This window comes from Bos javanicus, chromosome 17 (assembly GCF_032452875.1).
Source record: "Bos javanicus breed banteng chromosome 17, ARS-OSU_banteng_1.0, whole genome shotgun sequence".
NCBI classification, from domain to species: Eukaryota; Metazoa; Chordata; class Mammalia; order Artiodactyla; family Bovidae; genus Bos; species Bos javanicus.
In genome coordinates, this window is record NC_083884.1 from 71,185,222 (window position 1) to 71,256,623 (window position 71,402).

At 45.0% G+C, this 71,402-nt stretch overlaps 4 protein-coding genes and 1 gene segment (V, D, J or C); 1 reads left to right on the forward strand and 4 right to left on the reverse strand.

Moving 5' to 3' along the window:
* Window positions 1-1,561: 1,561 nt before the first annotated feature.
* On the reverse strand, window positions 1,562-2,263 carry LOC133229120 (large ribosomal subunit protein eL13-like). The gene has a single exon (XM_061385476.1). The coding sequence runs from the start codon at window positions 2,220-2,222 to the stop codon at window positions 1,587-1,589; it is 636 nt and encodes a 211-aa protein (XP_061241460.1). The 5' UTR covers window positions 2,223-2,263; the 3' UTR covers window positions 1,562-1,586.
* Window positions 2,264-5,914: 3,651 nt separating this feature from the next.
* LOC133229127 (immunoglobulin lambda variable 1-40-like) lies at window positions 5,915-6,681 on the forward strand. The segment is given in 2 exon segments: window positions 5,915-6,024; window positions 6,134-6,681. Coding segments are annotated over 2 exon segments (579 nt in total).
* A 27,762-nt stretch (window positions 6,682-34,443) lies between these two features.
* On the reverse strand, window positions 34,444-45,800 carry ZNF280B (zinc finger protein 280B). Its single transcript, XM_061385477.1, has 3 exons — window positions 45,657-45,800; window positions 44,858-44,916; window positions 34,444-39,090 (listed from the first exon to the last, which is right to left on the reverse strand). The coding sequence occupies exon 3, from the start codon at window positions 39,020-39,022 to the stop codon at window positions 37,385-37,387; it is 1,638 nt and encodes a 545-aa protein (XP_061241461.1). The 5' UTR covers window positions 39,023-39,090; window positions 44,858-44,916; window positions 45,657-45,800; the 3' UTR covers window positions 34,444-37,384.
* Window positions 45,801-55,005: 9,205 nt separating this feature from the next.
* LOC133228431 (zinc finger protein 280A-like) lies at window positions 55,006-56,784 on the reverse strand (the record flags this gene model as incomplete). The annotated part of the gene is given in 3 exon segments (XM_061383860.1): window positions 55,006-55,651; window positions 55,654-56,065; window positions 56,068-56,784. Coding segments are annotated over 3 exon segments (1,647 nt in total), but the record flags the coding sequence as incomplete, so codon positions are not given.
* An 11,404-nt stretch (window positions 56,785-68,188) lies between these two features.
* The window catches only part of LOC133229122 (melanoma antigen preferentially expressed in tumors-like), a 13,769-nt gene continuing 10,555 nt past the window's right edge, over window positions 68,189-71,402 (reverse strand). For 3 of the 4 annotated variants that reach the window (XM_061385481.1, XM_061385479.1, XM_061385478.1), the window contains 3 exons: window positions 71,132-71,402; window positions 70,243-70,875; window positions 68,189-69,051 (listed from right to left, as the gene is read on the reverse strand). The exon at window positions 71,132-71,402 is cut by the window's right edge and continues 49 nt beyond it. In XM_061385481.1, the coding sequence (XP_061241465.1) occupies window positions 68,475-69,051; window positions 70,243-70,875; window positions 71,132-71,402 (1,481 nt within the window). In that variant the 3' untranslated portion in view covers window positions 68,189-68,474. The remainder of the gene's footprint in view (window positions 69,052-70,242; window positions 70,876-71,131) is intronic. The other variant, XM_061385480.1, reaches the window with a different exon arrangement.

A 71,402-nucleotide genomic window follows, 5' to 3' on the forward strand; every position in this document is an offset into this window, starting at 1 on the left:
CTGAATGATTCAGCCAGAAGGTGAGAGAAAGAACGACACGGGGAGACCAAGTTTCGGTGAACAAGGCCCGCACTTTATTTTCCAAAGTAGATTTATACCTTAAGTTATGCATAGAGGATAATGGGGGAAGGGGTAGAGTCATGCAGTAAGCCAGACTTTCTTCCTGCAAACTTATCATATGCAAAAGCTTAGGCGATTTGCATCATCTTCTGGCCAAGAGGCCTGTTAACATTGTAAGAAACTTATTTTTCTCTAAAAGTGATTATTCTAAAGTCAGGCACCACCCTCCAAAAGCATTAGATAAAGTTGCATTCCTATAGGGCAAAGGTGTAGTGGGCTATAACAAGAAAAGAATTAACTCAAGGGTCCAAGGTTACAAACATTAAAGCTACTACTTACACCAATTATATTAATCAATACACTGCCAGGGACACAGCAGGTAAGGGAAATGGAAACTTAGCAGCAAACATTGGCCCAACAAGTGAAAAACCCTTCACCAATACAATTTCTAATCAATCTTTTAACTGCTCAAAGGAATCTGTATTTAGACAGTTTAGAACATCTCATGCCTCTCACAGTTGGGAGGCTCTGAACAATCACATGTGGCCGGAAAAACCTATTCAGGCAGGCTAGAGGATTTCCAAAGGAGTTTGTAGGTTGAAACACTATCACACCCAGGAACTTTATTAACTGGAGCTATAAGTTAACTCTTTTTCCAGAGAGAGGTAGTGGGGGACAGCCCCCTGTAAAGTCAGAGGTGTAGGTGAGAGCACAAAGCGGAAAGTAGGCAGACTCTGGTTTTGGGGGTAGATGCTCGAGAATTTCCAGGGGGACTCCTGAGGCTCGATCCCGCCTTTGTGTATGTCCAGCCTCCTTCCTCATGACCTTTGCCATGGGCGGAGCTTCTCACGCAGGCTCCCGGCACCTCCCTTGGTGTCCTCACTCCTGAACCAAGACTGTCCTTTAGGGAAAGTGACGGGATGTGGGTTTGGAGGCCTTTGCCCTGCCTTGCGCTCCTGGCATCTGGGCACAAGGCATGGGGCATCCATGCTTCCTGTCAGCTTCTCACCCTCCTTCAAGGGTGGTGCTGATGGTTCTGTCCTTTACCAGTTCCTCTCGTCACCTATTTTCCTGTGTTTCCCGACACAATCATCCATGCATTGGAATAACAGGAAAAGGATTTAGTATGAACATTTTGTTTGATATGAGATGAATCTCATAAACACATCTTGAGAAAAGAAAATAACTGTATGAATTTTATTAAACAGCTAATGTACCAGAACATCTAATCTGAATACAATACCATAATTTTACTTTACTTTTTTTTTTTTTTTTTTTTTAGATGTGAAAATAGTATTTTAATAGTAACAGGAACACACAGCACCTCCTGGGCTGGCGGATCCAGACAAGAACACTTACTAAGCACAAGCCTCCCACATACCAAAGCTGCTTCCCCCACAGCTCTGTTGCAACAAAGGTCAGACACACCTCAGGTCCCCCTCGAGGAGGCCCCCCCAGGCCCTGGCTCCCTACACAACGAAGGTCACATGGACGCTGCAGGTTTATCACAAGTTGCCAACAGCATTTTATTTTTTCTTTTCAACATCCTGTTCTGCGGCTTCCTTGGCCCTTTTCGCCCGGATGCCAAAGAGCCGGGCATTGGCGTGGGCCATACGGAGAGTGGCAAATGCCTTAAAGTTCTTCTCCTCCTCTGTGATGACTCTGGCTTTCTCCTTCTTATAGACGTTCCGTATGGGCATAACAGGTCCGGTCAGCTGAGTGGCCAGTTTAAGCTCTTCAGCAGAGCTGTCTCCCTTCTTGGGGGCCGAGGGCTTCCTGGGGAACAGGATAAGCTTGGAGCGGTACTCCTTGAGCCGCTGCACGTTGGCCTGCAGGGACTCCGTGCACTTGTTCCGCCGCCTCGGGTCCACCGAGATCCCAATGGTCCGGGCCACCTTCTTGTGGATGCCGGCCACCCTTAGCTCCTCCAGGCTGAAGCCCCTGCCGGCACGAACCTTCGTGTGGTACCTGACCGTCGGGCATCTCACCACCGGCCGGAGAGGACCGGACGCGGGGCGTGGGGCAATGCGGCGCGCCTTGGCCTGCCGGGCCTTGCGTCTACGGATCTTGCGAGCCGGCTGGTTGAACCACGTGGCCACGCCCCGCTGCCAGTCCTTGTGGAAGTGGGGCTTCAGGATCATGCCATTCCGGCTGGGCGCCATGGCTGCGGCCGAAAGGCCTCCTCCGAGGGCTCACGGCCGGGAAAGCTTTACTTTACATTGATTAGCATTATTTTCGTCCCTTAATTTTCCCAATTAATGGAGACATTAAGTCCTTCTGCACGAAATTACATGTATGTAAATGAGTATGTACTAGAAATACTACAATTGTGTCTAGGTGTTTCTATTTTTCCATTCATTTTATTATTGATTCTAAATTTATTTTTTAATACATCTTAATATAAAATGTAGATGGAAAAAAATAACATTTGGTATCAGTTTCAACTTTTTAAATTTGGTATTGGAATTTTTTGTTAACTTTCTGATTACAAGATTTTGATCAATATTTAATGTTAGTGGTTTGTAATTTTTCCTCTTATATATTTTATCAGGTATCTGTACAAGTTTTAACTAATTCTTAAAGAACTAGGAAATATATATCTTTTGTAAGGTTTTTAAAAAGACATTCATACAATGCAAATCAATTAGAACAATGTAGTGGCTCAAGTTTGTTACATATTTCATGTGAGTAAATACATATTATGTCTTTTTGTGGATTAATTCCATAGTAAAATTTCCATCTTTTTCTAAGGAAATTAATCTTCCTACTTGTTTTCTCTACTAGACCCACCATCATTGTAGAAAAGTGTGCATTTTACCTCAATTCTAGAGGTTATTTTTGTTTGCTAAGTCGCTTCAGTCGTGTCCGATTCTGTGCAACCCATACGGCAGCCCACCAGGCTCCCCCGTCCCTGGGATTCTCCAGGCAAGAACACTGGAGTGGGTTGCCATTTCCTTCTCCAACGCAGGAAAGTGAAAAGTGAAAGTGAAGTCGCTAAGTCGTGCCTGACTTTTAGTGACCCCATGGACTGCAGCCTACTAGGCTCCTCCATCCATGGGATTTTCCAGGCAAGAGTACTGGAGTGGGGTGCCATTGCCTTCTCCATATTTTTGTTGTTGTTGTTTAGTTTTGCCTTTTATTTCCCACATATTACCAGCAGGTGGCTATGTAGGACTGCCCTGGAGTCCAGGCACAGCTGCTCAGGGAGCACTCTCAGTTCAGGAGCTGGGCTGGGGGCGGGGCTGAGCTCCTGGGGGGACTCAGCAGTGTGTCCACTCTGGCTGAAGAGTCCCCTGAGCAGGAATGTGTGTGGTCTCGGCAGGGGCTTCCTCCAGGGCCTCCCAAGAGGGAACTCCCCTCCACCCCGTGAGTCTGGGCTGTGAGCTGAGCTCCAGCAGCAGGACTCAGGGAGGGGCTGGGCGGGCCCTGGGTGGACCCCTATTTGCATGGCAACCCTCCTCTGGCAGAGGCTGGGGGAGAACAGGAGGCCTGGGGCAGCCCAGCCCCACTGTGGGGACCAGGGTCCTGTGAGCACCGTGGCCTGGACTCCTCTCCTCTCCTGTTCCTCTCTCACTGCTCAGGTAGAGACGGGCCCGGGCACCAGGGCTCAGTCCCCAGCCTCATCAGCCCCTGGGGCACAGACTCTGGGAACTTCCCTGCAGCTCCTGCCCCATCTCCCCTGTGTCTGTGTCTGCAGGTTCCCTCTCCCAGCGTGTGCTGACTCAGCCAGCCTCTCCCTCTGCGTCTCCGGGAGCATCAGCCAGACTCCCAGACTGCACCCTGAACAGTGGGTCTATGTTGATGGCTAGCAAATGTCCTGTTTCCAGCAGAAGCCAGGGAGCCCTCCCCAGGACCTCCTGATGTTCAAGTCAGACTCGGATAAGCCCCAGGGCTCCGGGGTCCCCAGTCACTTCTCTGGATCCAAGGCTGCCTCAGCCAATGCAGGGCCCCCGTTCATCTCTGGGCTGCAGCCTGAGGCTGAGGCTGATTATAACTGCTACTGTCCCCAAAACACTGCATTCACCTGGTGCTGCAGGCCCACGGCAGCCCTGTGCCCTCCCTCACGCAGCTGCCACTGCTGCTCTGCCTGGACCGTGTCTAACTCTGGTTAACCTCCTGTGGTCACTTCTGAGCTTCCAGAGAACAGCAGATCTGACCTGTCATGTACTGCCCCTCATCTCAGATCTGAGACTCACCCACGGCTCTGACCACTCAGACTGCCGCGTTCTGACACACACCTTCCTCATCAGAATAAAACTCCTGCAGTGCAGAAGCTGTAAGTGGCAGAAAGAGGCTGGTTCCTGCTCTGCTTCACTCAGACCCCCCAAAATTAATAATGCAAATATCCGTGTAAAAATTAAGTTTTACTTCATTTAATAAAAATTTTCAGAAGATTCACCTTGTGTCATTTATTTAATATTTTCTTAATAAGAAAATAAACTTACAAAGATCATCATATTTCACATATGGAACTCTTGTCAATGAAAAACTGAAATAAGCATAGATTGTCCTTCAATTAAACTCATGCATGTATTTAAAGTAATGACCTTAGAATTTTCTCTAATCCATTAACATATTTTCCTACATTTACTGTCTCAGGGAATTCCCAGGTGGTCCAGTGGCTAAGACTCCGGGTTCCCAGTGCAGTCAGCCTGGTTTCATCCCTGGTCGGGGAACTAGATCCCACAAGCCACAATTAAGACACCACCCAGAAAAACAGATAAATAAATATTTATAAAAGTCTCAAAGGCACACCTACAGTGTAACACACTCGTGCAGCGCAGGACAGACTACAGTCAGGCCATTCTTATCCAGCCAAACTTTCCCTGAACTGTGTCTTCTCGGACCCACTGATTGGGATGGGTGGTCCTACCACCCACCACATATCAGGCTCCCTGGGAACAGACTCCGTTCAGGGCCTTTCAGAGTCTCAACAAAAAGTGCGATGAGTATTACAGCCCTGCTCCCTGCAGCCTGTGCCCTGTGCCTGCAGGAGAGACGCCCAGGAGGGGTCACTTCATAAGAGAGGACACAGCGATGGGGGTCCACTGTGTGGAAAGCTTCACACACAGTAAAGATCCAGGTGTTTAGGGATCCAGAGTCACATCCCTGGCCTCTCCCCCTACACCTTCCCACCTCAACAGAGAAGAGGCCCCTCCTCCTCACAGCTGAGGGGACACACAGAGGAAGCAGGGCTCCGGCCACCAGGGAGGGGACACACAGAGGAGGGACCCGCTATCCTGCCCAGAAGGGGACGGGCCTCCCCAGGGCCAGCACTGCCTGACCTGATCCTGATGCGAGAGGAACTTGTGCCCCAGAAGCCCTCTCAGTCCTGACCCTGAGCAGCCCAGGGAGCCATGGACAGACTCAGTCTTAGGGGCCTGAGGGGAGCACACAGGGGTCCCTGAGGTCACAGCGGATACAGAGGAGGCCTCTGAACGAGCTCTGAGGCGGGGACAGTGCACAGAGCAGGTCAGGAGCTGTCCCCTGAGGGCTCTGGTCACCAGGTCACAGGAAGCGTGTCTGGGCCTGGACACCAGGGGGCGCTCGAGGGCCATTCCTGAGGTGGTTAGTGGGGTGAGAGTGGGGCCCAGGCCCTGACCCTGTCAGGCAACCACTGCTCAGGGCTCCTGGATGGAACCTCCCACACCTGGGCCCCAAGAGCCCCGCCCCAGTCCACACTCTGCCCTCCTCAAGCACAGGGACCTGACCCGGGGCCCAGGGAGGGGTCAGAGAGCTGGGGGGTCAGAGAGCTAAGGGGTGGGGGCAGAGAGCTGGGCGGGGTCAGAGAGCTAGGGGCGTGATTTGCATGAAAGGCCCCGCCCCCTCTCAGGGTATGAAGAGGGGAAAGAGCGCTGTGGGGACACTCTGCTCAGCTGTGGGGCCACAGAAGGCAGGACGCCCTGACCGTGTGCACCATGGCCTGGTCCCCTCTGCTTCTCACCCTGGTCGCTCTCTGCACAGGTGACTGGATGCGGGGACAGGGGATGGGCCCTGGGAAGACACACGGTCCCTGCTCCCTGCTCTCGTGTCTGGACCCCAGAGTCACCATCTCTGTCTCTCCCCCTTCCAGGATCCTGGGCCCAGGCTGTGCTGACTCAGCCGCCCTCCGTGTCTGGGTCCCTGGGCCAGACGGTCACCATCTCCTGCACCGGAAGCAGCAACAACATCGGGATTTTGGGTGTGAGCTGGTACCAACAGCTCCAAGGATCGGCCCCCAGAACCCTGATCTATAATAGTAACAAACGACCCTCGGGGGTCCCCGACCGATTCTCTGGCACCAAGTCCGGCAACACAGGCACCCTGACCATCACTTCGCTCCAGGCTGAGGATGAGGCTGATTATTACTGTGCGTCTGCTGACCTCAGTCTTAATACTCCCACAGTGCTCCAGGCCAGGAGGGAAGTGCGACAAAAACCTGCTCTCCTCTCACAGTCGGGGCTCTGGGGGCAGAAACATCCTCTGCAAAGGCAGCCACTTCATTTGTCTGTTTGGCCTAAGACTGGGTCCAGAATCACACCAGGGAACTTGGTCCGGAAAAATCTGTTCACATCTGTCTTAATTCACCCGTTCTCCAGCTTTCCTTGGCAGCAACACATTGTCTGATTTTCTCAACTTGAGCAGAAATCCCCAGTACCAGGGCCAGGTGCCCTGGGGTCAGAGTCCATGATGGGTCAGGTCAGAACCAGAGGAACACAGTACAGTTCTGTCTGACTCTGGACTCATCAGAGCATCCAGTATGTGTCCTGGTCCCAGCAGCTCTCCTTCTCTCTGAGGCTAGTAGTGGACGCAGGGGGTCCCTGCTTGGTTCCCTGGCCTCAAGCCTGGCGTTCAGGCTCCTTGGCCATCACTGGGCTAAGCTGAGGCCCAGGATGCTGCTCCTGCCTTTCCTGTGACAGCCTCTCAGGCTCACCCAGGGCTCCAGGCTCCTGGCCAGGCAGCCTGGGAACCTCCTCCACTGGCCTTTGCCCACATGGGAAGCAGGGTGCTCCCTGGAGAGTGACTTTCCTGCACCTGGGCCCCAGGGTACATGAGCACTCTCAGCTGTGAGCAACAGTCTTGCTTCTTACTTCCGCCTCTCTATCCGGGGGGGCAGTGCCTAGACCTGAGGTCCAGGTAGAATGGATGGGAAATTACACAACAAAAATGTCAGTAAACTTGACCTACAGTGATACCTGGACAGAGGACAAGAGACCCAGGGGAGGGACTTTCTCCATGTCAACAACTTCGCCTCAAGAGCAGGGTCCTGGGGGCCCTCCTCCACGACCTGGACCCCTCCCTTCGTGTCCTCACTCCTGAACCAAGACTGTCCTTTAGGGAAAGTGACGGGATGTGGGTTTGGAGGCCTTTGCCCTGCCTTTTGCTCCTGGCATCTGGACACAGGGCGTGGGGCACCCATGCTTCCTGTCAGCTTCTCACCCTCCTTCAAGGGTGGTGCTGATGGTTCTGTCCTTTACCAGTTCCTCTCGTCACCTATTTTCCTGTTTTCCACTACATAATCATCCATGCATTAGAATAATAGGAAAAGGATTTAGTATGAACATTTCGTTTGATATGAGATGAATCTCGTAAACACCTGTTGAGAAAAGAAAATAACTGTATGAATTTTATTAAACAGCTAATGTACCAGAACATCTAATCTGATTACAAAACCATAATTTCACTTTACATTGATTAGCATTATTTTTGTCCCTTAATTTTCCCAATTAATGGAAACATTAAGTCCTCCTGCACGAAATTACATGTATGTAAATGAGTATGGACTAGCAATACTACAATTGTGTCTAGGTGTTTCTATTTTTACATTCATTTGTTATTGGTTCTAAATTTATTTTTTAATACATCTTAATATAAAAGGTAGCTTGTAGATGGGAAAAAACAACGTTTGGTATCAGTTTCAACTTTTTAAATTTGGTATTGGAATTTTTTGTTAACTTTCTGATTACAAGATTTTGATCAATATTTAATGTTAGTGGTTTGTAATTTTTCCTCTTATATATTTTATCAGGTATCTGTACAAGTTTTAACAAATTCTTAAAGAACTAGGAAATATACATCTTTTGTAAGGTTTTTAAAAAGACATTCATACAATGCAAATCAATTAGAACAATGTAGTGGCTCAAGTTTGTTACATATTTCAGGTGAGTAAATACATGTTATGTCTTTTTGTGGAGTAATTCCATAGTAAAATTTCCATCTTTTTCTAAGGAAATTAATCTTCCTACTTGTTTTCTCTACTAGACCCACCATTATCGTAGAAAAGTGTGCATTTTACCTCAATTCTAGAGGTTATTTTTGTTTAGTTTTGCTTTTTATTTCCCACATATTACCAGCAGGTGGCTATGTAGGACTGCCCTGGAGTCCAGGCACAGCTGCTCAGGGAGCACTCTCAGTTCAGGAGCTGGGCTGGGGGCGGGGCCTGAGCCCTTGGGGGGACTCAGCAGTGTGTCCACTCTGGCTGAAGAGTCCCCTGAGCAGGGATGTGTGTGGTCTCAGCAGGGGCTTCCTCCAGGGCCTCCCAAGAGGGAACTCCCCTCCACCCCGTGAGTCTGGGCTTTGAGCGGAGCTCCAGCAGCAGGACTCAGGGAGGGGCTGGGCGGGCCCTGGGTGGACCCCATTTGCATTGCAGCCCTCCTCTGGCAGAGGCTGGGGGAGAACAGGAGGCCTGGGGCAGCCCAGCCCCACTGTGGGAACCAGGAAGCTGTGAGCACCATGGCCTGGACTCCTCTCCTGCTCATGTTCCTCTCTCTCTGCACAGGTAGGCAGGCCCCGGGCACCAGGGCTCAGTCCCAGCCTCATCAGCCCCTGGCGTGCAGACTCTGGGAACCTTTCCTGCAGCTCCTGCCCCATCTCTTCTGTGTCTGTGTCTGCAGGTTCCCTCTCCTAGCCTGTGCTGACTCAGCCAGCCACCCTCTCTGCGTCTCTGGGAGCATCAGCCAAACTCACCGGCACCCTGAGCAGTGGCTACAATGTTGGCAGCTACTACATAAACTGGTACCAGCAGAAGCCAGGGAGTCCTCCCTGGTACCCCTGTATTGTTACTCAGACTCCAATAAGCACCAGGGTTCCAGGGTCCCCAGCCACTTCTTTGGATCCAAAGACACCTCGGTGAAGGCAGGGCTCCTGCTAATCTCGGCTACAGGCTGAGGACAAGGCTGACTATTACTCTGCTACATATTGCAGTAGTACTAACACGGCGCTCCAGACCCACAGGGAAGGGAGACCTAAATCGCCCCTGTGCCTTCCCTGAGAAATCCGTATGCAGGTCAAGAACCTATAGTTAGAACCAGACATGGAACAACAGTGAAAGTGAAAATGAAAGTCGCTCAGTCGTGCCCAACTCTTTGCGACCCCATGGGCTGTATAGTGCATGGAGTTCTCCAGGCCAGAATACTGGAGTGGGTAGCCTTTCCCTTCTCCAGGAGATCTTCCCAACCCAGGGATCAAACCCAGGTCTCCCACATTGCAGGCAGATTCTTTACCAGGTGAGCCACAGGGGAAACACAAGAATACAGGAGTGGGTAGCCCCATGGAACAACAGACTGGATCGGAACTGGGAAAGGACTATGACAAGGCTGTATATTGTCACCCTGCTTATTTATCTTATACGCAGAGTACATCATGAGAAACGCTGGGCTGGAGGAAGCACAAGCTGGAATCAAGATTTCCAGGAGAAATATCAATAACCTCAGATGTGCAGATGACACCACCCTTGTGTCAGAAAGCGAAGAAGAACTAAAGAGCCTCTTGATGAAAGTCAAAGAGGAGAGTGAAAAAGTTGGTTTAAAACTCAACATTCAGAAAACGAATATCATGGCATCTGGTCCCATCACTTCATGGGAAATAGATGGGGAAACAATGGAAATAGTGAGAGATTTTATTTTCTTGGGCTCCAAAATCACTGCAGATGGTGATTGCAGCCATGAAATTAAAAGGTGCTTGCTCCTAGGAAGAAACACTATGACCAACCTAGATAGCATATTAAAAAGCAGAGGCATTACTTTGCCAACGAATGTCCATATAGTCAAGGCTATGGTTTTTCCCATGGTCATGTATGGATGTGAGAGTTGGGCTATAAAGAAAGCTGAGCGCTCAAGAATTGATGCTTTTGAACTGTGGTGTTGGAGAAGACTCTTGAGAGTCCCTTGGACTACAAGGAGATCCAACCAGTCCATCCTAAAGAAAATCGGTCCTGAATATTCATCGGAAGGACTGATGCTGAAGCTGAAACTCCCAATACTTCGGCCACTGATGCTAAGAACTGATTCATTTGAAAAGACCCTGATGCTGGGGAAGATGGAAGGCGGGAGGAGAAGGGGATGACAGAGGATGAGATAGTTGGATGGCATCACCGAGTCAATGGACATGAGTTTGAGCAAGATCCGAGAGTTGGTGGTGGACAGAGAAGCCTGGCATGCTGCAGTCCATGGGGTCGAAAAACGTTAGACACAACTGAGCAACTGAACTGACTCACTGACAAAGGCTAAGACAAATGATTTTAGACCTCTGTTCTTATCTAATAAACCCTTACAGGTGTATATTATAAGCACTGCTTTAACTATAGTCCATAATATACATAACAATACAATTTGCTTACATTTTTAATTAATTCAAAATATTTTCTAAATTTGTGTTTTTTTCCTGATTCTTTTAAATTTTCATATACTTTGAGGTTAGTTTTCCAGAAAGCTTTCTATTATTTACTTTTCATTTAAGTCCTTTATGGTCACATAATAAAATCTTTGAATTTCAGTACTTTTAAATTTGTTCAGCAATGTTTAAAGCTTAAGTATATTGTCTATAAAGAAAGCTGAAGAATTGATGCTTTTGAACTGTGGTGTTGGAGAAGACCCTTGAGAGTCCCTTGGACTGCAAGGAGATCCAACCAGTCCATCCTAAAGGAGATCAGTCCTGGGTGTTCATTGGAAGGACTGATGTTAAAGCTGAAACTCCAATACTTTGGCCACCTGATGCAAAGAGTTGACTCATTGGAAAAGACCCTGATGCTGGGAAAGATGGAAGGCGGGAGGAGAAGGGGACGACAGAGGATGAGATGGTTGGATGACATCACTGACTCAATGGACATGGGTTTGGGTGGAGTCTGGGAGTTGGTGATGCTCAGGGAAGCATGGCGTGCTGAGGTTCATGGGGTCGCAAAGAGTCGGACACAACTGAGCAACTGAACTGAACTGAACTGAACTCTCAGTCCTTTTGGCTCCACTCCCAGTGCCCAGTCCCTAGCACCTCACTCCATCAGTGTCATTTGTTATTACAAATCCAGGTTGACACAATATGGTTTTTTATTCTTCCTTTTGTTGTCTAAAAAAAAAGATGCACAGCTTGAGAGTTGTGAGTTAAGTTTTATTTGGGGCAAAATGAGGACTGCAGCCCGGAGGCGGCATCTCTGACAGCTCTGAGAGACTGCTCCAAAGCGGCAGTGCTGAAAGTGAAGTCGCTCAGTCGTGTCCGACTCTTTGCGACCCCATGGACTGTAGCCTACCAGGCTCCTCCATCCATGGGATTTTCCAGGCAAGAGTGCTGGAGTGGATTGCCATTTCCTTCTCCAGGGGATCTTCCCGACCCAGGAATCGAACCCAGGTCTCCCGCATTGTGGGCAGACGCATTACCATCTGAGCCACCAGAGTGGCAGTGGGGCAAGGTCAATTATAAGGTTTTGGTGAAGGGCAAGTTCAATACCATGAAGCACTCGTTTTACAAAAGGCTTTTTGTTAGTCATGAGGATCTGATGTCACCATGAAGGGAGTTAGTGCCTCTCTAGATACGAGGAGATGCAAGGATTGAGATCATAAAATCTGTTCCTAAAAACATCCAACTATCTAAAGACCTGTCCCACCAGATTCCCTGGAGCACGGAGTGCCTCACTCCACCCTGAACTGCTTTGGGGGTTGTTGAGGGTCTCCATCTATACACAGGGTTCGGTCTCCGTGGAGGCTGATGGCAAATGCCTTTGTTGTTCAGTTGGTGGCAACGCTCTTGGTAAGTGCCAATTTGTAGTTGACACTTTCTTCCTTCCTTCTCTTCTTCCTTTCCTCTCTCTCCCCCTTTCTACCTTCCTTCCTTCCTTTTTACAGTTTGTCCTGCTTTTTTAGATTATAAATCTGTAGGTTAATTCCTTATCCTTAATCCCCATATCCCTTCTACTTCTTCATGTACTTCTTCATGCTGATCTAGCTCAACAAGTATTGATTCCATGCCCACTATGAGTTGGGCCACTTTCTGGGTGCTGAGGATACAGACAAGTGACTGTCGGGAGCCACGTTAGACATTACTAACAAAATGGAGGCACGGCCCCAACCCCCCTCTTCATCCTGCAGGCACGGTCCCAAGATGAAGGAGTTAGGTCTTGTGATTCTGACTTGTTCTTTCCTTTCTTCAGTTGAGTTGGCTGGAAAGAATGCTAAGGTGCTTATTGTTCTTGAGAAAAACATGAGAAAGCACAAAGCCTTCTGCAGTTGTGCCCAAAAAATAATCTATAAGTAACCATTGACATTTGTTCAAAGATCTTTACAAAAAATGTCCCAAGATGAACACGTAGGCCACAGCTTGAGGCCATGGAAAAAATTGTTATCTGAGACCTGTTTGTGAGGGAAATGTTTATGACAAAAGAAGTTTGCTGAGTTTAGGGTTTAGGAATAATTAAAAATAGCTAAAAGCCTTTTTAGGAAATAGTGAGCTTAATATACTAGGGATAAACAGGATTTAAAAAGATAAAAAATAAACTGAAGAATGTGGTATACAGCCCAGGCATAAACATGAGTTACAATGTAATCACGAGTAAACACGATTCTGAGAGAATCGCTGAAACAAGAACTCTGTTTGAAGGACAACAAGGAGATAATAAATCTGGGTGAGGGGGAGCTGAAAATGTAAAACCTCTGACCTAATGCTTTTGTCAAAATATAAAAAAAGACCTGATGCTTAAAATAAACATGTAGTCCCCTACCTTGAGTCAGAGGCTACATCATTCTCTGCCAACACCGCTCATCCCTTCAGGCTGATTCCCTGGCTGCCAGAGCTGGACTCCGACAAGTGGTGCCCAACGTGGGCCATCTGAAGAGTAAGTAACTTCGTGACTGCAACCCAGAGCGGTTAGGATTGTACCTGTGGGTGGCTGGCACCCCTCTGAAGTTTAGACAGGGTGAAGAGGGTACAAAAAAAATTAAAATATTCTCTAGAAAAATGGGTCTCTCTACATCCAAAAATAGACAAATGTTTATTGAAATATTACTTCGCATGTTAGCCCATAGAGGCATTAAGGTAAGCAAAGGAAGACTGTCTAAATTTCTAATTTTTGTCCAAGAACAATGCCCATGGTTTCCTGAGAGGGCACTGTAAATCTAAAACCTGGACTAAGGTTAGAGATCAGTTACATTTGTTTTATACTTTACATGAGCCAAAAAAGATTCCTGTAGATGCTTTTGCTCTGTAGAATATGATTAGGGACGTCCTGGACCCTCGACATGAGGCTGTTAGACAGCCTATGGGAGAGGTTACAGCCGTGGATGCTGGGTCTCCACCTTCTGCACAGATCATGTTTTCTGCCATTGACGAAGAGAAGGAGGGAGACTGTGCTCTACCTCCGGAGGAGGGGGAAGACTTGCAGGATGCTGCGGCTGGGCACCCTAGTGAGGCCCCTCCTCCTCTACACAAACCTTTAAAAACTTATCCATCACTTTCTGATTTAAGGCAATCGCTGCAGCCTCTGTTTGCGCCTCCCAGGGCCCAGAAGCTCCCCCACTTTGCCCCCAAAGCCTCCCAGAACATTGCCTGAGGCTGAAAAAGATAGAGTTTTCTGAAACAAAGGAGTTCTTGAAACAGACTGCCAGAGGCTGAGGAAGATAAAAAGTTTTTGGAAACAAAGGAGCTTTTGAAACAGATACATACACAATATACAGAGCTGCTCTTTGAAAAAAAAAAAAAAACCCTCAGGGAGGTCTCACCCAGGCTAAAAAAAACAAAGCGAAACAACAGGGGGACTTGAAACTCTCTATGGCCTTCCCAGTAGTCTTTACCAAAACAGAAGGGGGAAGCGAAAAAGAAAAAAACTGGAACCGGTCCCTTATAAGCTACTAAAAGAGCTTAAACAAGCTTGTCGTGATTATGGCTCCACCTCCCCCTATACACCCACCCTGCTACATGCCTGGGCTAAAAGACAGATGACACCATATGATTGGAAAACGGTTACAAAGGCTTGCCTTCCTGGAGGAGAGTTCCTCCTGTGGTTGACAAAATATGACTACAGTCAGCGGAAAACAAAACCTCTAATGATACACAGCTCAAGACAGTGGGATCTGTGACATTAAAAAGACATGGAAAATACAAATCTAATATAGCCCAAACAAGGTTGTCTAAAGAAACACTTAATCAGATTATGGCCATAGGTATCTTGACATGAAAATCTTTGCCCCCTTCAGATGAAAAGTTATCCACTTTGAGTAATATGAGAGACCTGATGAGAAATATAAAGACTTTGTGGCCAGATTAAAAACTGCTGTAAAAAAAAATTATTAAGAGTACCGAGCCAACAGAGATAGTTCTTAAACAATTGACTTATGAAATGCCAATTCTACCTGTAAGACATTGCTTAGACCTGTTAAAAGTAAAAAAAAAAATCTTTGGACTTACATACAGACCTGCCAAAAAATAAAAACTTCCTTTATGCAGGGGGTTGCCTTAGCCACAGCCTTGAGAGGAAAAACTGCTGCCCAAGTTATTCAGGCAATGAGAAAAAAGATTAACCCTGATGAAAACGATTCTACAAATAAAAAGTGTTTCTCTTGTAGCCAAATGGGGCATTTTTGCCGACAATGTCCTGCCAAGCAGAGACAACAAGCCGTGCCAGTACAGACTAAAACCAACCCTCCAAAGACACCTTGGCCCGATGCCAAAAGAGATATCACTGGGCAAAAGACTGCAGATCTAAATTCCATAAAGATGAGACTACACTCACTCCCCAAATACAAAAAGTAATTTTTCCCAGTTTCAGGGAAATGGGCAACAGGGACAGCCCCGACCCCAGACAACAACAGGGGCAGTCGCGTTAAATCCCTTTATTCCCTTTGTTCTGTCTCAGAACTCCTCAAAACAACCCCAGGTAGCGCAGGACTAGACCTCAGTTCCGCCACCACAACAATATTAACCCCTGACGTTACTCGATTCCAATGGGAGTGGCTGGCCCCCTCCCTGAGGACATTGTAAGACTTGTGCTGGGGCGTAGCTTGCTTTCCCTTCAAGAAATTTCAGTGGTGCCTGATGTAGTGGATTCTGATTATACTGGAGAAATTAAAGTTTTGATCTCACTGCCTGCCAAAACTACAAATTTAATAAAGGTCAAAAAATAACACAGCTTTTGCTTTTACCTTATTATCAGACAGGAAAAACCTTGACTTCTCAAGCTAGGAGCCTTAAAAGATTTAGATCTAGTGATCTAGCCTTTTGGGTACAAAAAATTACAGCTTCAAGGCCTTTAAAAGATCTTTTAATTCAAGAAAATATCACGTCAGGGCTGTTGGATACTGGAACAGATGTCTCTTACATTACTAAAAAAGATTGGCCCTCGTCCTGGCTGACACATTTGACCAATGCTGACTTGGTAGGAATAGGGTCAGTGCCCTCGGTTGCTAAAAGCCCACAAATTTTGACAAGGTCAGATGAGAAGGGGGCACAAGACACCTTTCGTCCATATGTGATTCCTTCACTACCTTTTTCTTTATGGGGGAGAGATATATTATCTCAGATGAAAATGCTTTTATACAGCCCAGATAAAAAGGTTACTAACGAAATGCTACAAATGAGGTATAGTCTTGACAAGGGGCTTGGTAAAGATCAACAAGAAATTGTTTCTCCATTAGAAACGGTTCCTAACAAAAATAGAGAAGGTTTGAGATATGCAAATTTATCCTAGAGGCTGTTGCTCTTACTGCCGACCCTATTACCTAAAAATCTGATGATCCGGTATGGGTGGAACAATGGCCTTTAACAGCTAAAAAGCTACAGACAGCTAAAGATTTAGTTATAAAACAACTAGCAGCCGGCCATATAGAGCCTTCTAATAGCCCCTGAAATACTCCTATTTTTGTCATTAAAAAAAAAATCCAAAAAAATGGAAATTGTTACAAGATTTGAGAGCTATAAACACAACGATGGAAGACATGGGGACCCTGCAGCCAGGTCTCCATTCCCCAGTAACTGTGTTCTTTAAATACAACGTGATAATTATAGATCTACAAGATTGTTTCCTTACCATCCCCCTGGCCGTTCAAGATTGTAAAACGTTAGCTTTCAGTCTCCCTTCAGCTCATTTTAAACAGCCCTTTATAGGGTTTCAATGAAAGTTTTTGCCTCAGAAAATAAAAAATAGCCCCACCTTGTGTCAAAAATTTGTGGATCAAGCTGTACAAAATGTTTAAAAAAAGTATAAAGATCTATATTTGATACATTATATGGATGATATTTTGGCTGCCCATAAGGATAGAGCCTTGTTACAACAAATCTTATCTAAATTAATTAAGGCCTTAAAAAACTGGAGTTTAAAGATAGCTCCAGATAAGATACAAGTAAATCCTTCTTTTTCTTATTTAGGGAGGGTGTTAAATACCCATACTGTGAGTCATGCCCTTTACAGCTACAGAGAGATCCTTTACTAACTTTAAATGATTTCCAAAAATTATTAGGGGATATTAATTGAATATGCCCACATTTAAGACTGACTACTACAGATTCAAAGCCCTTGTTTGATTGCTTAAAGGGCGATCCTGATCCCAGTTCTAAAAAAAAAATTGACTAGTGAGGCAGTTAGTTCTTGTTAAAGTGAATGAGGCTTTACATGATCAGTTAATTAAGATTAATATTATCAGAAGATGGGATTTAATTATTCTCGCCACAAAACATACACCTATAGGATGCTTGTGACAAAAAGGCCCATTAGAATGGCTCCATCAGTGACCCCTCAAAAAATAGTTTTGTCTTATCCCAGCTTGGTGACACAATTAATTATAAAAGGTAAAAAAAAAAAGTGTAAAACTTTTATAAAAAGAAGTAACAAATATAGTGATTCCATTTCATAATGATCAACTACAATTTCTTTTACAAAATAGTGATGATTGACAAATTGCCCTGATAGATTTCAGGGGTCAAATTTTGTTTCATTTGCCCTCAAGCCCCCTTTTACATTTTTTAAAAACACATTCTGTGATTTTTCCAAAAAAATTTTCTATTCAACCTTTGGAGGGGGCAACTTTAGTTTTCACAGATGGTTCCTCTAATGGTAAAACAGTCACAATTTTTAATGGAAAATCCCATTGTCATGCGAGTGTATGTTCCCTGGTTCTTTGTCTCGTCACAACAAAGATTTGGAGCAATGGACATTAAAGCCCTCGGCACTCTCGGGTCTTGGACAAACCGTGCTACAGCTCTTAGGCAAATCAGTGTTACAGCTCTATTTTATTTAGAAGATAGCAGGAGAGAGAGTGAGAGAGAGAGAGAGAGAGAAAAGAGCGCACGCAGGCGGGAGAGAAAGCGCTTTGGCTCCTCCTTTTATATGCTTTTTCCTCCACCTCGGCCTGCCCTATGCAAATTGGGCTTAGCCAGGAGTGCTGTTTGTTCTGCCTAAAGTCTTCACTCTGGTCCTCGGACCTTCCTTGTCTTTTAGCCACCACCATTTTGGACTCCTTTTCCCTATTCTACCTACCTAACACCATGTTCAGGTAACTGAAGAGACATCTGCCCAAAGAGCTGAGTTAAGAACAGTTATTTGGGCTTTTCAACCTTTAAGAGACCATAACTTCAATCTTTTGACTGACTCCTGATATATTGTAGGGTTGTTTCCTCATATTGAGACTGCTAATATTCCGGAAAATAAGACTACCATCTTCTCCTTGTTATTTGATTTACAAAAAGAAATTAAACATAGAAATAAAAAATATTTTGTGGGACATACTAGAGCCCATTTCAGCTTGCCCGGTGCTTTACATAAAAAAAATGCTTTGGCAGATACGTTAACTATAGTAATTGCTTTAAACTTACATAAAAAGATTGACAAGGCCAAAAATTCTCACAAAATTCACCATCAAAATACAACTGGTTTAAGATATGAGTTTCAAATCCCTAGGGAGACAGCTAGACAAATAGTTCAGTTCAGTTCAGTTGCTCAGTCGTGTCCGACTCTTTGCGACCCCATGAATCACAGTACGCCAGGCCTCCCTGTCCATCACCAACTCCAGGAGTTCATTCACACTCACACTCACATCCATCGAGTCAGCAATGCCATCCAGCCATCTCATCCTCTGTCGTCCCCTTTTCTTCCTTCCCCCAATCCCTCCCAGCATCGGAGTCTTTTCCAATGAGTCAACTCTTCACATGAGGTGGCCAAAGTACTGGAGTTTCAGCTTTAGCATCATTCCTTCCAAAGAAATCCCAGGGCTGATCTCCTTCAGAATGGACTGGTTGGATCTCCTTGCAGTCCAAGGGACTCTGAAGAGTCTTCTCCAACACCACAGTTCAAAAGCATAGACAAATAGTTAAGTTATGTCCAAATTGCCCAACATCTAATCCATCTCTACCATTAACAGTAAATCCCCGAGGCCTTAGGCCTAATGCTCTCTGACAAATAGACATAACTCATACCCCGGCCTTTAAAACACTGTCCTTTGTACATGTTACCGTAGATACCTTTTCTCATGTTATATTAGCCTCTGCTAGATCAGGTAAAACAACAAAAGATGTAATTCAACATTTGTTTCAGTGCTTTTCCCAAATAAGACTCCCTAAACAGATAAAAACAGACAATGTCCCAGCTTATACTTCTGCTGCTTTTAAGAGATTTTGTCAACAATTTTCTATAGTGCATTCAACAGAAATACCTTGTAATCCCCAAGGCCAAGCCATAGTAAAAAAAACACATCAGACTTTAAAAAATCAGATAGCTAAATTAAGACAGAGAAAATTTAAATATTCCTCTCCACATTATGTTCTACATCATGCTTTGTTTGTTTTCCTAAAGGGGCTATGACTCGGCCCCTGGTCAAGTGAAAAGACCTCCTTACCAGAGAGTAAAAAGGGCCAGATGTACTGTTAACTTGTGAGAGAGGGTATGCTTGTGTGTTTTCACAAGATTCCACTTCTCCTGACAGACTGATTCGACACGTCCAGTCCCATGAGATCTCCAAGATCACAAAGACCCCCGAGGTCACTGAGATCCCTGGAGTCCTAGAGTCCGGGACCGAGGAAAGATAGAGAGATCAAAAGCTCATCGAGTCTGGACCTGAGAGAGTAGGAAAAAAAAGCCAAAATGTGAGTGACCCTTCACCTGAGGCTTCACCGCTAGTACATCGCTTCAGACACCTGGCGCTTCAAGAAAGACATGCTGATCGAGTCCAACCGTATTCTGCTACATCTCGTTGCCGTCATCGTACTCAAACAACTACCTCCAACATGGGGCCAACATGGGGCCAGCTAAAACATCTCACTCAACAGGCTGAAAAATTAATAGAAAGGAGGAGACATGAGGCCACTCCTACGGTAATGTTTGTGGCTATGCTTGCTGTGTTGGCTTGTCAGCCGAGGCCCTCCAGCACAAAAAAAGTTCATTGAGACTATTTGCCTAATCCACCTTCTTTTCAGCCTGTTGACTAGATGAATGAGCCCATTTGTGTTTTTGTTAATGATACTCATCTTTTGGGCGGGGCTTTCATCTATCCTAATAATGCTAAAACAGTGGTCAGTGCTCCCTTCAATTTTTCAGGCGTGTCCGTTTATCCACCTATTTGCTTTGCCATACCTTCCTCCTTACAAGGATCAGCTCCGGTTTTAAATGGATGTGTTAACACTTCCTTGAAAGGCATGCTTTCTGATTCTCCAAGAAACAAAGGCAAGAGAGACTTTTGGTCTTTACAGCTGCTGATGCCGGGGGCGCAAGAAAAACAATATGATGCCATAAAACAGGCAGCCCCTCATTTAAAGGACTTTCCAAGCTGTGCACTCCCCCCTCCGGATTCTGATGAAGAAGGACTACAGGCCTGGGAAAACATAAGCTAAATTTCTGGCTTTCCTCATTGGAAAGAATGCATGTATACCCTAAAGTTATCTATTCCCATTGTTGCCACCAGACATTCTCTGATCAAATGGGGGTGCCCCTATCTTTCGGATCAATGATTAAACCTGATTTTTGAAGAACCTTATAAATCTATATAGAATGATTCATTTATCCCCTATCCTTTAGCAATTACTATGTGGCATGTTAATGGATGGGTTTCTCCTTTAGTGAGTTTCAATGGAACAGGTCCCATGCAGCCTAAATTATGGAGAACATTGGCTGCTATGGCACCTGTGACTTTACATAGACCTTTAAATGAACAAAGATGTATTGTACAGGCCTGCATACATTCTCCTTATGCCTTTTTGTTGGCCAGAAATCGGAATGATTTGGGAGTTTTTGAAGGAGAAACTGTTTATAATGTCGAATATGTAAATTGTTTTATATCAAATTGTGTCGATGGGAATGATTATAGTAATTATAAGGCTGTGATGATTCTAAAACAACCACCGTATTTGATGGTTCCTGTAAAATTAGAGGGACACTGGTTTGATGATTATGCATTGAAAGCTTTGTCTGAACTTAATGGCTTAATTTCTCGACCTAAGAGATTTATTGCAGCTCTGATTGTGGGAATAACTGCCTTGATTGCCATAATTGCTTCAGTTATGGTTTCTGCTGTTGCCCTGTCAAAAGAAGTACATACTGCCTCATCTGTTGATCAGCTGTCCAAAAATGTCTCCATAGCTCTTACTACACAGGAAATTATGTATATGAAAATTAAAAATAAGGTCAATGCTTTAGAAGAAGCAGTCCTGCTTATAGGACAAGAAATTACAAATTTAAAAATTAAGTTGTCTTTAAAGTGCCATGCTGAATTTAAATGGATGTGCGTTACCCCTCTACAAGTGAATGGTTCTGTACATTCTTGGGAACACATTAGGAACCATATTCTAGGCATTTAAAATCATTCAGATTTTAGTATTGATATTTCTAAGTTACATCAGGACATTCAGAGTATGAAGCAGGTGGAGTCTGACTTTTCCTCCCAATGGCTTTCTAATTCCCTTTTTAAAAATCTGGAGGGATCTCTTTCCCATAGATCCTTTTTTACAATAACGACTAATGCCGCCATGTGCTTATGCTTGTTGGTTCTGATTTGTGTAATAGCCCCATGCCTTTTCAAAATACTCAACCAAAGTGTTTCAGCTTTATCTACTGAGTTTCATACTTATGCTCTAAAAAATAAGAAAAGGGGAGATGTCAGGAGCCATGTTAGACATTACTGACAAAACGGAGGCACGGCCCCAACCCCCTCTCCTCATCCCACAGGCACGGTCCCAAGATGAAGGAGTTAGGTCTTGTGATTCTGACTTGTTCTTTCCTGTCTTTGGTTGAGTTGGCTGGAAAGAATGCTAAGGTGCTTATTGTTCTTGAGAAAAACATGAGAAAGCACAAAGCCTTCTGCAGTTGTGCCCAAAAAATAATCTATAAGTAACCATTGACATTTGTTCAAAGATCTTTACAAAAATGTCCCAAGATGAACACGTAGGCCACAGCTTGAGGCCATGGAAAAAGTTGTTATCTGAGACCTGTTTGTGAGGGAAATGTTTATGACAAAAAAGTTTGCTGAGCTTTGGTTTAAAAATAATTAAAAATAGCTAAAAGCCTTTTTAAGAAATAATGAACTTAAGATACTAGGGACAAACAAGATTTAAAAAGATAAAAAATAAACTGAAGAATGTGGTATACAGCCCAGGCATAACCATGAGTTACAATGTAATCACGAGTAAACAGGATTCTGAGAGAATCGCTGAAACAAGAACTCTGTTTGAAGGACAACAAGGAAATAATAAATCTGGGTGAGGGGGAACTGAAAATGTAAAACCTCTGACCTAATGCTTTTGTCAAAATATAAAAAAAGACCTGATGCTTAAAATAAACATGTGTCTCCTACCTTGAGTCAGAGGCTACATCATTCTCTGCCAACACCGCTCATCTCTTCAGGCTGATTCCCTGGCTGCCAGAGCTGGACTCCGACAAGTGACCTCACAGAGAATTCATTGTAAGAGGGTGAAACAGACTGGAAAGATAAATTGTACAGCATGTGAGAAGGTGAAAAGTGCTTTGGATAAAAATAAAGCAGTGAAAAGGAACAAGGATTGGCATGGGGGCACAATTTTAAATTATCTGGTCTCTTGGCCACACGAAGATGATGTTTGGGCAAATATTTGAGGAGGTGAGGGAGTAAGCTACACAAGGCACTGAGGACAATTGTATCTCCTTTGATGCAAAAAAATTCTCTTAACAGTTTATTAACATTCTTCTTCCTTGTATCTCAGAAGACATGACACTTCTTTAAATCTTGATCTTTTGTCTCACTGATTCTAATTCCTGTTGCTGAAGTGTTGAGTGGATGCCTTCTTACAGTGTGCGCATCTCTGTGGGTGCCTGTTCCCTTTGTGACCATCCCACAAGTTGTCAGTTACTCAGCTACAAGGACAGGGCACTGAACACAGAGGCTCAACCTGTGTTACTCCTGTTGAATCTAAACAGGGAGATGTGATCTGCCCAGCAACAGAGCCCAGGCTTCACAGTGTGGTGGACTCCGTGCTCTTCTGTGGCTTTGCCCCGGCTAGGTGAGCAAGCTCCGGGAGTTGGTGATGGACAGGGAAGCCTGGCGTGCTGCAGTCTATGGGGTTGCAAAGAGTTGAACGCGGCGGAGCGACTGAACTGAGGAGACTATAGGCCCCACCCCTTACCTTCTCCTGAGATGGAGTTTATCTTCTTTGTCTTGTAAATTTAGGGCTTTCAGAGGGTTGCAGAGTGAAGAAACACTCACGGGTGGCCTGCTGGGCTGTTGATCCCTGCGGCCCCACTGTTAGGCTGCAAATTCAGTTTGACTTGAGCTGGTTTGCTTTGTTTTTCAGTCTCTTGAGGTGAAAGTACAGGCAGCAATCCGGCCAGGGCAGCAATTGAAAGAGCTGAAGTCAAAAGCTCTTTTGCTAACTCTGGCCTCAGCAAGAAGCCTGGTCCTCTAGCCCGATGCCCCAAATGCCACTTCCTGTGCATAAACAAGGTCTCGGCTGCCCTGCTTCTCTGACCTGGCCGCCTGTCCTTTTTAAACGTTATTTGCACAGATGGGTTGCTTGCTCCTCGGAGGATCTTCCATGGGTGGTCGGGGGTGTGGTCTACTGCTCTACCTTGGATCTCCCACTTGCCCCTCCAGCTCTGCAGGAGGACTTCCCTTCCCATCACCCCTTGAGGGGCTCTGCCTAATGTCAGGAAGGATCTTCCACTGACATCTTCATAGGAGCACTTTTCAAGTGGGCCTCCCTGGTAGCTCAGATGGTAAAGAATCTGCCTGCAATTTAGGAGACCAGGGTTTAATCCCTGGGTCAGGAAGATCCCCTGGAGAAGAGAATGGCAACCCACTCCAACATTCTTGTCTGGAGATTTCCATGGATAGGGGAGCCTGGGGGGGGCTACAGTCTATGGGGGTCACAAAGAGTTTGACACGACTGAGGGACTAACACACACACACACACACTTTTCAAGTAACCTTCCCCTCCCCATCCGTTCAAAGTACTGACATCTTCCTTCTTGAAAATATCTTTTCCTTCAGTCCTAGGAAAGTCCCACTTTCTCTCTGAACTAGGGGCTCCACTTCCCTTTGCCTTTTCTTCTGTCCAGACCCCTCTAATCCTCAGTTATCCTAAACTATGAGTATGCTCCCCTTCAGATGTCATACACACCAGCTAAAACATCACATCCAGACTCCTGACATATTTTCAGTCCTTTCAGCCTCGGTGAGCCAAATTCTCAGCCCTACTTTATGGCCCAATCAAGTCAAGTCACGTTTAGTTATCAGACAACACTTTTCCTTTATGCAGGATGACCTCTTGTCCAGAAAGAACCATCTGACTAACTTCCCTCCCCACATCCCCACTGTGTCTGTCTGGTCTTTCTCAAAGGTCAACTTTCAGATTTTGCCTCCTCTGGAAAGCTCTCCTTGATCTCTCCAGGGAGACTTACCTTCACTTACTCATGTGTTACGACATATTTTCCGACCTATACGTGCATATATTTTCCAGTGTCTTTTCTCAAATAGACTATAAGTTATAAGAAGGTAGAATGCTTTCAATTCCTCTTGTGTTTGATAGGTAATAATAATTTAATAAAGTTGAATGAATATTTAAATCCTTTAGTTTCCAAAGGCTCTATCAAATTGGCATCTCCGTGCCTAGAATCACACCAAGGCACTCCAGGAAAATCAACACCATCATGACCTCTCATCTCAGAGATGTGCAGAGGCAGCTAGGTGTGCTGCTAGAGGAGAACCCAGTCACGGCAGGCTCTGCTGCCCATCCGCTCTGATGCATCCTCCCTGGCACCCAGAAGGCTGCCTCCAACACAGTTCAGGAGTTTGCATGGAGTGAGTGGCCTCAGGCATGAATATCCACTGGACTGGCAGGTTCTGCCCTCAGGGTGCACCCATCAGTTGTTCCATTTCAGTGGGCAGTTCTGTCCACAAGGGTGAAGGATTCCAGGACTATCTGTGTGAATCCTGGGCCTAGGGAAGAACACTTCTTTTGTGCCATCCTCCAAACATACCATCCAAGTCTGAAAAAGGCCTTATTAGAAATGATAGTAGTCAGGGCCTATAAGTAGTCCCAAGGGTTTATTTCATTTCTTTAATCTTTCTGTATTTCTGTCATTGTCAGCAATAAATATGTGTTTCTTTCATGGTAAAAATTGTTGACAAAACTGCAGAGGTGGAGACCACACTGAGGTTGCCAGAGGTGGAAAGGTGTGCTGATATAGAGGAGTAGCATGGGGCAATCCCCTAGCTATGTATGCTGGAATAGCTCGATAGTGGCAATGCTTACACAAATCTAAGCATGGGATAAGATTGCACAGGACTGTACACATGCATGCACATACACACACACACACAAATGAATGCGTATAAAATACAGTGAAAACCGGATCTAGTTAGCAGTACTGTACCAGTATCAATCTCCTGGTTTTGATGTTCTATAGACATGAAGTCACCATTGAAGGAAGCTGGATGAAGGGTACACGGGACTCTACGTACTATTTTTGCAACTTCCTGTGACTCTATTTTTAAAATAAACTTTTAATAAATATCTTTCAGAAAAATATAATCCAAAATTTGGAGATACAACAAAATATAACTGGATGACCCTAGAATGTCACACTAGAGTTTTTTTAATTTTTTATTTATTCAATTTTGGCTGCACTGGGTCTTCGTTGCTGCAGGAGTTGTGGCTCTCGAGTGGTGGTGCGGGCTTATTTGCCCCAAGCCATGTGGGATCTTAGTTTCCTGACCAGGCATCTAACCACATCCCCTGCATTAGAACACAGATTCTCAACCACTGGACCACAAGAGAAGTCTCAAGGTTTTTTTTAAATAGTCCCATCTGATCTTATTAGAATTTGTGACTTCATTTGTCTCAGAATTGATTTAGGGTCCAGGTATTGTATAATGGGTGAATTTAGGATAACATGTAGAAAACAGATTAGAAGTAGAAAAGATAATCTCAAGGATTATAGTTTAGGATTTTTAACCAGCTTTGTACTCAATTCAGCAATCTGCTCTACCTAGCTTATTTCAACATAAGATACCTGACTACATAAATCCTACTTCTTTATATCCTTTATATCCTTATTGAATCAGCTTTGCCAACCTGGTTTGGGAAACTTTAATGGGATACTTAAATTTGGCATGTGCCATTATTTATATGATAATTATGTTTTCAATAGTATGGGAATTATGTTTTCATAGTATTTGAAGGTAGCACTGAACTGTGCTCAACTCATGAAGAATCACTGGAATAGGTTCTGTGTCAAGGAACAACATGACAAGCATACTTTCAGGACCCTTTATGTTTCCCTGAACTTCATCATTCGTGAAGTTTTTATTAAAACATGAAAAACAGTTTTCATTTTCAGAACCTGTACATGTCAGACTTATGCCCTAATACACATCTACTATTCATACATACATACATATATATATATATATATATACATACATACATATATATATATGTATATATATATACACACACACATATATATATATATCTGTGTGTGTGCACGTGCTAAGTCACTTCAGTCACGTCCAACTCTTTATGACTCTATGGTTTACAGTCCTCTAGGCTCCTCTGTCCATGGGATTCTCCAGACAAGATTACTGGAGTGGGTTGCCATGCCCTCCTTCAGGGGATCTTTCTGATCCAGGGATCAAACCCACATCTCTTACGAAACCACATCTCTTACATCTCCTGCATTGGCAGTGGGTTCTTTACCACTAGCGCCACCTGGGAAGCCCCAAATATGTGTGTGTGTGTGTGTGTGTGTGTGTGTGTGTGTGTATAAATATATATATATATACACCTTTTACATATCAATAAGTCATTATATATACCTTCCCAGAAAGTGCAGTTTGTGTTGTCACAGTTTAATGACTTATTGCTGTGTAAAAAGTAAAATTTGTGTTACTAGAAACTTCCTTTTTGAAAAACCATTAAAATGTTACCAAGGAAAATCCATGAAACATTTTTATGGAAGAGACTAATATCACCTAATATTCCTCAATCAAGTTAAATCCTGAATTAAATCAGAGATTTAACTGTGGTTCCTAAAAAGGAGAGGAAAGAACATAAAAAATTCAGTTCAGTTCAGTCACTCAGTCGTGTCCGACGCTTTGCAACCCCATGAACCACCAGAGCCAGGCCGCCCTGTCCATCACCAACTCCTGGAGCTCACTCAAACTCATGTCCATCGAGTCAGTGATGCCATCCAGCCATCTCGTGCTCTGTCGTCCCCTTCTCCTCCTGCCCTAAATCTTTCCCAGCATCAGGGTCTTTTCAAATTAGTCAACTCTTCGCAAGAGGTGGGCAAAGTATTGGAGTTTCAGCTTCAACATCAGTCCTTCCAATGAACACTCAGGACTGATCTCCTTTAGGATGGACTGGTTGGAAGAAATAAAATGCTTCATTTTATTTAAAATTTTACAGTCTCAATGTTTTTAAGATATTAAATGTCTCAAAATTGGTACAGACATTCAAACCAATCCCAATCAAAAGACCAGAGGGTTGACAGAAATGACTAAATGATTTCAAAGTTACTTAGACATGTTATCAGGTGGCCAAAATATTGGAGTTTCAGCTTCAGCATCAGTCCTTCCAATGAACACTCAGGACTGATCTCCTTTAGGGTGGACTGGTTGGATCTCCTTGCAGTCCAACGGACTCAAGAGTCTTCTCCAACACCACAGCTCAAAAGCATCAATTCCTTGGCGTTCAGCTTTCTTTATAGTCCAACTCTCAGATCCATACATGACTACTGGAAAAATCCCAGGTTTGATTAGATGGACCTTTGTCAGCAAAGTAATGTCTCTACTTTTTAATATGCTGTCTAGGTTGGTCATGGCTTTTTTCTTCTGATGCTGAATCTGAAATTCCAATACTCTGGCCACTTGATGCAAAGAACTGACTCATTCGAAAAGACCCTGATGCTGGGAAAGATTGAAGGCAGGCAGAGAGGAGGATGACAGAGGATGAGAGCATCACCAACTCGACGGACATGAGTTTGAGTAAGCTCCAGGAGTTGGTGATGGACAGGGAGGCCTGGCGTGCTGCAGTCCATGGGGTCGCAAAGAGTCGGACACGACTGAGCAACTGAACTGAACTGAATGGGACATGTAATGCACCTAGAACAGCCCTAGTCATCCTGAAACTTCCTTGTGACATGCGGGCTTCTCACTGCAGTGGGTTCTCTTGTTGCAGAGCACAAGCTCTAGGGCACACAGGCTTCAGTAGTTGTGGCTTTCGGGCTTAGTCGCTCTGCAGTATGTGGGATCTTCCTAGACCAGGGATCAAACCCATGTCTCCTGAATTGGCAGGCAGATTCTTAACCACTGGACCACCAGGGAAGTCCCAGGAACTCCTGGTGGTGCTAATGGTAAAGAATCTGCCTGCCAATGCAGGAGATTCAGGTTCAATCCCGGGGTCAGGACGATCTCCTGGAGGAGGGCATGGCAATGCACTCCAGTATTCTTGCCTGGAGATTCCTCACGGACAGGAGAACCTGGTAGGCAAGGGTCCATAGGGTCAAGAAGAGTCAGACTCTACTGAAGCAACTTAGCATACACATGCACACACACAATCCCACTTAAGAAGGCTCTCTACTCCTGACCCAAACCCTCTCAAAAGTCCAGCTACTACCACTTTGGGAAGATAGGATTTCAACATGAATCTGGGGGGGACAAAAACTCTCAGACCATAGTGTGGATCCTCAGCCCCAGTCAAGTCTTCAAATGACTGGAGATCCATCTTAACATCCTAATTGTGACCGCAGAAGCTGAGTCAAAACCACTCAACTAAATTCCAAATTCCCAACTCTTGGAAACCATAAGATAATAAAAGTTCCTTGTTCAAACTGATAAGTTTGGGATAGTATTTTATACATCAATAGGTAACTTATACTAACTTATATTTGGAAGGGGAGCACTGCTGTAACAAATACCTAAAATATGAGTGGCTTTGAAACTGGGCAGTAGACAAAAGCTGGAAAGACTCTGAGGAGAGCATTAGTGCCTTAGTAAGTGTGATCACTCACACTCCCCTAGAGCCAGACATCCTGGAATGTGAAGTCAAGTGGGCCTTAGAAAGCATCACTACGAACAAGGCTAGTGGAAGTGATGGAATTCCAGTTGAGCTATTTCAAATCCTAAAAGATGATGCTGTGAAAGTGCTGCACTCAATATGCCAGCAAATTTGGAAAATTCTGCAGTGGCCACAGGACTGAAAAAGGTCAGTTTTCATTCCAATCCCAAAGAAAGGCAGTGCCAAAGAATGCTCAAACTACTGCACAATTGCACTCATCTCACACACTAGTAATGTAATGCTGAAAATTCTCCAAGCCAGGCTTCAGGAATACATGAACTGTGAACTTCCAGATGTTCCAGCTGGTTTTAGAAAAGGCAGAGGCCCAGATGACAAATTACCAACATCTGCTGGATAATCGAAAAAGCAAAAGAGTTCCAGAAAAACATCTATTTCTGCTTTATTGACTATGCCTAAGCCTTTGACTGTGTGGATCACAATAAACTGTGGGAAATGCTGAAGGAGATGGGAATACCAGACCACCTGACCTGCCTCTGAGAAACCTGTATGCAGGTCAGGAAGTGACAGTTAGAACTGGACATGGAACAACAGACTGGTTCCAAATAGGAAAAGGAGTACATCAAGGCTGTATACTGTCACCCTCCTTATTTAACTTCTATGCAGAGTACATCATGAGAAACGCTGGGCTGGAAGAAGCACAAGCTGGAATCAAGATTGCCAGGAGAAATATCAATAACCTCAGATATGCAGATGACACCACCCTTATGGCAGAAAGTGAAGAGGAACTAAAAAGCTTCTTGATGAAAGTGAAAGTGGAGAGTGAAAAAGTTGACTTAAAGCTCAACATTCAGAAAATGAAGATCATGGCATCTGGTCCCATCACTTCATGGCAAATAGATGGGGAAACAGTGGAAACAGTGTCAGACTTTATTTTTGGGGGCTCCAAAATCACTCCAGATGGTGACTGCAGCCATGAAATTAAAAGACGCTTACTCCTTGGAAGGAAAGTTATAACCAACCTAGACAGCATATTAAAAAGCAGAGACATTACTTTGCCAACAAAGGTCTGTCTAGTCAAGGCTATGGTTTTTCCAGTGGTCATGTATGGATGTAAGAGTTGGACTGTGAAGAAAGCTGAGCACTGAAGAATTGATGCTTTTGAACTGTGGTGTTGGAGAAGACTCTTGAGAGTCCCTTGGACTACAAGGAGATCCAACCAGTCCATCCTAAAGGAGATCAGTCCTGGGTGTTCATTGGAAAGACTGATGCTGAAGCTGAAACTCCAATACTTTGGCCACCTGATGCGAAGAGCTGACTCATTTGAAAAGTCCCTGATGCTGGGAAAGATTGAGGGCAGGAGGAGAGGGGGACGACAGAGGATGAGATGGTTGGATAGCATCACCGACTCAATGGACATGGGTTTGGATGGACTCCGGGAGTTGGTGATGGACAGGGAGGCCTGGCGTGCTGTGGTTCATGGGGTCGCAAAGAGTCAGACACGACTGAGCAACTGAACTGAACTGAAGAAAAACAACAACAACAAAAAAAACTCGACTTTGAGAAGGCATGGCTTAAAAGGAAGTTACCACCATCTTATTGGAAAATTAAGAAAGGGTGTATGAAGTAGCAGAAAGTGTAGTAACCCTACACTTGCAATTTTTTCTTTTAAAGAATCAGAGAATTGTTTTTTGTTGCTGTTTTTAAAATTTATTATTTTTGGCTGTCGGTATTTGTTGCTTTGCTTGGGCTTTCTCTAGTTGCGTAAGTGGGGGCCACTCTTTGTTGAGGTGCTCGGGGTTCTCATTGCTCTGGCTTCTTTCTTGGAGAATGGGCTTGAGGTCCGCAGGCTTCAGTAGTTTCAGCTCTCAGGCTGCAGAGCTCGGGCTCAGTAGTTGTGGTGCATGGGTTTAGTGGCTCCAAGCACGTGGAATCTTCCCAAACCACTGGTCAAACACGTGTCCCCTGCACTGGCAAGCGGATTCTCAATCAGGGGACCAGGAAAGTCCACTGTACCTGCAGTTTATGAAAAGCAGAAAATGTACCTAATGAGCTGGAAGGAGAAACTGTACCTAATTAATTGAGTTATCTAGCTAAGGAGATTTCCAGCCAAACAGCCAAAAGTGCTTCCTGGTTTCTTCTTGCTGCCTATAGTAAAATATGAAGGGAAATTTAAAAAAAAAAAAAAGCTTTAAGCAAAAGACTATTGAAAAAGGAGACAGAACTTGCTGATTTGGAAATTTTCCAGTCTTTTAAGATGACAGAAGATGCTAAAATTAATGGCTCTCAAGCAAAGACCATATCCAGGGCATTGAGGTAAGGTGGTCTAAATATAACATTGTACATCACCTATACGTCAGTTCTTAAAAAAAAATTTTTTTAAATAAAGGTGGTCTAAAGATGAGTGACCGTAAAATTTTTTGTTAAGACTCAGAAAGGTGGAAGGGGATGCTTCATGGCATTATTCAGTCAGGCCAATGCCCTCCAAAGAGTTTAGGGGTGTCACTCAGAGATCATTTCAGTCACACAATAAGACTTCTACCAGGTTTCAGGGTGTTATCCCTCAGCTATCTCAGCAGAAAACCAAGACAGAGTAGGCCTTATTATGAAGACATGTGTGATGGTGGCTTTGGAGTGGGGTGCTTTGCCATGAAAACCAGTAAGATTATCAGGAGACACACCAAGTTTTTAAGATAACATATTTAAGTTCAGCTTGTACAATAGTACAAAAATAGTACAGCAATAGTACAAAATAAGAGAGCTCTGGACTTCTACCTTCACCAAGCAGGAAGCAGGCTAGGCAGACTGTTTCAATGTAACCATATACTACCCACCTTTCATGCAATGGAATCATGTCAGTGGGCAGAATTAAAAATTCAGAGACTGAAGCCTAGGAAGTTTCCAGGCCTTAAATCCTAATCAAAGGACTGCCAACAAGTAAACCCGTGGGATTTCAGAACTGCTACTGTTGACTCCCATCTCCCCTCCCCTTTCTGGAACAGGAGTGTCTATGAAGGTTATCTATGCCTGACCCACCACTGTATGTTGGCTGTGAAAGTGAGCAGATTAACTCTTTTGTTCACAGATCCTCAGGTCTAGAGGAACTACACTTGTATAATTTGAACTGTTGTGTTGGAGAAGACTCAAGAGTCTCTTAGACTGCAAGGAGATCAAACCAGTCAATCCTAAAGTAAATCAGTCCTGCATATTCATTGGAAGGACTGATGCTGAAGCTGAAGCTCCAATACTTTGGCTACCTGATGCGAAGAACTGACTCACTGGAAAAGACCCTGATGCAGGAAAGATTGAAGGCGGGAGGAGCAGGGGACGACAGAGGATGAGATAACCATCTGATGGTGATGGCATCACCAACTCAATGGACTTGAGTTTGAGCAAGCTCCTGGAGTTGATGATGGACAGGGAAGCCTGCAGCCTGGCGTGCTGCAGTCCATGGGGTCACAGAGTAGGACACAACTCAGTGATTGAACACTTGAGATACTGCACAACTGGACCCTGATCCATATCTGGACCTGACTTAGATGACAAGGTCCTGAACTTCAAGTTAATGCTATAATGGATAAAATCTTTGAAAGCATTGGCAGGAAAATGCATTTGGGACATAGAAGTATGTAAACAGTTTGTGGCTATGTGTGTCCACGTGACTTTAAATTATGTACACAAATCCTTTCCTTCAAGGGTGGACCTTATACTCCCCTTCACATGTGGGCTGGACTTAGTGGCTCACTTCTAATGTTAGAATATTGTAGAAATGAAAATGAAGTGTCTGAGACTAGGTCATAAAAGGCACTGCAGCCTTCTTGCTTATCCTTTGGATCACTCACTCTAGAAGCCAGCTTAGTCGAATCTTGAGAACACTCAGGTAGCCCAGTACAAGCCCAGGTGAAAGAACTGAGGCTTTCTCCCAACAGCCAACAAGGAAACTGGTTTCAGTAGCTATGTGAGTAAGCCATCTTGGAAGGAAATCCACCAGCCCATGTCAAGACTTCAGATGATGGCAATCTCATGAAACCCTGAGCCAGAACACTCAGCTGAATTACTCCTGGATTCCCAACTTTCAGCAGCAGTATGAGATAATATTGTTTTAAGCTGTTAGTTTGGGGTAATTTGTTATGCAGCAGTAGTTCATTAATGCACTGCCAACTTTGGGCGATGTCTTCATCCAGGGGCGGCTGTCCATTTGGTCCAATTTTAGCCTGAATCTGCTAAGTCAGTTTAGAAAAAATACCCCACTCTTGATTGACCACCCTCAGTATCAGCTCAAATTCCTTATCACTCACCTCAGTATCTTATCAGCCTTGAAAGGATCCTCTCAGTTGAGCCAGAACCCACCCTCACCCTTATGGTCCTCTGAGTAAGTTTCCACCCACTGACACCCACCCTGTTGCTGTTCATTGCTTTTCAGTCTCCCAGTCTCTCTTTGTAACCTCATGGACCCACCCTGTTCCTTAGCTGTAAGTCCCAGCTGTGTCCCTGCTGGAGTCAGATTTAAGCTCAATCTCTCTCCCCGATTATAAGATCCCACTGTAGTACTCTTACCTTGAATAAAGTTTTTCTTACCACCTTTAATAAGTGCTATGAATAATTTTTTAACATTTCCAAGTTCTGTTACTAGGAATTACTCTCAAAGGAATATTTTTATACCTTTACTTTTTATACTATATTAATTTTGGGGAACAGATTTCTAGAATTAAAACATTTCACGTTTTTACCATACAAACAGAAAATATCTTTTAAAATATATTTATGTATCTTAAAAAAAAACCCCATGTAGTAATCTGAAAAGGTTGTGTATATAGACATGTCAGTGTATATACACACATACCCTTAGAGCTCCAAGGAAAATTGAATTCTCAGTAAACTATAAATTAAAACATTCAGCCTGCAAATAGTGAAATCTTTGGAATTAACTTGCCAAAAATCATAGTGAATGAAATTTTAATTAAAAAATGTATACATAAAAATATTTGGGATTCGGACAAAACTGCTGTTTAAATAAAGGTAGGTCAAGTCCTAAACCCTTTATAAAAAAAAAAAGAAATACTCAGTATCATGTAATAACCTATAATGGAAAAGAACCTAAAAAAGAATAGATATGTATCTGCATAACTAAATCACTGATATACATCTGAAACACAACATTGTAAATCAAATATATTTCCATAAAAACCTGTAAAGAAAGCTTTTAAAATACAAGGTTATTAAAAAAAAAAATCCTAAAGAAAGTAGAAGGTATATATGAATTGAAACAAAAATAGAAAACAACAAAAATAAAACTTGTTGGGATAATAAAACAAGAGCTGCTTCTTGGAAAAAGAAAATCAGAAACATTGATACAACTGTGGCAAATCTAATAAGGGGAAGAGGAAGTTAACTCCAATACTAGAAATGAGAAATGGAATGAGATTCTGAGAGGATAATATTCAACCCTGAGTGGAATTACTTTTGTTTCAGGAAAGGTCCAGTCAAGCAAAAACCTGGGGAAAGAAAGGGAGGAAGGAAGGAAAGAAAGAGGAAGAAAGATAGGGGAAGAAAGGAAAGGACAAAGAAAGAAAAGTAATGTCTCAACAGATGTTGTAAACTGTCCAATAAAACAATTCTCTTTAAACTCTAAAAACAGAAATAGAAATTTATTTGTAAAAAGACAGACAGCAGAAATAATTTTTAAAAAACATTTTATTTCTATAAATACTAATTTTACTTACAATTTTTTGGCAACATTAATAAAATAATAAATTTTATCTGAAAGAACAAGCAAAATAGACAAGGAAATTCACAAAGGGCAATAACAAAATAGTAATCTTGACAGATATTCAATATATTTGTAAACAAAACAAAGTGACATTGCCTTAAAAAAATATAGAGGTATCAATAGAAAAACAGAGAAAGCTCCTGAAAGAACTCAACTCACTATTAACTATCTTTTATTTGCAGGCACAGAAACTGACTCAAGTTAATTCTAAGAAGCAAAGCCCTGATGTTATTATCTCTTCTGTTTTTTGTGTGTGAAAATCTAGGAAATTTAGGCTGGAGAGGGAAGAAGAGGGTAGAGACATAAAGTGCCTTTAAGGAGGAGGAAAGGGAAGGGGTTGGAGATTTCATTGTGTGATTTGAACAGCATTGGTGAAGCTCAAACAAGGGAGGTAGCAAGCCATGCAGGCCTAGGGGAAGAGCATTTCCAGAAGAACAGCAGTTGCAAAGTCTTTGGATGGGGAAGAAATGGAATTTGCTTGAGGAAAAGCAGGGCCAGTGTTGTCAACAACAGTGCACCAGTGGGGAAAATAGTGGAGTAGAACGACAGAGAACGGAGAGAGGAGGTAGTCAGGGACCATATCACTGGAACCTTTTTAGTTGGCAATAAATACAACTCGTACTCCTTAGGAGCATATTCAGAGCAAACAACAGTAACAGTGTCGATAATACTAAGCAACAGTAAAAACACCTAACTAAAACATTTCACATTTTTACTATAGAAATAGAATAAAGGAGATAAGTATGCAACAGTCTGCACATTTATTTATACACAGACGTTTTCACCTGAGACCAGAACACACACACACACTCTTTCTACACCTAAAGAAAGTGGTTTAAGCTGACACTTAGCAAAGTGCTTTGGCCCAAGCAAACTAACTGGAAAGGCCTAGTAAAATATTCAAAGTGCAAATCAATCAATAAAGCATTGAGTAAATAAATACAATAGAATTTACACTCAGGAAATTACCTAAAATGCAGACAATATGCTCACTACAGCTTGGTCATTTGTATCCTTCCTCTCCAGCTCTGAGAGGGACACTAACCCCTTGGTGATTATCACTTTCCAGCATTTTGTGAAAGCTTAGAGAATTTAAATAAATTGAGGAGGGGAAAAAAAAAAAGTGGGGAGAGATAAAGAGGAGGAGAAAGGAAGAGGAAATGGAGAGATTTCTCCTGGCATAGGTCTACAGCCAGGATCCCAGGTTCCTTGAATGGTGCACAGAGATTGCTAGGTATCTGTGCCAGAAGTGGAGAAGGGATGGCATTAAAACATGCCTAAGGAGACTCAACTCCAGGAACCCACAGAGGCAGCCAAGTGTGCTGGTGTTCAGGAACCAATACTTGGAGGGTACCCCGCAGGTCTGTTAAAGAGCCCTTGGAGACTGCAAGAAAAAAGGTTTCCACAAGTATAATCACAGATTAGATAGTTGGATAGATTAGAGGAAGGATAATAACCCTATGACCTGATAATTACTGAAATAAACGAGACAATTCCTGCACATCAGACTGTGTCAAGTAAGACCGAAACTCAGTATTAGTTTGATAAAATGGGAAATTACACACACAAAGAATTAACTGTTAACTGTAATACATTCGTGTCCAAGGCAAGATAAGATACAAAACTGAAATCTTCACATGTTCAACTAGGGTAAGACACATGTAACTGGAAAAGGTAAGGAAAAGTTCTATAAAGGGTTTAATCACCCTGGACCCTTTTTATCCACTACATTTACTATTCTCGGACAACTCCATTGTAGCTTAAGGGTAAGAGAACAAAATTTAGCCCAATTCATAAACTGAACAGATTCCCTGTGTTTGATCCTTTTCAGTTAAAACTATGGGTCCAGTACAAATCAAACTGGATGTCAAGGCTTTTTTACTTGGGAATCTTAACTTGCTTTACTACTGTGACTGAGACAGATATGGCTACCTCACTCTGACTAAAGGCCAGCCAAATGGGAAAGGGGATGGAATGAATCAAATTCCCCTTTTGATCACTCAACAGGAGGTCCACAGGCACCAGGCCTCATTCTATTAACTATCTCTGCTTCTCCAACTGCAGTCAATGATACACAGGGGCCTGCTTGATGCTTGCCCCTAACCAAACACAGGCATTTTAATGGTTGGCTTCCTTGAGATGTCCCTGGGCTAGGTAAAGACACTCTGAGACAGTGTTCCTTCAGCCTTGGCTCCATGCCTGGAGTGAATGTGTGCCTCTTACTCAACTGGGACAAGAAGCCACAGCTCTCTGCTGACTAAATCCTGTGTCTGGTCCAAACTCACATCACAGCTTCTCCATCAACTTCTCCACACCAGGCTTTTGGAGCCAGGTTATCTTAGATCAGCACAACAGAGGCACTTCGGAGAGTTCAGCAGCACAAGGGAACATACAATAACAAAGCCATTCCAATCTGGCTATATAGTTAATACTGAGATCTTCAAGGCATGAAAACAGTTGAAAATTACGTTGCTAAAACACTCTACAGATTATATATATAGTAGAGCTTTGGAACTTACAAATAACATGAAATACCAAAATAAATAGGTTGTTACTTTTCCTCTCTCATTCTCTCTCTCACACACATACACACACGCACACACACATACTTTTTACGTGTTAAGACAATTATATGAAAAACAGGTAATATATTTTTAAATAACATCTCAACATTCAGATCAAACAAAATTGTACTTCATGAATTAAAAAAAAACACACACACACAAATTACCCATTGGTTTCACTATATTTGATACTATTGAATAATGCTATAATTTGCATTTATTATTTTTAATGGGGTTTTTAACTTTGACTGAAATACTTGCTTCAGACTTACTGAAAGTAGAATTAACAGGGTTTTTTTGAACTCCTACTTTTAGATTTGGGGGGTGATGGTTCAGAATCAGATATGTTCACAGTAATGGATGCTACTTCCACCAATCCTGGTTGAAGAGGTTCCAGTGATACCTGAATAACAACTTTTGTTTCAGGAGGTAATCCTTCTAGCTGCTTAGGCTTCTTAAACATTTGATGACACTGGGTCTTGTGCTCCATTTTCTCTTTGAAAGTTAAAAACTGTAGCCGACATTTGGAACACTGGTGAAAACTCTTTTCCCAGTGCCCTCTATAATGACACATGTATGGTGTTGCAGTTTTAAAAATTTTGAGACAAAAGGGGCAAAGTAAATTCTTAGTGTTACCATGGTATGCTCTGAAATGTGCATCCACATCTGCAAAGAATGATGATCTGTAACTGCAAACCTGGCATACATAGGGCATTTCACCAGGCTTATGATTGTCTTTCATGTGCTGTAAGAGAACCTGATCTGTCTCAAAGGACAATTCACAGATTTTACAGACTGTGGAGGGCTCCTGGGAAGTGTGGACACTTTCAATGTGACACTGCAGCTGGAATGGGGTGGGAAACTGGCGGTGGCAGTGCTGGCAGGTGGTGTGGTATTTCCAGCTGTCACCTCTCTGCCTCTCAAGTTCCAAATGGTGCTTCATGTGATTCATAAACTTGAGATTTTTTAGAACTTTCAAGCAGCTGAGGCATTTAAAGGCTGTGTGAGTCTTCGGTTCTGGCTGCCCATCTCCTATATGCTGTCCATAGTAGAAGTCACGAAGTAACACTATCAGATTGCCTTCTGTGGGATCAACAATCTTGTTTTGACTTGCTAAACTTGGAAAGTCAGTTTTTGTCAGTCCATTTTCCCCTAAAGGACTTACAGGCTTGCAATGAACATTGTCCTTTGGAAAAGCTGTTGGACAAGGTTCTCCATTCTGAACATGGCTTAATGAGGTATGAACACTGTCTGGTTTGCTTTGCTGAGTAGTCAAAAAATTTTGCTGAAAAATACCTGAAGGGGACAAAGCTAAAGAATGTTCCCCTATAATTCCATCACTGAGTGTAGGCCTTTTGGGACTTGTGCTATTTGTTTCAGAAGTGGAAAGTCGCTTTGATACACGAGGACTTTTATCCATATCTCCTGCAGAAACTGCTGTTTCTACTGGATGCTGCAATGAACTTGTGAAGGTAATCAAAGGAGAACATAACTCTGAAAAGCTATTAGGCACTATTTGTGGTGAAATATTTTTATAATCAGGTTTAGACAAAGGCTCAATAATAATAGGACTATCTGTTGATCTTGATTCAGAGTCAGAAACTGGCAAGACAATCTTTGCTTCGGATGTACGAGTCACATGACTAACAGGCTGTAATTTGTGAGCATTATCTTTCCTGAAGTGACCATACCTTTTTCTCCTTGAACATGAACCTGGGGTAACTCTGTTCAATATGTTTGAAACGACTGGTTTTGAATTTGAGGTCATTCCAACAAAGATGAGATCAGCATCTTCATTTACATGTTCCACTCCAACAAAGATCAGTTCAGCATCTTCATCATCTACTTGTTTGGTTTCTCCTACGCTTTTCTGTGGTTCTGGCTCTTGGTCTTCTTCACATAACATACATGGTGGTTCCATATTTTAAATACTTTATTCTTGAAGGATGTGGCCACAAGTCCCAGTGCTTCCTTTATATAAACTGCCACCTAAGTAAAAACATACTACATATTAGTTAAGTACAGAAAAATGCGCTATTTAATCATCTCCAAAACTCTAGGGTAGTTATAAACACCCTTATCTTACAGATAAAGACACTGAGTGTCAAAGAGACTAAATGACAGCTGAAAAACCTATGACTACAAGTCTTCATGACTCGAGAATCATAGCTTTGTCCCATGTTGATTTTAATCTCTTCTATTTAAAAAAAGAAAGGAAAAAAAAAAAACCAACAACACTGATCATTAGGTGAAATCACATGTAAAGGATGAGTATTTAAAAGAATCAGCTATTCAATGGCATCTTGTTTTATAGTAAAATTGGAAGAAAACATATCTTAAATGCACATTACAATTGATTCACACAGACTAATTTCATAAATGTTAATACAGAAAATAGGTAGCAAATTCAAAGTATAAAGTATCTATACATAGTCAACAAACAGCATAATTCAATGTCAAGCACTTAACACAGGCCTAGCAAATTGAGAATGAATTCTCTTGATAATCTCACCCCAATTCCACACTGATATATCCTAAATTTCTCCCTCTAATCCTGACTAAACTTAAATCCAACAATGCTTCATCCTTCACTCCACATGTTTCTTCCCCACATAGCAGGCAGTGATGCCAGTATTTCTCTAATACCAATATCAGACAGAGACATCACACACACACACACACCCGATATCCCTTATGAATATAGAGGCAAGCTGCTGCTGCTAAGTCACTTCAGTCGTGTCCAACTCTGTGTGACCCCATAGACGGCAGCCAACCAGGCCCCCCCCCCACCCCCCCCCCGTCGCTGGGATTCTCCAGGCAAGAACACTGGAGTGAGTTGCCATTTCCTTCTCCAATGTATGAAAGTGAAAAGTGAAAGGGAAGTCACTCAGTCGTGTCCGACTCTTCGAGACCCCATGAACTGCAGCCCACCGGCTCCTCTGTCCATGGGATTTTCCAGGCAATAGTACTGGAGTGGGGTGCCATTGCCTTCTCTGATAAAGGCAAGAGTCCTCAACAAAATACTGGCAAACAAAATCTAACAATATATAAAAAAGATTATATACTATGATCACGTGGGATTTATGGAGGTATGCAAAGTTGGTTCATTATATGAAAGTCAATCAACATTATGCCATTTTAATAGAATAAGGACAAAAAACACATCTGCCTGAAGAAAAAGAATTTCCCTGAATCTAGCACCTTTTCATAATAGGGGTTAAAAAAAACACTTAATAACTAAGAACAGAAGAGAACTTTCTCAATCAAAGGGTACCTGTAAAAGACCCACAGCTAACATCATACTTAATAACGAAAAACTGAAAGCTTTCCCTCTGCTGCTAAGTCACTTCAGTCATGTCCGACTCTTCGAGACCCCATAGACAGCAGCCCACCAGGCTCCCCCGTCCCTGGGATTCTCCAGGCAAGAACACTGGAGTGGGTTGCCATTTCCTTCTCCAATGCATGAAAGTGAAAAGTGAAAGTGAAGTCGCTCAGTCGTGTCCGACTCTTAGCGACCCCATGGACTGCAGCCCACCAGGCTCCCCCGTCCATGGAATTTTCCAGCCAAGAGTACTGGAGTGGGGTGCCATTGCATTCTCCGATAGCACAAGGAGCTATATTCATATCTTGTGATAAAGAATAATGGAAAAGGATATGAAAAAAATTGTGCATGCATGTGTGTGTGTGTATACACATGAAGGAAAGGAAAGGTAAAGGGAAGGAAAGGAAAGGACAACTCTTGGCAAGCACGTACAGAAACTGGATCCTTGTGTGTTATGGATAGATTTTAAAATGGTGCAACTGCTACAGAAAACAGTATAAAGGCTCCTCGAAAAATTAAAAACAGAACTACCACATGATTCAGCAATTCCACTTCTGGACATAAATTCAAAAGAAGTTAACATGGGGTCTTGAGATATTTGCACAGCCATGCTCACAGCAGCACTAATCACAACAACTAAGAGGTGGAAGCATCTAAACGTCCATCAAATGTGATATATACATACAATGGAACATTATTTAGTCATATAAAGGAAATTCTGCCACATGCTACAACATGCATGATCCTTTAAGACATCAAGCTAAATGAAATAAGCCAGTCATAAAAAGACAAATACTGTATGTTTCCACTTATATGAAATATCTAATATAGTCAAGCAATAGAAAGGAAACAAAGAACGATGGATTCCAGGGTCTAGGCAAACAGGGAAGAAAAGAGGAGTTGTTGTTTAACGGGACAGGTGATGGGTATAGAGTTTCAATTTTGTAAGATGAAAAGGTGTAGAGATCTGTTTCATAACAGTGTGATAAGGAATTCCCTGGTAGTTCAGAGGTTAGGACTGTACGCTTTCCTATCAGGGGCGTGGGTATGATCCTCAACCAGGGAACTATCATGCAGGCTGCACAGCACAGCTAGAACAATGACAACAGCAACGAAACAACACTGTGACCACGTGTGTGTGTGTGTCAGTTGCTCAGTCGTGTCCACCTCTTTGCGTCCCCATGGAGTGTAGCCCACCAGGCTCCTCTGTCCATGGGATTCTCCAGGCATTGGAGTGGGTTGCCATTTCCTTCTTTAAAAAGGCTAATGAAAGCGTGTGAAATATTTAGCATGTAAAAATGGTTAAAATGGTAAAATTTAAGTTACATGTTTTTTACAACAATAAAAGAAAAAAAAATTTAAAAACCAGGAAAAGAATTTGAATAGACATTTCACCAAAGATGATATACAAATGTCCAACAATCACAAAAAATACTGCTTAACATCATTCAGTCAGTTCAGTTCAATTGCTCAGTTGTGTCCGACTCTTTGCGACCCCATGAATCGCAGCACGCCAGGCCTCCCTGTCCATCATCAACTCCCGGAGTTCACCCAGACTCGTGTCCATAGAGTCAGTGATGCCATTCAGCCATCTCATCCTGTCATCCCCTTCTCCTCCTGCCCATCATTAGGAAAATGTAAATCAGTCTCAGTATCAAAAAGCGGAATAATAACAAGTGCTGCAGAGGATGTGGAGAAAAGGAATCTTCATATATTGTTGATGTAATTGCTGTAAAATGGAACAACCACTTTGGAAAAGTGGTTTGTCAGTACCTCTAAAATTAAATACAGAGTATCCATAAACATGAACGTGAAGTCGCTCAGTCGTGTTCGACTCTTTGCGACCCCATGGACTGTAGCCTACCAGGCTCCTCTGTCCATGGGATTTTCCAGACAACAGTACTGGAGTGGATTTCCATTTCCTTCTCCAAGGGATCTTTCCAACCCAGGGATTGAACCCGGGTCTCTCGCGTTGTAGACAGACACTTTACCGTCTGAGCCATCAGGGAAGTAGAGTAGCCATATGATCCAGCAATTTCACTCTTTTGTATATATCCATAAAAACTGAAAATGTTAAGTCCATGCAAAAAACAATGTTCACAGCAACATTACTCACAATAGCCACAAAGAATACACCATCCAAATATTATCCATTAATTGATGAATGGATTAATAAACTGGTATATGCTCACAATGGACTACATGTAAGCCATATACCATATTCATATACCATATTCAGCCATAAAAAAACATGCACTGCTATACATCCATGAAATGGATGAATCTTGAAAATACACAAACTAGGGGACTTCCCTGGAGATCCAGTGTTTAAGACTCTGCACAGGTTCCATCCCTGGGCTGGGAACTAAGATCCCACATGCCACATAGCTAAATAAATAAATATTTTAAAAGAAAATATGATATCTGAATAAAGCCAGACACAAAGGTCACACATTGTGTGTGGGAGAACTGCAGGTAGAAAAGAAGCAGGAAAGAGAAGCATTCTGTAATCCAAATGAAAAATTTTTTTCGGGGAGGAGGAAATGAACTACTCTGATAAAGGCTGCCAATAAATTAAATAAAATAAAAACTAAAAATTCACCACTGAGTTAAACATTTGGAATTCACTGATGACCTTGACAAGAGTGGACTTAAAGGAAAATGAGAGAATTGGAGATAACAAATTCTACAAACAACTCTGTAGAAGTCTATAATACACAAATATGAAATAAAAGCAGAAGCAGGATGTGTCACCAAAAGACGGATTTTTAACGAGAGGTGACATTATAGTCAGTCTGTTTGCTGATGGGAACCATCCAGAGAAACAGAAAACTTAATCCAGGACAAAGAAGAGACTTGCTAGAATATCACTGAATAAACAAGAATTAAGTAGATCTAGCACACAAGAAGTGTACACAAGCCAAATAATTTGCTCACAGTAACAGTACTGAGATCATATGAAGAAAGGTTGGCATGGTGGATTAATGGGTATGGTAGCCAGCCTTCAAGATGACCCCAAGTGAATCACACCTCCTGATATTCCCACCCCTGTGTAGTTCTCTCTCAAACTATCACAGGGTTGACCTGTGAGACTAAGCAAATACAGAAGTGAAGATGTGTAACTTCTGAAACAGACTCTGCACTTTATCTTGGGTGCAAGTTCTTTCCTGAATCACTCATTCTGGGAAAAGACAGCAGCCTCCACACGAGCAGCCCCTTGGAGAGGCCCACAGAGGGAGGAACTGAGGCCTCATGAGTACAGCCAAGTGACAGAGCTTAGATTCAACAAGCCAAGTCTTCAGAGGTTGCCAAACCAGATAAAAGCTTGACTACAACCTCAGGAGAGACCCTGAGGCTAAACTACCCAACTGGATTCTAGACCAAGAGATAACAAATGTTAAGTTCTTTCAAACTATTCAATTTTGAGATAATATGTACAACACAAACATTTCGAGTTATAATATCATTCACATCATACTTACACACAGAACAGTTCTCCTATAAATATGGCAAAAATTAAAAAACACAAAACAAACCAAAACACCTAAAAACAGGAGTTGCCTGGCAGTCCAGTGGTTAGGACTCAGCCCTCTCACTGCCAAGATCCTGTGTGCGATCCCTGGTTGGGGAACTAATATCCTATGAAGCCACATCGTGTGACCAAAACAAAACATGGCAACATTGATGTGCTGTGAAGGTCAAAGCTGTACCAGCAATAGATAACTATACAACAGAGCTGTAGGCACAAGTTGCTGGGCATAGAGCTACCTATGATCTTGTTTACTGGCATGAAATGAACTCAGATGGTCCCAGGCCCCCATCCAGTGGAGTTCAATTACTTAATGAAATAAAGCCCTTAAGGGTACAGAAATGAGCAAGTAATCCCATGTAAACATGTTAAATCACAACACATTTTCTCTGAATGAACCACTTTATTCATTTATTCATTTGGCCATGCTGCTCGGCTTGTGGGATCCCAGTTCCCTGACCAGAGTTTGAACCCAGACCACTGCAGTGAAAGCCCAGAATCCTAACCACCAGGCCACCAGGGAACTCCCACACATTCATTACTTTGATTTTGTAGCTAAAACCTTAGGATATGTGCATTGCCTCATTTTAGCCTCACCAAGTGGTAGGAGTCAGCTCTACACAGCTTAAAACCCATGGTGCTCTTACGTTTTTTCTTTCAAGACGGCAGGAGAAAGCAAGCCACCAGCCTCCCTGCCTGTTTTTAAGGCTGCAATTCAGAGAGCTTCAGAGTGACCTGAAACCATGATTGCCCTGAAGTCACCACCCACAATCAGGGTCAGCTAATCCCCAATCAGGAGAACTCTCTCTCAACAGCAACGTGTCAGCCCATGAATGAAAGGAGAAAAACGGAAGGCAAGAAAGACGCAACTTTGTTCCTTATTGTAAAGATGTCTGTCACCTTACCTCAGGGGCACACTGAAAATCGAGCGCTTGAGACTTCCCAGGCAGGAGAAGGTCACATCCTGGGGGCGGGCAGAGGGAAAGGTCAGGGTGAGTCACGTGTTCCAGGAATGTTCTATCCCCCAGGCCCTACCTGGTCCTACCCTACGGATGCTGACCAGGCGTCTCACACTCAACCAGAGCAAGTGATTGAACTCCTCTTCCCTGAGCTTCTTCCTCCCACCTCCCTTCTCTCAGTAACAAACAAACAAATACCTGCCAACTTCCCGAACCAAAGGCCTGAATCTCGGGGCCCCCAGGGACAGGGGCAGCCCTGGAGTCCGAGGAGAGGCAGAGGAAACAGGAAAACGACCAAGGCGCTGCGGCAGTGAGGAGGCCACTAGATCGATTTTTTTTTTTTTTTTTTTTTTTGCTGTGCCCGCCTGACTGTGCCTGGGTCCAGAACCGGGTCGGGCCCGAGTCACAAACCCGCCGTGAAGATTTGTGTGTGTGTGTTTAAGTATATTAGGTTCCACAGGAGACCCGGGCGGGGGCCGGGGGCCTGACAGGCCCTTCCCCGAGCTGGCTCGTCCCACCCCCGGGGAAGGAAGGCTGCCGGAGAGCAGCGCCCGCCCAGACTAGAGAGGGGAGAGGGCGAAAGGGGGCCTCGCGGACTGTGGGCCCGGCCGCACGCTCCCTCCTGAGGGCCCGCGGGCCCTCACAGGCCGCCCCGCCGAGCAAGGCCCCGCGCGCGTGGGGACCCGAGAAACCCTCCCCTCGGCCCTCAGACTCTGCTTCGGCCGCACCACGCCCCAGTCCTTACCGGTCCCCGTTGGCGGCGGTGCCAGAACTGCCGGCAGCTCACCGGGCCCTAGGCGGTCCCCGGGTTAAGCCCGTGGGGACGACGCCTCCTCAGGCCTGGGGCGCCGCCGCAGCTGCCCCTACAGGCGCGCCCGCTGCCACCGATGATTGGCTGCCAGGTGTCGGCGCCTGCAATCTGATTGGCCGCGAGACCGAGTTGGGCGCATGCGCGCGCTGTGGCACCTCTGGCGGCAACCGCTGGGGGCGCGGTCAGGCTGAACCTGAATCCCAAGAGTCTTGAGTTTGTCAAGATTGCGCAGCTCACCGAAGAAAATAAAAAACAGATTGCACAGTCGCCAGGGCACAGGGCTGAGAGCGGCATCCGAGTCTACCAGGGGAGTCCAGTGATGGTGTCCAGCATTCACAGCCCTCAGGGGTGACCTGCCCCTTGCTTAAGGAACTTGACCGTACACCTGGATCTTGAAGCCCCTCCTCTTGGAATTCCATTTGGATCAATGCAGGGCAGCCTGCCCCTGTTTTTGCACAGCCTATAGTGAGCTGAGAATGAGCTTTACTTCTTTTTTCAATTTTAGAGCCTTACACTTTTTAATGGCTGAGGAAAACCGAAAAGAATATTATTTTCTGACGTGAAAATTGTGTGAAATTCAATTTTCAGAGTCCTTAAAGTTGGAACAGGGACTTGCCAGTTCCTTTGGTTATTGTCTATGGCTGCAAACTTGATTAATCGCCACAGATCATATTCGCAAAGGCTAAAGTATTTCTTTTTTTGGCCCTTTACAGAGTCTTTTTTAAATGCCCTGTTCTGCTGGAAGTCTCCTAGTAGTCATATGGGGGAATAAAGTTTTGGTTTTGTTACAATATTTTCTTCTCTATTATACTCATTTTCATTCTTTATCAGTTTCATTCCTTCTTATCGCTATAAGTTTGTTCTGTTGCTCATCTTTACAACTTTTTGAGATAGTTATTTGTAACTCTCCTTTCTCTTATATGTAATGCTATACGTTTACCTTAATTCATTGTTGTTGTTCAGATCCTCAGTCATGTACGACTCTTTGCAACCCCATGGACTGCATGCAGCACACCAGGCTTCCCTGTCCTTCACTATCTCCTGGAGTTTGCTCAAACTCATGTCCATTGAATTGGTGATACTATCCAACCACCTCATCTTTTGCTGCCCACTTTTTCTCCTGCCCTCAGTCTTTCCCAGCATCAAGGTCTTTTACAATGAGTTGGCTTTTCATATCAGGTGGCCAAAGCATTGGATCTTCAGCTTCAGCATCAGTCATTCCAGTGAATATTCAGAGTTGATTTCCCTTAGGATTGACTGGTTTGATCTCCTTGCTGTCCAAGGGACTCTCAAGAGCCTTCTCCAACACCACGGTTCAAAAGCATCAATTCTTCGGCACTCAGCCTTCTTTATGATCCAACTGTCACATCCATACATGACTGCTGGAAAAGGCATAGCTTTGACTAGATGGACTTTGTCAGCAAAGTAATGTCTCTGCTTTTTAATATGCTATCTAGGTTTATCATAGCTTTTCTTCCAAGGGGCAAATATCTTTTAATTCCATGGCTGCAGTCACCATCCACAATTATTTTGGACCCCAACAAAATAAAGTCTGTCACTTGGAATTCCATTTGTTTCCCCTTACAAATTTAACTGTGTCCCACAATTTTTGCTGAATAGTATTTCATTATCATTCACTTCCAAGTATATCCTAATATTCTCTTCTTAAGACAAAGATTATATATTGTATGGGCTTCCCTGGTCGCTCAACTGGTAAAGAACTTTCCAGCCAATGCAGGAGACACAAGAGGCCCAGGTTCAATCCCGGGTCAGGAAGATCCCCTGGAGAAAATAATGGCAATCTGCTCCAGTAGTCTTGCCTGAAAATTCCATGGAGATATATATTATGTATTAATATATTTATTGATATTTTCCAAATGAATGGCATTTTAAAAGATTTTTTTGTCAATCCCTCATTATTGCATTATGGTCAGATCACACAGTCTAAATATTATTGATCCTTTGTATTTGAAGATTTCCATTCAGTTAAGTATACCATACCTTAGATTTCCATTCCAGTGAAGTCAAAATGAAGTGGGTTTGATGTAGAGAAAATACTTGCAATGTCTAAAATGTATATATGTGAAATGACCTCCTTTAAGCCTTACAATTATTCCAGCATCTTTCAGTAGGGTACCTTTAACTAAGTTCCAGGTTTTATTTAAATTTTACCAGTTTTTCCACAAATGTTCTTTTCCAGTTTCATATTCCCATATAGGATACCGAATTGCATGAGGATATATACTGAACAGCTACAGATACCTCCTTAGCTTACTCTGGTCTATAGCAGTTTCTTAAACTTTCCTTGCTTTTCATGAGTTTTGACAATTTTCATGAGTCCTTCAGGGACAGGTATTTTGCAGAATGACTCTCAATATGGGTTTGATATGTTTCTCCTGGTTGCACTGGGGTTTACATATTTTTAGAACTATACCTCCAAGGCAATATATCTTTCTCATCACTTCCCATCAAGGATTCATACTATCAATATGACTTACCACTAGTTCCTCTGCTATAAAGTTATCTCCTTCCCCCTGACATATTCTGTTCTTTGCAAACAAGTCACTAAACCCAGCCTACACTTGGGGAGGGGCATGGACTCTCATCTTGAGGAAAATATCTAAGAGATACACAAATTACTGAATATACAAATTAATTGAAACTCATTTATAAGGAAGATCTGGTTCTTCTAGCCATATCTTTTAACTGTAAATTAATTAAATTAAATTAAAGATTTAATAGGTTTCCCAGGTGGTGCTAGTGGTAAAGAACCTGCCTGCCAATGCAGGAGACATAAAAGACGTGGGTTCAATCCCTGGGTCGGGAAGATCCCCTGGAAAGGGAAATGGCAACCCACTCCAGTATTGTTGTCTGGAGAATCCCATGGACAGAGGAGCCTGGCAGGCTACAGTCCATGGGGTCGCAAAGAGTTGGACAGGACTGAAGCGACTGAGCACATGCAAAGATTTAATACCTCAGTCACACTAGCTACATTTTAACATCTCCAAAGTGGCATATTAGACAAGGAGATAGAAAACATTTTCATTGAGAATTCCCTAGTGATCTGGTAGTTAGGGCTTTGTGCTTCCACTCCAGGGGGGCAGAGATTCCATCCCTGGTTGAAGATCTAAGATCCCTTAAGCCTCACAGCAAGGCCAAAAAAAAAAAATTCCTACAAGATGAACACTCCATCTAAAAAAACAGATAAAGAATATAAACAGGTCACCTCACAGAAGAGAAAAATATGCTTTTATATATGTGAAAAGCTGGTCGTCCTTATTAGGGAATACATGTAACAATGATTTTAAACATTTCTATTGTGGCAGAAACTTCCATGAATAGCACTGACTTAGATCATTGTTTTGCCAACCTTTCTTCTTTTCAAACGTAATGCACTTTAACATGAAACTGTTTTAGCTCTGTCTCAAAAAATTTGCTATTTTCAATATCATTCAGTTCAAGTATTTTCTTTTTTCCATAGCACTTTCTCTTAAGACCTACAAGTTATTTAGGTTCAGAAGCAGGAGTAGGAGGAGCCTAAACCACAGCATTAAAAAGGCTTGTGAATCACAGAGGTGCCACTTTTGCACTTTGGGTTCCTGGCAATCCTGACTCTATCCTCAGCCTGTTTGCAGTTATATTGCTTCATTTTCAAACTTTGGGAGTTCTTTCCTCCTCATTTGCCTTTCTGGGTTTTTGTTTGGCCATGCCACGGAACCTGTGGGATCTTAGTTCCATAACCAGGGTGTTGAACCCTGGCCATTGGCAGTGAAAGCATCAAGTCCTAACCGCTGAACCACCAGGGAATTCTCATATCTTTTTCTTTCTTTCTTTCAAATATTTATTCATTTACTTGGCTGTGCTTGGTCTTAGTTGCAGCATAAGGGCTCTTCAGTCTTCATTGTAGCATGTGGGATGCAGGATTTTTGTCACATGTGGTATTTTTAGTTGCAGTATGTGGGATCTAATACCCCAACCAGGAATGAACTAGGACTCCCTAATTTGGGAGCACAAGTCTTACCACTGGACTACAGGGATGTGCTTCCCATGATCGAACCCAGGTCTCCCACATAGCAGTGAATTCCTTACTGTCTGAGCCACCATAGCTTTGACTATAAGAACTTTGGTCAGCAGAGTGATGCCTTAGCTTTTTTTTTATGCTCTCTAGGTTTGTCATAGCTTTTCTTCCAAGGAGCACACTTCTTTTAATTTTGTGGCTACATTCACCGTCCACAGTGATTTTGGAGCCCAGGAAAATAAAATCTGCTGTTGTTTTCATTTTTTCTCATTTGTTTCCCATGAAGTGATGGGACCAGATGTCGTGATCTTCATTTTTTGAATGCTGAGTTTTAAGCCAGCCTTTTCACTCTCCTCTTTCGCCCTCATCAAGAGGCTCTTCATTTTCTGCCATTAGGGTGGTATCATCTGCATATCTTAGGGGACTGAAATGCAAAAGTAGGAAGTCAAGAAACACCTGGGGTAACAGGCAAATTTGGCCTTGGAATACGGAATTAACCAGGGCAAAGGCTAAGAGAGTTTTGCCAAGAAAATGCACTGGTCATAGCAAACACCCTCTTCCAACAACACAAGAGAAGACTCTACACATGGACATCACCAGATGGTCAACACCGAAATCAGATTGATTATATTCTTTGCAGCCAAAGATGGAGAAGCTCTATACAATCAGCAAAAACAAGAGCAGGAGCTGACTGTGGCTCAGATCATGAACTCCTTATTGCCAAATTCAGAGTTAAATGGAAGAAAGTAGGAAAACCCACTAAACCATTCAGGTATGACCTAAATCAAATCCCTTATGATTATACAGTGGAAGTGAGAAATAGATTTAAGGGACTAGATCTGATAGATAGAGTGCCTGATGAACTATGGGCAGAGGTTCGTGGTATTGTACAGGAGACAGGGATCAAGACCATCCCCATGGAAAAGAAATGCAAAAAGGCAAAATGGCTGTCTGGGGAGGCCTTACAAATAGCTGTCAGAAGAAAAGTGAAAAGCAAAGGAGAAAAGGAAAGATATAAGCATCCGAATGCAGAGTTCCAAAGAATAGCAAGGAGAGATAAGAAAGCCTTCCTCAGTGATCAATGCAAAGAAACAGAGGAAAACAACAGAATGAGAAAGACTAGAGATGTCTTCAAGAAAATTAGAGATACCAAGGGGACATTTCATGCAAAGATGGGCTCGATAAAGGACAGAAATGGTATGGACCTAACAGAAGCAGAAGATATCAAGAAGAGGTGGCAAGAATACACAGAAGAACTGTACAGAAAAGACCCATCTTCATGACCCAGATAATAACGATGATATGATCACTCACCTAGAGCCAGGCACCCTGGAATGTGAAGTCAAGTGGGCCTTAGAAAGCATCACTACGAACAAAGCTTGTGGAGGTGATGGAATTCCAGTTGCCCTATTTCAAATCCTGAAAGATGATGCTGTGAAAGTGCTGCACTCAATATGCCAGCACATTTGGAAAACTCAACAATGGCCACAGGATTGGAAAAGGCCAGTTTTCATTCCAATCCCAAAGAAAGGCAATGCCAAAGAATGCTCAAACTACCACACAATTGCACTCATCTCACATGCTAGCAAAGTAATGCTCAAAATTCTTCAAGCCAGGCTTCAGCAATAGGTGAACCGTGAACTTCCTGATGTTCAAGCTGGTTTTAGAAAAGGCAGAGGAACCAAAGATTAAATTGTCAACATCCGCTGGATCATGGAAAAAGCAAGAGAGTTCCAGAAAAACATCTATTTCTGCTTTATTGACTATGCCTAAGCCTTTGACTGTGTGGCTCACTATAAACTGTGGGAAATTCTGAAAGAGATGGGAATACCAGACCACCTGACCTGCCTCTTGAGAAACCTATATGCAGGTCAGGAAGCAACAGTTAGAACTGGACATGGAACAACAGACTGGTTCCAAATAAGAAAAGAAATATGTCAAGGCTGTATATTGTCACCCTGCTTATTTAACTTCTATGCAGAGTACATCATGAGAAACGCTGGGCTGGAAGAAGCACAAGCTGGAATCAAGATTGCCAGGAGAAATATCAATAACCTCAGATATGCAGATGACACCACCCTTATGGCAAAAAGTGAAGAGGAACTAAAAAGCCTCTTGATGAAGGTGAAATTGGAGAGTGAAAAAGTTGGCTTAAAGCTCAACATTCAGAAAACAAAGATCATGGCATCCGGTCCCATCTCTTCATGGCAAACAGATGGGTAAACAGTGGAAACAGTGGAAACAGTGGCAGACTTTATTTTTCTAGGCTCCAAAATCACTGCTAATGGTGATTGCAGCCATGAAATTAAAAGACGCTTACTCCTTGGAAGGAAAGTTATGACCAACCTAGATAGCATATTCAAAAGCAGAGATGTTACTTTGCCAACAAAGGTCCGTCTAGTCAAGGCTATGGTTTTTCCTGTGGTCATGTATGGATGTGAGAGTTAGACTGTGAAGAAAGCTGAGCGCTGAAGAATTGATGCTTTTGAACTGTGGTGTTGGAAAAGACTCTTGAGAAGACTCTTGAGTCCAAGACTCCTTTGGACTTCAAGGAGATCCAACCAGTCCATTCTAAAGGAGATCAGTCCTGGGTGTTCTTTGGAAGGACTGATGCTAAAGCTGAAACTCCAGTACTTTGGCCACCCCGTGCGAAGAGTTGACTCATTGGAAAGGACTCTGATGCTGGGAGGGATTGGGAGCAGGAGGAGAAGGGGACAACAGAGGATGAGATGGCTGGATGGCATCACCGACTATATGGACATGAGTGTGAGAGAACTCCGGGAGTTGGTGATGGCCAGGGAGGCCTGTCGTGGTGCAATTCATGGGGTCGCAAAGAGTTGGACACGACTGAGGGACTGAACTGAATTGAACTGATCTGCATATCTGAGGTTGTTGATAGTTCTCCCAGGAATCTTGATTCCAGATTGTGCTTCATCCAGCCCAGCGTTTTTCATGATGTAGTCTGCATATAAGTTAAATAAGCAGGGTGACAATATACAATCTTGACGTACTCCTTTCCCTGTTTGGAACCAGTCTGTTGTTCCATGTCCAGTTCTAACTGTTGCTTCTTGACCTGAATACAGATTTCTCAGGAGGCAGGTCAGGTGGTCTGGTATTCCCATCTCTTTCAGAATTATCTAGTCTGTTGTTGTCCACATAGTCAAAGGTCTCATCGCTTCATGGCAAATAGATGAGGAAACAATAGAAACAGTGACAGACTTTATTTTCTTGAGCTCCAAAATCACTGCAGATGGTGACTGCAGCCACGAAATTAAAAGATACTTGCTCCTTGAAAGTAAAGCTGTGACAAACCTAGACGGCATATTAAAAAGCAGAGACATTACTTTGCCAACAAAGGTCCGTGTAGTTAAGGCTATGGTTCTTCCACTAATCATGTATGGATGTGAGAGTTGGACCATAAAGAAGGCTGAGCACCAAAGAATTGATGCTTTTGCACTGCGGTGTTGGAGAAGACTCTTGAGAGTCCCTTGGACTGCAGGGAAATCAAGCCAGTCAGTCCTACAGGAAATCAACTCTGAATATTCACTGGAAGGACTGATGCTGAAAGTGAAGCTCCAATACTTTGGCCACCTTATGGAAAGAGCCGACTCATTATGCTGGAAAAGATTGAAGGCAGGAGGAGGAGGGGATGACAGAGAATGAGATGGTTGGATGGCATCACAGACTCAATGGACTTGAGCTTGAGCAAGCTCCAGGAGATGGTGAAGGACAGAGAAGTCTGGTGTGCTGCAGTCCATTGGGTGGCAAAGAGTGAACACGACTGCCCAACAACAAATTATTGTTTGTCTTGCTTGATTTTTTTCTTGTTTCTGCAGTTTTTCACTTCTAATTAAATTTGTTCTTGGAAACTCATGGAAGGTCTAGGACCTAAAGTTTTCCTACCAATAAGAGACAGGATACATTGGTGGGGGGTGGGCGGCGGGTGGTCTGTCCCTGGGAAAGCCCTGCAGGGTCCTGCTCAGTTATACGATGAAACAGACTCACAGTGCCAAGTGTTCGGTAGAAATGGAAATGCCAGTACTGTTAGTGGAAACACACATTGCTTCAATCAGTTTGAAAAAGCACTTGACTGTACCTGCATACTAGAATGGGTCAGTCAGTAACAAATCTGCCTGCAATGCAGGAGACCCAGGTTTGAATCCTGGGTCAGGAAAACCCCCTGGAGAAAGAAATGCCAACCCGTTGTGGTATTCTTGCCTGGGAAATCCCATGGACAGTGGAGCCTGGTGGGGTAGAGTCTATGGGGTTGCAAGAGTCAAATACCACTTAGCAACTAAACCATTGCCACATGCATTATCAGAAAATCTCATGTCTAGACATACAGATATAGCTGTCCTAGAGAAATTAGTATGAAAGACACACACAGGTTCATAGGCAGCTTATTCAAAAAGGCAAAATAAGAGCCTCAAATTTCAGGCACAGTAAAATGGACATATAAGACTATGCCCATTCACCCAGGGGAATTCTACCCAGCAATGAAAACAAATGTTCCACAGCTACACACAATAAGAATGCATCTCACTTATTTAAAAGAAAACCAAGACCAGGGGAACAGAAACTGTATTGTGTGATTCTATTTATTTAAAGTTTAAAACAAAGAAAAATGAATCCCTGGTGCTAGAGGTCAGACAAGTGGTTACTTTGGGGAGCAGAGAGTGGCCAGGAAGGAACATGGAGATTTCAAAGCTACTTAATGGTAGAGAGATGAAGCAAGTACAATCTCAGGTACAGTAAAGGCAGAGTTTATTTTCTTGGCTCCAAAATAACTGTGGATGGTTACAGAGGCCATGAAAGTAAAAGGCGCTCACTCCTTGGAAGAAAAGCTGTGACAAACCTAGACAGCACATTAAAAGACAGAGACATTACTTTGCCAACAAATGTCCATAAAGTCAAAGCTATGGTTTTCCCAGGAGTCAGATACAGATGGAAGAGCTGGACCATAAAGAAGGCTGAGTGCTGAAGAATTGATCTTTTCGAACTGTGGTGCTGGAGAATGGAGAACACTCTCAAGAGTCCCTTGGACTGCAAGGAGATCCAGCCAGTCAATCCTAAGGGAAATCAACCCTGAATATTCAGTGGAAGAACTGATGCTGAAGCTCCAATACTTTGGCCACCTGATGGGAAGAGTCAACTCATTGGAAAAAACCCTGATGCTGGGAAATATTGAAGGCAGGAGCAGAAGGGGTGACAGAGGACGAGATGGTTGGATGGCATCAGCAACCCGATAGAATGAGTTTGAGCAAGCTTTGGGAGATGGTGATGGACAGGGAAGCCTGGCGTACTGAAGTTCATAGGGTCACAGGGAGTCAGACACGACTGAGTAACTGAACAACAAAAGCCAGGCAGGGTCTTTATGTACAGCTGGCTGAACCTCAATAGTGCTTTTTTGAATTTCTGGAGGTGGGTAGAACATAATTTTTAGCCAGATCCCTTGCTGCAACACGTCTGGAATATTTTGTGTTCATAGTCATCTTCTGTGTAGTTTTTCTGGGTGGCACTTGGGCGTCAGTGTTCCTCACAATGATGGATGCTGTCTCTCTCAGTCCCAGCTGAACTGAAGTTCGAATCATGACCTCTGTTTCAGGAGGCAACCCTCGCAATTGCTCTGGCATTTTGAATGACTGGTGATGCTTGGTTTGGTGCTCTGTCTTCTCCTTCAGGTTCAAAAACTGTAGCCGGCACCTGGAACATGGAAAGACCCTCTTGTTCCAGTGCCTCCAAGCGTGATTTACGAAGGATGTCGCCAGTTTGAAAATTCTGAGGCAAAGCAGACAGAGCAAATTGTTCGTGTTTCCATGGCACGTTCTAAAATGCGCCTCTACGTCGGCAAAGGCTGACGATCTGTAATTGCAAACGCGGCACACGTAGGGCATTTCGCCAGGTTTGTGCTGTCCTTCATGTGCTGTAAGAGAACCTGATCTGTTTCGAAGGACAATTCACAGATTTTACAGACCGTGGAGGGCTCCCGGGAAGCGTGGACACTTTCAATGTGACACTGCAGCTGGAACGGGGTGGGGAACTGGCGGCGGCAGTGCTGGCAGGCGGTGCGGATTTCCCAGCCGTCACCCTTCTGCCTCTCAAGCTCCAGGTGGTTCCTCACGTGGGTCATAAACTTGACATTTTTTAGAACTCTCAAGCAACTGAGGCATTTAAAGACTGTGTGAGTCTTCTGTTCTGACTGCCCATCTCTTGTATGCTGTCCATAGTAAAAGTCATCAAGTAACATGATCAGATTTCCTTTCATGGGATCAACAGTCTTGCTCTGACTTGCAAGAGTCAAAAAGTCCGTTTTCTCCAGCCCCTCCAACTACATGTTCTGTCTGGATCCATAAGACTGAAGCATGCCTGGTTATTTGCGTGAGTCCGTGAAAATGATGCCCCGCGGTGAACATGGCTCGGTGAGGTCAGGAGACCTTCCAAGGTCATAATCGTGTCCTTTGTAGGAGAAATACCTACAGGGGCCATGGTGGAGGCAGGTCCCCCTGGGATTCCATTGCTGAGTTTGGGTCTTTTGGGATTCCCACTGTTAAAATTTACATCTGAAGTAGGACATCGCTTTGAATTAAGAGGACTTTCATCCTTGACTCCTAACGAGAGAACAGCTCCAGATAGACAGTGAGACCGCCGAGAGAGCAATTCTGAATTGTGAAGCACAGCTTCCAGAGAGCTCGTTTTATAATCAGGTTTAGATGAAGGCTCGAAAATAATAGGATTGTCTCTTCCTCCCCATTCAGACTGAGAAGCTGGGGAGACGGCCGCTGGCTCTGATGCTGGGGTCCTGAGATTTGCAGGCTGCCACGTGCAGGAGGGATCTGGACCCACGTGGCCCTTCTTTCTTCTTGAAGATGAGTCCCTGGTCACTCCGTTCAAAATGTTAGAAATGACTGGCTTTGAACTTGAAATCACTCTGACAAAGAGGGTTTCAGCATCCTCACTGACGTGCTGCACTCCAACAAAGACGACCTCAGCATCGCCATCGTCCTCGTCTCTGGGTTTGGACCCTGCGGTCTTTGTCTCGGGTTGTGGTCATGCTTGTGCTTCCTCACACGGGAAGAGATGGGCCATTTTACAATCGCTTTTGGCTTCAAGTGGCCCCTCCTAGTGTTTTTTCCACCTAAAGGCAACCACAGGACAAGGTCATCTCCCCTGATCTCAGGTGTCACTCTCTGTGGTTTCCGTTAACCCTCAGTTGTTCACCGAAAATACTAAATGGAAAAGTCCAGAAATAAATAACTCACAAGTGTTAAATTGCATGTCATTCTGAGGAGTGTGATTGGAATCTCATGCCATCCTGCTTCCTCCTGCCCAGAATGTGAATCGTTCCTTAGTCCTGCACATCTCACCCGTTTGCCACTCAGTTACCACAATGCCTGTTGAGACGTCACAGGGCTTGTGACCAAGTCACCCTTATTTTACTCAATAACAGCCCCAAAGCATAAGTGGAGTGATGCTGCCCATTCAGATATGCCAGAAAGAATCCATTAAGTGCTTCCTTTAAGTGAAAAGATTGAAGTTCTCAATTTAATATAAAAAGAGAAAAAAAAAAATGTATGCTGAGGTTGCTAAGATCTGTGGTGAATGTGAGGAAGAGAAAAGAAATCTGGGTTAGTTTTGCTGTCAGACCTCAAACTGCAAAAGGTATGGCCACAGAACATAGTAAGTGCTTAGTTAGGGTGAAAAAAAAAATCACTAAATTAGTACAGTAATATATTTTACATAGAGACTACATTCACAAAACTTTTATAAAAGTATATTGTTATAATTGTTCTATGTTATTATTCCACCTTCCCTGGTGGCTCAGATGGTAAAGTGTATGCCTACAATTTGGGAGACCCGGGTTCGATCCCTGGGTCGGGAAGATCCTCTGCAGAAGGAAATGGCAACCCACTCCAGAATTCTTGCCTGGGAAATCCCATGGACAGAAGAGCGTAGTAGGCTGCAGTCCATGGGGTGGCAAAGAGTCTGACACGACTGAGCGACTTCGCTTTCACTTTCCTGTTATTATTAGTTGCCAATCTCTTACTGTGCTTTTATAAAATAAACTGCATCACAGGTGTGTCTGTATAGAAAAACCATTGTGTATATAGGGTTTGATACTATGTGAGGTTACAGATGTCCACTGGGTGTCTTGGAATGTGTTCTCTGCAGACAAGTGGTGTGATGATTCCATTTCTTTCAAAAGACAAAATTAGTACCTGATTTAATCATTGGCTGAAACATTGAGATAACTATTAACACCCTTTGGAGAAGGATATGGCACCCCACTCCAGTGTTCTTGCCTGGAGAATCCCAGGGACGGGGGAGCCTGGTGGCTGCCGTCTATGGGGTCACACAGAGTCGGACGAGACTGACGCGACTGAGCAGCAGGGACGGGGGAGCCTGGTGGCCGCCGTCTATGGGGTCACGCAAGGTCGGACACGACTGAAGTGACTTAGCATTAACACCCTTATTCTATACCTAAGGAAACATCTCAGACTCAGTTAAGTGACATGACAGTTTTAAACTTACTTCTCCAGCCCCCACTTTTGCCTTGTCTCCCCTTGGTGGCCCCAGCGCTCCTGTTAAACTCTACAGGAGAGCTGGTAGGCACCGTTTTCCTTACAGATCTCCAATCTCACTCAGAAATGCTGACCAACATAAAATGTCCAAAAGAGCCCCCAGCTGTCCCTTGGGGGTGCCCCTCACTCCCTCCACTCTGTGAGTCCAGAAGGCACCAGACTCTATACATGGATCAAAAATATTCTTCCAAAAAGTCCAGAAAGGTCTAATAGCAAAACTGGAGCCTGTCTCCTGCTGGCAACTATATAAATAGAGCATTTACACTGTACTTGAAACTGTTTACACAGCATCGACATTGTATTAGGTATTATAAGGAATGTGGAGATGATTGAAAGCCTGCGGGAGCATCCCCTTAAGTTACATGCAAAGACTACAGCATTTCATATAAGGGACTTGAGCACCCATGGATTTTGGTATCTGCGGGTGCAGGGTTCCCGGGCCCAGTCTCCCGAGGGGTACCGAGGAGAGAGGACGGGGCCTTCTCAGGACTTGTGCTGCTCCCCCTGCCTGGGGTGCTGTCTCAAGTACCGCCACCCAGCTCCTGACCTGCCTAGGTCCACAGTCTCTCTGCCAGGCTTCCCTGACCGTGATATCAGAAATCACAGCCTCCCCCAACTCACATGCCATATTCACCTCCAGAGCTATTGGGCTGCTGTATTTTTGTTTCTAGAACAACATGTGGCATCTGTCAGTGCTACATGTCTGCTGCATAAATAAACAGGAACTGATTAATACAATCATTTATCTGTACCACAGGCTCGACCCACTAATTCCTGGCTCCCTGGGTACTTACACTGGATCTTAGCCAAAAGGCTGAGAAGCAATTTCTCCAAGCATTTAATGAAATCCAAATCTTAATGATTTAAAACTGTCATGCAAGGGAGCAAGTCAGCCAGTATGTAGCAGGATGCTGACAGGGCCGGTGGTGGTCATTGAAATAAAAGGTTTGTAACACAATTTCTCTCCATATAATACATTTGTTGATAGCTTCAATGCCATCAACACGTTTCATTGACATTAAGGGACATTCTAAAGTTTACATTTGACCATTTCTGATACCAGATCACATTTCATCAGTAGCATATCATAGTTTGTTTGGCTGTGTGTAAATCGTGGCCGTAGCGGTAAAGGACGCTCCTGCCCATGCAGAAGACATAAGAGACGCATGTTCCATCTTTGGGTCAGGAAGACCCCCTGGAGGAGGGCATGGCAACCCACTCCAGTATTCCTGCTTGAAGAATCCTATGGACAGACGAACCTGGTGGGCTACAGTCCATGGGGTTGCGAAGAGTCAAACATGACTGAAGCAACTGAGCACACATGCATACACATGTATATAAATATATATAAAAGTTTATAGTGGTATGAAAAATAATGCTGTGGGACTTCCCTGGTGATCCAGTAGTTAAGACTCCTCACTTCCACTCCAGGGGGCATGGGTTCAATCCCTGGTCAGGGATCTATACCCCACATGCCACAGGGTGTGGCAAAAAAAAAAAAAAAAGGAATAATGTTGCATCTTACAGATGATGTCATCTGAGACTTAATAAAAATTTTTATTTTTCATAAGCAGAATCCAGCCTACTAAATTCATGTCACAAGTCACTAATGGGATGCTAGCTGCATTATATAGGCAAATGGTTTAGACAGGGATTGACAAATTGGCTTGCCTCCTGTTTGTTTTTTTCTCCCAACATGCAAGCTAAGAATTTAGGTTTTTTTAACTTTTTATGTTTTAGTTTTTTTTTTAACTTTTAAAAATACGTTTCACATTTTTACATTTTTTGTAATTTGGGGGGGAAACCAAGGAATATTTTGTGAGGTGTGAAAATTAGAGGATATCTAAATTTCAGGGTCACAAATAAAGTTTTATTGGAAAACAACCGTGATCATTTGCCGCTGCCCAAGGCTGTCTTGCCTGGAGAATCCCAGGGACGGGGGAGCCTGGTGGGCTGCCGTCTATGGGGTCACCCAGAGTCGGACATGACTGAAGCGACTTAGCAGCAGCAGCAAGGCTGTTTCACACTGCTAATGGCAGTGACCCCGTGGCTCTTAATGCCTGGCTACGCTCTAGCCCACTACGCAGAAATTTTACAGGCTCATTGCTGCAGAGACCAAAATGAAGCATTCCAAACCCCATGGCTCACCAGCTCCTGAAGTCCAGTTGACTCAGTGCAGCTAGGGGTGAGGCTGGAGTGTCTTTGTCTCCACGTCCCAGAGAGATTTTTGTGGAAATGCCAGCACCACGTCCTGTGTCCTGTGTCCGTGGAACTCCTACCTGGCTCTCCAAAAGCCTTTTCTCAGTGAGGCTGGATCAGGAGATTCCAAGCCTTTTAAAGCCCATTCTAATCCAATCCATAGTATCCAAACCAGGCTCCAATCAGGTTTCTGAACCAGTTTTTCCCCATAGGATCTTTCAACTAGAAACCTTTCTACCAAATTGCTAGAGAGAGGAAAGAATGTGGGTGGGGCTTCAGGGCCCCTCCCAGGGGCTATTTCCCAGGTCTCAGTGTGGTGAGAGTCCCCACTTCCCTCTATCTGGCATCCAGAGGCCCACCACCTTATCTCCAGTTTATCTGCATCTTTAGTTATTTGGGGTTCAGTAGCTTAAGGGCAGGGGAAGGTGGTCCACACAGCTATTCCAACAGAGCTCCGGCTCATGTCAGGAACCTAAAAATGCAGGGGTCCTCTTCCAATGCCAGAAAATTCTCCAGCTGCAAACTGCAAACCCCTGTTCTCTTCTGGGGGCAAGGGGGATGGATTGGGGGGTAGGGGGCCAGGGTGAGGAGGCAGGAAGCAAGCTTACTCCCAAGTGATCTGCACTTGAAGACTCAGCACCCGCTGGATTCCCGGGGTCCTCACTGTGAACCCCAGGAGCTCTTCTAGGCAGGGGCTCATGCTTTCTTAAACCACGTCAGGGGTGTCAGGTCACACCCTGGTCCCCCTCCTTCTCCCTCCCTCCCTCACTCCCCTTCTTCTCTCTCCTTCCCCTTTGCACCACCTAGATTATATCTCAAGCTTTCCCTCCCACTGCCTTTACAGCCCTCCTCCCTTAGGGGGAGGGAGGATTTCAAAGAAGAAATATGTGTATTTCCAGTCCTTATAAGGTAACAGAGCCACGGAATTAGAACCCAAATGAAGTTCGCTAATGAACGTGATCTCAAGTGCTTTAACCAGATATAACATCAAAAATACCTTTCTTATCAAATCAACATGTGTTCACCTTAAATTTACACAATATATGTCCATTGCATCTCAATGAAGCAAGAAAAAAGAATAAACACCTGAGCATTAGAAAGAGCTCGTTTTATACTCTTTTAAAATGGTTGTTGCTGAGTGCTGTGCCTAGTCGCTCAGTTGTGTCTGACTCTTTGTGACCCCATGGACTGTAGCCAGCCAGGCTCCTCTATTCATGGAATTCTCCAGGCAAAAGTGCCAGAGTGGGTTGCCATGTCCTTCTCCAAAGTTGGTGAGTATCAAAACCCAAGGCTGGGGACTTCCCTGGGGGTCCAGTGATTGAGAATCTGCCTTCCAATGCAGGGAACGCGGGTTTGATCCGTGGTTCTAAGGAACTAAGATCCCACATGCCAGAGGGCAGTAGAACGGACAAAGGATCCTGCATGCCACAACTAAGACCCGAGGCAGCCAAATAAGTCAATAAAAATTAATACATAAAACAACTCTATGCGGTTTACATCATTCTTCTGGATATATTTGAAAGCATGGCATTAACAGTTTTATTTATTTATGGACATCCCATGAGACTGGCTGCAGGATCTTAGTTTCCTGACCAGGGACTGAACCCAGGTCACCAGAGTGAAAGCACTGAGCACTAACCACTGGTTTGCCACAGAATTCCTAGTTTGATTTACTTAAAGGGTTTATTTTTATTGTATGCCAAAAGCTACTCCTTTGCAGCGTTTGCACTTGTGACAAAAACATTTTGGATGTCAATTTTAAAATGTTTGCAAAAACTTAGCGGAAAGAAAGGAAAATTTTGACTACTTACTTATGCTTCTAGGCTTCCCTGATGGCTCAGACAGTAAAAAATCTGCCTGCAGTACAGGAGACCGGGGTTTGATCCCTGGGTCAGGAAGATCTCCTGGAGAAGAGAAGGGCTGTCCACTCCAGTATTCTTGCCTGGAGAATTCCATGGACAGAGGAGCCTGGGGAACTACTATCCATGGGTTTGCAAAGAGTCGAACACAACTGGATGACTAACACTTTCACTTTCATATGCTTCTAAAGATTGCTCAAATCTCAGAATCACCTGGGACCTTGTTAAACATAGAGATTCCAGGGCTGCATATCAGAACTAAGAAACTCAAACTGCCAGAGGAGGGGGCCTGGGAATCTGAAAGTTCAATGTTTGCCTCACTTGATTCTGAAGTGAAGTGAATCCCAGGGTGTAAAATCCTCCAATACTTTGGGAAAGATTGATCTCTGGTGGCTCAGCGGTAAAGAATCCACCTGTTAATGCAGGAGACCTGGGTTCATTCTCTGGGTCGGAAAGATGCCCTGGAGGAAGAAAGGACAAACCACTCCAGTATTCTGGCCTGGGAAATCCCATGGACAGAGGAGCCTGGCAGGCTACAGTCTCCGGGCTCCCAAAAGAGTCAGACACAACTTAGCAACTAAACCACAGCAGTGAAAGTGAAAGTCGCTCAGTCGTGTCCGACCCTTTGAGACTAGAAGGGTCCTCCAGGCTAGAATACTGGAGTGGGTAGCCTTTCCCGTCTCCAAGGGATCTTCCCAACGCAGGGATCAGACCCAGGTCTCCCGCATTGCAGGCAGATTCTTTACCAGCTGAGCCACAACGGGAGCCCAAACCACAATAAGCACATGTTTAAAATACCCAAGAATCTACTCCTTCAGGAGGCCCTGAGGGTCGAGGGTCAGGAATTCATTTTTTCTTCCTGTGACACGCTGAGCGCCTGCCTTGGGAGGAGCAGGTTATTGGTAATTCAATAAACCAATCAGATGCTGTAGCTCGAGCTGGGAGCCTCATCCTCCCCACCACCCTTCCGAGATTCTAGGACACGGGCAGCCTCTCTCGGGCCTTCGGGATGTTCTTGGTATTGAAGGAAGGTAGGGTATGAGCAAAGCCCAGAGATCTGGATCCAAACTTCTCAGTCTGGGCCACACTTGCAAATCTCCTGGGCTGTGCTTCTTAACCCTCAGTGAATCTAAGGAATTGCCTAAGTATCTTGTGCAAAAACACATTCTCGTCCAACAGCTGTGGGTGGGGCCTCAGGGTCTGAGTTTCTCACAAGCTCCAGGTGTTGCCCAGGCTGCTTAAGGTGTCCATATTAAACAGTGAGTACTAGAGAGCTTTTGAAAAGTACTGATGTTCTGGTTGATTCTGCCGATCTTACTCCATACCCACAGAATCAGTATCTCCAGGAATGGGACCAGGGAGTCAACGTTATTAAAGGTCTCAGATATTTCTAAGGAGCAGGTAGGGTGCAAATGTGTAGCCGGGCAAATCACCCTACCATCAACCCTGTTTGGGGCTTCATTGTGTCCTGCAAAATCCATATGTTGAGGGGACTTTCACAATGGTCCAGTGGCTAAGACCCTGCACTCCCAGTGCAGGGGCCTGGGCTGCGGTCCCTGGTCAGGGAACTAGATCCCACGTGCTGCCCGGAAGACCGAAGACCCCACCTGCCACAACTAACACCGGGTGCAGTCAAATAAAGCAATACATGTTTGAAAACTATCTGTAGAAGTCCTAACCCCCAACACTTTGGAATGTTACCGTATTTGGAGATGGTATCGTTAACGAGGTGATGAAGTTCAAACGAGGTCACCAGGGTGAGCCCTAGTCCAATCTGATGGTTCTCTATATAAAAAGAGAGAGGGGAATTCCCTGTAAGGCCAGTGGTTAGGGCTCAGAGCTTTCACTGCCAAGGGCCCAAGTTCAATCCCTGGTCTGGAAACTAAGACCCAGAAGCGAAGCAGCACCACCAGGAAAAAAAAAAAAAAGAGGAAATTAGGACACACAAGACATCAAGGATGCGTGGGCATAAAGGGACAGGAGGACACGAGAATGCAGCTGTCTGCACATCAAGGAAAGAGACCTGCGGAGGCACCACACTGTCAACACCTTGATCCTACATTTCTGGCCTCCAGAACCGGGAGAAAAACGCTTCCTCTTGTTTAAGTCTGTGCTATTTCTGGTGGCCACCTTAGTACTTTAACACATTCTTTACATCGGGGTCCCTAGAGAGGGCTCACTTCAAGGACAGGTAGGGGGTATGTAGGTGATGACTCAGCTCCCAGGTGACTCCCAGCCATCAACAAATGCCCACCGGCCCAGATTTTCCAGGATGCAGCCTGCTCCTGTGGACCACGTCTTGCAGACCACTGCTGCTAAAGGTCCCCGCCCAACTCTTTCTGGCCCCGATTTCTCTGACTTCTCTCCTAGACTGTGAGGGACAGAACCCCGTGAGAACAGAGCGAGGCCTGTGCTCAAACCACCCTGCATGTGAAGGGGAGTATGTGTTTTAACAAAAAAAAAAAAAAAGAAGGAAGAGAAACCACTGTTGTCCAGCAGAACACACTGAAGCTTATCAACAGATGTACAGAAAAGCCTTCCCATGTTAGGTTACGAAGAAGCAGAGGACATGAGTTCAACCTCTTCTGCAGGGAAGGTTTCCAGGAAGGACAGCATGCTTTCTGTAGATGGGTTGAGAGCAGATGAATTTATTGGAAGGCATTTGGGTCTGTAGCCAGGAAAGGAATATGAGTGGGGAGGGGGTATGTCGTCCTTCAGTTCTCTCTATCTCCAGAAGTTTCTATGATATGGGCCATGGTCACAGGGCTCCCAGAGGTCAGCGAGAGAGGAATGTTTGGTGACTTCATCAAAGCCTGACCCATAGAAGGCTGCCTCTCAGCAGCCAATGTCAGACTTCTGGGCCGTCTGCCAGGCTCAAGAAATGACCTACTGGGAACTCTCTGGTAGTCCTGGAGTGGTTAGGACTCTGCACTTTCACTGCTGAGGGCATGGATTCTATCCTCAGTTGGGGAACTAAGATCCTGCAAGCTGCGTTCGCAGGCCGCCTAAGAAACAAAAACAAAGACAGACATGACCTTTCCCACCTTTCCTTCCATGGACAACCCCAAGGCCAAGTCCAGTCCAGGTCCATTGCTGTGGTCAAGGAGGAAGCTCCCTGGCGCTTGTGGCCATGGAGTGACATGTGGTCAGCCTGAGTGTCCACCCCTCACACCAACTGAGAACCCAGTACCCAGGAGGAGGTCAGGCCCTCAGGACACAGGCTGGTGCCTGCTGACCTACAGATCAGGGCTGTGTGAGAAGTGGACTCTACAAGGTGGCCAGAAGGCACGCCTTTCAAAAGGGCACTCATCCAGGTGGCCAGCCTCTACTCACTTCCTCCGTCTCTAGGGGAGAGCTTGGCGCTTCCATTGTTCTCACAAACCTTTTCCTCTTCTACTCTCCCTGGAACAGCTTTATCTCAAGAGACTGTTGTTGTTCATTTGCCCAGTTGTATCTGCAACCCCATGGACTGCAGCGCGCCAGACCTCCCTGTCCCTCACCATCTCCTGAAGTTTGCCCAAGTTCATGTCCATTGCATTGGTGATGCCATCCAGCCGTCTCATTCTCTGTCGCCCTCTTCTCCTTCTGCCCTCAATCCTGCCCAGCATCAGGGACTTTTCCAGTGAGTCAGCTGCTCACATCACATGACCAATAGAGTGGGCCTTCAGCTTCAGCATCAGTCCTTCTAACAAGTATTCAGGGTTGATCTCCCTTAAGATTGACTGGTTTGACTTTCTTGCTGTCCAAGGGGCTTTCAGGAGTCTTCACCAGCACCACAACGTGAAGGAACAATTCTTTGGCGCTCTGCCTTCTTTGTGGTCCAGCTCTCACAACCGCACATGACCACTTGGAAGACCGTAGCCCTGACTATACAGACCTTTGTCGGCAGAGTAACGTCTCTGCTTTGCAACACACTGTCTAGGTTTGTCATAGCTTTCCTGCCAAGAAGCAGCCGTCTTTTGATTTCACGGTTGCAATCACCATTGCAGTGATTGCACATCCCAAGAAGAGGAAATCTGTCAGGACTTCCACCCTTTCCCCTTCTATTGGCCATGGAGTGATGGGGCCAGAGGCCACGATCTTAATTCTTTTAATACTTAGTTTTAAGCCGGCTCTTTCATTCTCCTTCTTCATTCTCACCTAATCAGTGCAGAGCTTCTGGCTTCTTGCTGCTTCTGCTCTCAGTTCTAACTCACTGAGTAAGAAATCATAAAAGGATGGTTTCGCAGCTTAAATGCAAGGGTGGGACAGAGAGGGGCCAAAACATAAGGGACCGTGACACACTGAAAAACTCAATGACGACTTGCACCACCTGCTTACCCACAGGATTAAAGGTGAAGTGAAAGTGTTAGTCAGTCCTGTCTGATTTATTGTGACTCCATGTACTGTAACCCGACAGGCTCCTCTATGGAATTCTCCAGGAAAGAATACTGGAGTGGGTAGCCACTCCCTTCTCCAGGGGATCTTCCCGATTCAGGGACTAAGCCTGAGTCTCATGCATTGCAGGTGGATTCTTTACCAGCTGAGCCACCAGGGAAGCTCAAATCAAGGTGATGCTAATTTCCAGGACATTCCTAGATCAAAATTTTGGTGGTCCATGCGGGTCCCAGCTCCTTCAGTCACAAAAAGGGGTATAGTTGGAGCCCTCCACTCTGAAGGGGTGTTGTTATTTTGTTTAGTTGCTAAATCTTCTCTGAATCTTAGAGGACTTGGTCTCAGCAAAGATCTCTGATGGGCAAAGAGAATTAGTTAAAAGCCTTAGTGCTGCCAGGTTGGCAGAGAACCAGGATTTGGAGGAAATTTTATCTTTACCATGTGGCTTAAGGTAAAAACTTAAGGATTAAGGTTTTAAAAAAAAAGTTACAGATGAATCACACCAAGGAGAAAAATGCCAAGTTACACTCAACACTGAAATACTCAACTCGGAAGTGACTTTTTTGGACAATTGGGAATGAATTTCTCTCAGCCTTTGAATAAATAAATGTGTGTGAAAACTTTGATTAATGTAAAAACAAAATAAAACCTGTGGGGATATTAGTGGCATAAAAGCACATATAGACAATGGATTCAGGGATATTGGGTTGTCTCTTAGAACCTGGAGGCTTCCCTGGCTGCTCAGATGGTAAAGAATCTGCCTGCAATGCAGGAGACCCAAGTTCAATCCCTGGGTCGGGGAGATGTCCTGGAAAAGAGGACGGCTGGCTACCCACTGCAGTATTCTCACCTGTAGAATCCCATGGGCAGAGAAGCCCGGCAGGCTACAGTCCATGGGGTCCCAAAGAGTCAGATACGGCTGAGCAGTGGGAAGGTGGGCACGGGCTCCAGGTGGTCTGCGGGCGAATATCCCCCAGGATTCCGAGCCTGACTTTGCACAGTGAACCTGTCTTGGCACTGCCCAGGGTCCGAGATGGAGGCTTGGCATCTGCTGGATCCACCGGGGAAAATGCCGGAGTCCAGGGCCTGGGTGGGGTTAGCAGCGAGGGTCCCGTGGAAGACGGTCCCCTCCAGCGGTGCTCGCTCCTGGACACTTAGTTCGTTGCAGGCCCTGAGGACGCACCTCGTATTATGACGACAGATCGAACAGCCTCCGAAACGAGTGAGGACGTGGATGCCCTGGAAATGAGAACCACACGGAGTGGGCAAACAGGGCCCTGAACTCCTGTAGCCGATCCTTGGCTGTCAGAGAGCATCTAGGCCGCACTCATGCTCAGGCCCTTTTATTTAACCACCAACAGGACAGCCATGAGTTTAAAGGCGAGAATCATGGTCACAGATCACAGAGGACACCAAACGATTGACACTGAAGTTCCCTTTATTTCTTTGGAACAATCCAACACGGGGGTAATGACGCCAACAACCTCCCAAGCCCAAAACCCCGCCTCCAGAGTTCAGATTCACATTTCCAACTTGGTCGGAGCACATCTCTCCAAAAAATACCACCAACCCCTCCGTCCCCGCCCACTCTATATCACCTTTCCTTTTCCCCCATGCACTGAACAACTGTCTGAAACTGTGGTTTGTCTTCCTTCTAGATGCACTGAGGTCTGGGTGGCAGTGTCCCGGTGCCAGGGACAAAGCCTGCAACTCGTGACCTGGGCTAGGCGGGCATGTAGCAGGGGCACAGGATGGGCCAGATGCCGTAGAAGATCTCGTCACCGCAGTGGGGACAGGTGTTGGAGCTGAACCAGACCGTGCTGGCCCGCCCAGACGTGCGCACCAGCTGCCTGAGCCGGGCGTGCAGCTGAGCCAGGAGGCCCGGGTGCAGGGTGCCGCGCACATCCTCATAGCTCTCCAGGGGTGCGGGGTACAGCACCAGACTCAGCTTGCTCAGCCCCACGGTGTGCTGCAGCAGGCTCTCCAGCACGGACATGGAGATGGGGTTGCCGCAGAAGCGGAAGGTGGTGAGCTGGGAGCAGCGGCTCAGGGAGGGCAGGAGGGCGCTGAACTGGGAGTCCATGATGCCGCACTCGTCCAGGTCCAGGTCCTGCAGGGTGGCCGAGGTCCTCTCGATCAGGACCTGCAGGGGCTCCAGGCTGAGGCTGGTCAGGTTGACCCCACTGAGGCCCAGGTCCTTCAGCAGGCCGACGCTCGAGCACTGTGACAGGTACGTCAGGTCTGACTCCAAAATCAGGCAGTTGGTGATCGACAGGGTCTCCAGAGGGGTCTTCAGGCACCTGGGGAGAGACAGGGCAGTCAGTCCCAGGGGCAGAGGTGGCGGGCCGAAGGACGTGGGGAGGAGAGGCCTGTTTCACCGCAACGCAGGGCATCTCACTGGCTCGGGGCTGGCCTCTCCCCTTCTTGACGGGAAGGCAGGGGCTCTTCCGGGGGGAAGGTCATGCTCACTGGGGTATGACCTCCCCCTGCACAAAATGATGAACTATTTTCCGTGTGGGAAACAAACAGGAAACAAATGTTATTTGCCTACGTCAGCTTATTAGTATTGGGGTAGCAGGAATCAGGGTGGTTTTACAAGACACGACTAGTTGAATTCAACAGCAGGCTGGATGCAGTGGACATGGGCTGGGGGTCCCAGCAGTTACACGCGATCCCTGGGTGAATATCCCCCAGATATTCAGGGGCCACAAACTGTCCATCACCACCTACAATTCTTTTTTTTTTCCTTTCTTTCTTTCTTCTGGTTTCTCAGTGAACATATTTATTCCTAATGCTTGGAGTTTGCAGCTGCCAAAAAGGGAATCAATGCAACTCATTCATATGGCCACACTAGGCTGCATCCTCTCAGCTTTTATCACTGTGTTCAAGGCAGAGCGACAACCTGATACTGAGGATTTCCTACGTATTCAGAAGTCGGAAAGGAAAATAATGCTTGTCATTTGGACTGGAAGAGAATGGAGCCACTTCAACAATGATGCTCGTGGGACCTTTTCTCTTCTCTGGACTGCTTAGGAGCCACAATTTTCCCCGCCTGATCCCTCCTTGTCATCTCCAGAATCACCCACTTCCCAAAGCTCACCTGGAGCCTAAACCAGCTCAGGACAGAAGCGGCGGGTGCGAGGGAGAGACAGCGCTTCGGACTTCTAACCTCACGCCTGATGGACCGACGTCCTTCTCGCCGACTTCTCTGTCATCGTCTCCGCTAAGACAGCGCTCTCTCGGAAAGAACGCCCAAGGGCGTCACACCTGACCCCGACTATGTGCACGGCCAGCAAGAAGTCCCCTTTGACAACGTCTGACCCAGGCCACGCCTCTGACCCTGACCAGGGAGGTGACCTGACCAGACGCCCGCGGACAGAGCGGCGGCACCCTGAGGACTTCCCAGCGACCCGTGCACCCTGGCAATGTCCCCAGCGGCCACGAAACGAGACAGGCCGGTTCTGGTCTGCGGACCTGGCGCCACGCCTCACCTGAGCACCTGGTGCAGGCGGCCCTCGAGGAAGGAGACGGAGTCCAGGTAGAGCTCCTGCAGGTGGGGCAGGCTCAGGAACTGGGCGGTGAGCTGGCGGACGCAGTGCGCCTCCCGGGCGGGGGCGGTGTGCGGCAACAGGCGCACGCGCGACAGCAGCAGCCGGCGCAGGTTGCCCATCCGGCCCAGGTGCGGCAGGAACCTGCCCAGCGTGGCCAGCTTCCAGGTGCAGTTCACCTCCAGGTCCTGGATGGAGTCCAGCTGCACCAGCTTCAGGATCCTCCTGATGCTCTGCACGGGGACGGTGAAGATTCTCAGCTTCTGGCAGCGCAGGTGCAGCAGGCTCCTCCTCTGCTTGGCCTTCTTCAACAGGTAGCTGAGGGTCTCGTCCAGCGTGTCCTCCTTGAGGCACAGGTCGACCAGCACCTCCACAGGGGCCCGCGCCGGCTTCAGCCCCGCCTGCGCCTCCACCCTGCGCGCCTTCTGCATGGGCTGGGCCGGCTCGGGCTCCAGCAGCGAGCACACGCTGGCCTTGATGACGGACCACAAGGTCCAGAAGTCCTGGTGGGCGTTGCGGCGCAAGTCCAGCACCTGCAGCTTCCACCGCCTGCGGGGCCGAGGGGGACACACTGAGCTGCGCAGGGGCCGACGGGCACCAGGACCCCGCGAGGGCTCTGCACTCCACACACCACAGCTCCTCCGGCTTCCGGGGCCCCCTTGGTTCCCACTTTAAGGGACACTGGGGGGGAGGCCCACGTGCCTTTTGTCCCCTCTGAGCCTCAACCAGTCCTGTACACCCAATGCCTGTTCCCAGGTGACCCCTCATCTTCCTGCCCTGGCTGCATCTTGCTCACACCCCAGGCTCCACCAGTCTGCCAGGTCGACCTTACCTGGGGCGGACCTCCTCAGCAAGCAGGAGGTCCAGGCCGTCGAGTGCAGCCTGGAAGGTCTCCAGATGAGGCTCGTGGTCCTTCATCAGGGCGCCCAGAGGGAGGCAGGCAAAGGGCCAGGCCTGCACCATCGCCTTCACGGCATGGGTGTGCCTCCCGGCAAAGGCCGCCGTAAACAGCCTCGGGAAGAGCTCGACGGGCAGCTCCTCCAGGGCCGCAATGGCCAAGGCCTCATTCCGCAGCAAGCTCTGGCCGGCCAGCTCCAGGAGTC

Coding starts and splice junctions, on each gene's coding strand:
- ZNF280B (XM_061385477.1), bottom strand. CDS start 39,022: ATGGAACCACCATGTATGTTATGTGAAGAAGACCAAGAGCCAGAACCA.
- LOC133229120 (XM_061385476.1), bottom strand. CDS start 2,222: ATGGCGCCCAGCCGGAATGGCATGATCCTGAAGCCCCACTTCCACAAG.